The 72,089-nt window shown below is 47.9% G+C and overlaps 1 long non-coding RNA gene across 1 annotated transcript; it reads left to right on the top strand.

Annotated features, from left to right (window-relative positions):
- Positions 1-22,451: 22,451 nt before the first annotated feature.
- Positions 22,452-53,671, top strand: LOC138266598 (uncharacterized). The gene is made up of 3 exons (XR_011199567.1): positions 22,452-22,544; positions 50,744-50,803; positions 52,255-53,671. It is a non-coding gene; the product is annotated as an uncharacterized lncRNA (long non-coding RNA).
- The last annotated feature ends 18,418 nt before the right edge of the window (positions 53,672-72,089 follow it).

Raw genomic sequence — 72,089 nt, 5'->3', positions numbered from 1 at the left:
AGACAACTCCGATAGCGGCACTGCCAAATGGATCTGGGTCCTTGTCGGAATTTAGTCCAATTCCAATTTGTGCCGCGTCAACCGTAGTAAGGTCACATCCACCACTATTAGTACCGTTAACCTCACAGACTGAAACATTACAGAAACCGTCAGTGGCAGTTGATGTAACTGCTACACTGATGGGACTGAACGCGCAACAGTTAACACAATGGTTCAACAGCCTGAACTCCCCACAGAGTACATCAAGCGGGAAGGGAGAAAAATACCTGAATAAAATAAGGTTGGGCATGGAGGCAGATGAACTGGTAGAGGGAACAATGGGTTTGAACAGATTAGAATCATACACAGAGGAAGAACTAAGATACATGTGCCCTAGGATTACAAGAGAAGTGAGCAACATACATAAGAAGTTACAAGAAATCGCAGACAGAAACGAGATCGATATAGGTAAGACTAAACACCTGAGCAGAAGTTACAGGTTAGATTTTGAGACAAAAGATTTTGAACACATGAGATCCGCAGGGATGAAAACACACCTTAAGGAGATACTGCAGAGTGCACAGGTCTGGAGATGTTTAGACAAGTGGGAAAGTAGATGGGTTAAGAAAAAGGACAAAAAGAAAGAAGATACTCTCTAACGGAATGAGAAAAAACAACAGAATGACAATCTGATAACTATGTTACCAATGAGAGAGACAGCAGGGGGAAAACTATTCAATCCTTTACGGATGACTTTCCCAAATTAAGAGAGAAGCTGATTGAGTGGTATCAACAAACGGATAGATTTGTGAAACTCGCAAAGTGTCTCTGGGAAGACCTGAATACTTTATTTGAAATTGTGGTTCCGACCGATTTGTGGGAAGATTGTAAAAGGGCTGTAGGTTGGCCAACGAGTGAACCAGAGAGAGATAGGGACACAGGTGCGCCATCACCTACGGTAATGAGTTTGTACCACAAGGTGATCGAGCACTTGAAAACCAAGGTTGCGTCGAAAAATGTGGATTGGCAAAGGATTGACAGGACCGCCCAAGAGGTTAAAGAATCTATACACGCGTATTATGAGAGGTTGTTGAAAGCGTTTAAAAATTACAGTGGCACGGAAACGATTGAGCCAAAGGACATGCACCATTTTGTGTTCAGGTTTGTGGAAGGGCTGAGACCCGAAATTAGCCAGATGATTAAGTCACATTTGATTTGTTGGCAGTCAAAGTCGATAGATGAAGTGTTGAATTATGCAAAATACTGCAGTGATGAGATTGAGACAAAGCAGAAAAGATTGAAAGAAAAGGTGATGGTGATGCAGCTCAGAGCAGCTCAGACAGGTTTACAAGGTTTGCAAGGTTTTCAACAACAGATGCCGCAGCAGCAGCAACAGGGAAATGCTGTGTTTCAGCCGCAGATGAGAGGCAGTGGCCGAGGAGGTTTTGTGAATAATGGTCCTGATTTGAATACCGTTATGATTCCAAATGGTATACAGGCGATGAAGAAGGTGATGCCATGTCACACGTGCGGAATCGTCGGCCATTGGAAACGGGAGTGCCCAATGATGGTGCAGGAAGGTGTAGGTCAGCAAAACAATGATGTCAATGCATTTCAGACTATGAGAGGACAAAAATTGAGAGGTCCGAACCCAAATTTTCAAAACAATATAAACCAGATGCATGGTTTACAACCCATGCAACCGCAACAGGTGCAAATGCCTTTTGTGCAAATGACACAATTGCAGCCAATGCAACAGCAGTTTCCTATGGTACCTAATCAGCAAATGCAAATACCCTTAGCACCAATGAATCAGCAGCAAGCAATGCTTCCTCAACAGGTCACGGGTCAGGGAATGAGTCAAAATGACACAGTACACCAATTCCCACTACACAGCGAGAATGGAATAAATGATGTATGGGAGAGTGGAAGTTCAGATGAGGAGGGAAATTGTGTGCTTGCAGCATCCTTGGAAGTTGATCAAAAGGGTCCATATGTGGAGGGAAGAGTTATGGGTCATCGTGTTTCATTCTTGGTTGACACAGGAGCTATACATTCCACTGTCAGGAGCGTTGAAGTGCCAAATTTGCCACTTTCAGGGAGAACAGTTCAAGTAGTGGGAGTAGCAAACAGGTACCTGATGAACCCAATCACAGATCCAGTACAAGTCAGAATTGGTAACTATCAAGGGGCATGTGACTCAAGCCCGATATCACTGTTAGGGAGAGACCTATTGTGCAAATTGGGATGTTCGATTATGTGTTCGAACGATGGAATTAAAATTCAGACAAGCAGTGATGGGGAAGAAGAGGACAGTGTAGAAGGGGATGAGATGGAGACTGTCGATGAAGAGTATCCCCTGATTACCCTTTATCCGATGATCACTGAAGCAGATATTCCTGCTGAGTTACAGGAAACAGTGGGAAAAGAAGTGTGGGATATGACAGGAAAAGAGGTGGGATTGGTGAAAGGAGTGGAACCAGTGAAAGTGACTGTAAAACCCAATGTAACCTTTCCCCAGACCCCACAGTACCATATGGCACAAGATACCCTCATGAAAGTCGCCCAACTCATTGATGAGTTTGTAAAACAGGGAGTACTGAAGGAAGTGTTAAGCAGTCCATGTAATTCACCAATTATGGGACTAATAAAGCCAAGTGGAAAGGTCCGAATTGTGCAGGACTTGAGGAAAATAAATGACATAATAATTAAATGTTGCCCTGTAGTACCAAATCCAGTTGTGATAATGTTTCAAGTCCCTTGTGATGCTGAGTGGTTCTCAGTCATCGACTTGTCACAAGCATTCTTTTCGGTGCCTCTTCATGAGGACAGCCAATTTCTCCTTTGTTTCAAATTCTTAGACAGAGTCTACAGTTGGTGTCGAATTCCTCAAGGGTTTTCGGAGTCACCGTCAATTTTCAATCAGATTCCAAAGAAAGATTTGGAAGCGTTAGAATTGCCATTCGAGTCAACCCTAGTACAGTACATTGACGACTTACTGATTGCATCCAAGACAGAAAGTGACTGCACAGCCGATACCATTGCCCTATTGAACCATTTGGGAAGGAATGGACACAAGGTGTCTCCATCAAAATTACAGTTCTGTCAGAAGAAAGTGAAATATTTGGGTCACCAAATAGAGAAAGGGTCACGAAGAATTATGAAGGAAAGAATAACAAGTGTACTTTAAATGAGTCCCCCAAAGACGAGGAGGGAGGTGAGGAAGTTTTTGGGAATGGTGAGCTACTGTCGCCAATGGATTCCCAACTTCTCAACCCTAGCAAAACCTTTACTGAAACTGACCCAGAAGGATGCATGGGATGAAATTTAACTGAAAGGAGAGGAGATGGATGCTTTTATTGAATTGAAAGAATGCATGTGCAGGGCTCCAGCTTTAGGTATGCCTGACTACACAAAGCCTTTCACATTGCTTTGTCATGAACGTGATGCATGTTCCTTGTCTGTCTTGACCCAAGCCCATGGTGGCATAAACAGACCAGTAGCATATTTTTCAGCTACTTTGGATCCGGTCGCAGCAGCACTGCCAGGGTGTTTGCGCGCAGTAGCCGCAGTTGGTATCAGCCTCACTCAGAGTGAAGGAATAGTGATGGGACACCCTTTAACAGTCATGGTCCCTCACTCAGTTGAGATACTTTTGACACGTTCCCGAACACAGCACATGACTGGTGCTAGACTCACAAGGTACGAAACAATAATTCTGGGATCACCTAATGTGCAGCTGAAAAGGTGCACTACGTTGAATCCAGCAATCTTGTTTCCCAGTGAAAATGCTGAAATTGAGAACGCTGAAGACATCGAGCATGACTGTCTTCAGGTGACTGAATTTTGTACCAAACCAAGACCTGATATCAAAGATACCCGATTGGAAGAAAATGATCAAATTATTTTTGTTGATGGTTCATGTTTAAGAGATGCACTGGGTGTATTGAAAGCAGGGTACGCTGTATGCACGGTAACAGGTGTTTTGGAAGCATCTTGGCTTCAAGGAGTTTACTCTGCACAGGTAGCAGAATTGGTAGCCCTTACTAGAGCTTGCCAACTCTCTGCATTAATGAAAGTTACCATTTACACTGACAGCCAGTACGGGTTTGGAATAGTGCATGATTTCGGACAATTGTGGTCACAGAGAGGCTTCATGACCTCTTCAGGATCACCAGTGAAAAATGGTGAAAGAATAAAAGAATTGTTACATGCCATTCAACTACCAGGAGAAGTAGCAGTGGTAAAATGCAGTGCACACTCGAAGGGACAAGACTATGGGGGTCATTCTGACCCTGGCGGTCGGTGATAAAGCGGCAGCCAATCCGCCAACAGGCTGGCGGTTAAAAAAATGGAATTCTGACCCTGGCGGGAACCGCCAACACAGCCCGCCACTTTACCACTCCGACCGCCACAGCGGGACAGACAAACAGCGCGGCGGTCACCGCCAACAGGCAGGCGGCAGACAAAGTACCGCCCACCCTATCACAACTCACCAATCCGCCACCTCATCCGGGGCGGGAGCCCCGCCGATAAAAACACGGCGGAAACAGACTACGAACGGGAAAACGCTCACCTCTATACACTCCACGAGGACGGAGGACAGCATGGAGCCCGAATTACACATCCTACCCGCTCTCGTCTACCTGCTCATCTACCACGAGTACGAACTCCGGCGCAGACGACAACGGTGAGTACCGCACCTACGACACAGGGGAGGGGGGAGGAGGAAGGGTTACGGGCACACACATACGCATCACACCCACCCCCCAACTATCTACACACCAATGCAGAGCACCAAGTCAAAGTTACCCCACCCAAACCCCCCGGAATAACGAAAAGATATGATACAAGTGAGAAACAACATTTATGTACAAAATAGGTTCATTGAAGACATGGCAAAATAGGAAAATGATGGAAATATTATCTAATGTAAACATTGCGTGACCGAGAAATAGAGGCAGAAAGTCCCGCACAGTCACAGAAAATGCAAATGTCCGTGGGCCGAAGTGTATCAACACAGGGGCAAAGCCCACAAACGAGACCTGAGTCCGTTGGAGAGAACACTGCAGGGGCATCACATGACAAAACTACAGGCACCTCAGGGGGAAGGGAAGGGGGGGCACCACAGCCACATGAGTCCACGACGCCAGATCCAAGAAGGGGCCACCATGCCCACCGTCCAATCCTGGGGAGTGCAAAGCCACAGTCTCTCAAGTCTCTACAGTGGGTGGCTTGCCCACTGTACCATCCTGGGGAGTGCAAAGCCACAGTATCTCAAGTCTCTACAGTGGGTGGATTGCCCACTGTACCATCCTGGGGAGTGCAAAGCCACAGTCTCTCAAGTCTCACAAGTGGGTGGCTTGCCCACTGTCATATCCTGGGGAGTGCAAAACCACAGTCTCTCAAGTCTCACAAGTGGGTGGCTTGACCACTGTCATATCCTGGGGAGTGCAAAGTCACAGTCCATCAAGTGGATAACAGTCTCCACAGGCAATGGAGGAGGCAGGGTGGGCCGAGTGCAGCGTGAACATTAGCACGACACAGAACCGGCACAGTCATTGGCCCAGCGGTGCATGAGACGGCGGGGCCCAGCGGAGCGGTGCCTGAGATGAAGGGCCCAGCGGAGCGGTGCTTGACAGGAAGGGCCCAGCGGAGCAGTGCTTGACAGGAAGGGCCTAGCGGAGCGGTGCTTGACAGGAAGGGCCCAGCGGAGCGGTGCTTGAGACGGCGGGGCCCAGCGGAGCGGGGCCTGAGATGAAGGGCCCAGCGGAGTGGTGCTTGAGACGGCGGGGCCCAGCGGAGCGGGGCCTGTCTTGGCGGGGCCCTCTTCAGCGGTGCCTTTCAGGACGGCGGGGCCCTCTTCAGCGGTGCCTTTCAGGACGGCGGGGCCCTCTTCAGCGGTGCCTTTCAGGACGGCGGGGCCCTCTTCAGCGGTGCCTTCCTGCACGGCGGGCCCTCTTCAGCGGTGCCTTTCAGGACGGCGGGCCCTCTTCAGCGGTGCCTTTCAGGACGGCGGGGCCCTCTTCAGCGGTGCCTTTCAGGACGGCAGGGCCCTCTTCAGCGGTGCCTTTCAGGACGGCGGGGCCCTCTTCAGCGGTGCCTTCCTGCACAGCGGGGCCCTCTTCAGCGGTGCCTTTCAGGACGGCGGGGCCCTCTTCAGCGGTGCCTTTCAGGACGGCGGGGCCCTCTTCAGCGGTGCCTTCCTGCATGGCGGGGTCCTCTTCAGCGGTGCCTTTCAGGACGGCGGGCCCTCTTCAGCTGTGCCTTTCAGGACGGCGGGCCCTCTTCAGCGGTGCCTTTCAGGACGGCGGGGCCCTCTTCAGCGGTGCCTTCCTGCACGGCGGGGCCCTCTTCAGCGGTGCCTTTCAGGACGGCGGGCCCTCTTCAGCGGTGCCTTCCTGCACGGCGGGGCCCTCTTCAGCGGTGCCTTTCTGGACGGCGGGGCCCTCTTCAGCGGTGTTTGGCCTGTAATTCCAGGGAGTCTGACCTGGGCAGGACTCCCTGCTCAGTCGCCCTCCAACCGTGCAGTTGCTGGACCCTTCGGTGACGGTGTCCTGAGCCCTTGGGTGTCCTCCCTCACACCCGGGATGGGGCTTGTGGGGCCCTCCTGGTCTGCGCTCCTGTTGCCTGACTTCCCCGCCCTGCTGCCCTTGCCCTCCTTCGCTGTGGCTCTCTGGGCCTTGCCTCCCCTGGATGTTGTGGCAGGTGAAGTGTCCGAACTTTGGTCCTTGGGGGCAGCCGTGGCACTCCTCCCGTGGCGGCCCCTCACTTTCCGGGTCCTCTTTCCAGGGGGGGGGCTGGCTGTCCCCTTGCTGCTGACCGATGTCTCACTGCTGGCAAAGGGGGGACTCCAAAATCCATGGACTACGCTGACACGTGAACCCGGGCTGGTGGTGGCTGAGGTGCTCTTGGGACTCTTAGCAGATGGAGGGGGTGGGTCAGGTGAGGTAAAGAAGTCAAGATTGGAGAGGTAACACTTTTTAGGACCAAGGTAAAAGGTAGGTGCAGTGGTTATGGGAGTGGAGGAAGAGGAGGTGGTTGTAGGAGAGTCAGGTGTGCTGTCCTTGGGTGAAGGTGCATGGACTGGAGGCTGTCGTGAGGTGGTTGGCTGTTGGGTGGGTGGCTGCCTGCGTTTGTGTGTCTTGGAAGAGGGGGTGACAGACACAGTGGGAGAGGACACAGGGGATGTGTAAACGGCAGTGGGGGTGGTGACTGCACGTGTGCGGACTGTACTGGAGGGTGTGCTGGTGATGGGTGTACTGGGTGTTGGTGGTGTGCATGCAGGTGTGAGTGGCGACGTCACAGGGAGGGAGGAGGGAGACGAGGAGGTGGGGGACACAGAGGTGGTAGTGGCTGTTGGCATGTCTGCATCTGGGTGTTGCTTGGGTGAATGTTTGTGTGATCTGTGGTGCTTATGTCTGGAAGAGCTGCCCTTGGGTGTTGAGGTGTGTGCAGGCTGGTCTGATGGTGTGGGTGGGATAGGCAGAGGAACAGGAGACAGAGACAGGGTGGAGGCAGTTAGAAGAGGGAGGCTGGAAACAGGGACAATGGCTGCCGTCAGTGCTGAGGCCAGAGAATTGAACGATCGTTGATGGGCAGACTGACCCGAATGAATGCCCTCCAGGTATGCATTGCTACGATGCACCTCCCTCTCTACCCCCTGGATGGCATTCAAAAGGGTAGTCTGCCCAACAATGATGGTCCTCAGGAGGTCAATGACCTCCTCAGTGAGGGCAGCAGGGGTAACAGTGGCAGGGCCTGAGGTGCCTGGGGCGAAGGAGACGCCCGCCTTCTTGGGCGAGCGGGCACGGAGCGTAGGCTGAGGGGCTGCTGGGAGGGCGGAGCTGGTGCGCTGGGTGGCGGCTGTACCTGTAGAGGCGGGGGGCACGGATGTTGCCACCACCGCTAGGGAGCTCCCTTCCGAGGACGTGTCGGTGTCGCTGGTTTCACCACGGCTCCCCGTTGTGAAGCTCCCCTCGCCCTCCGTATCACTGGTGGCCTCGGTGTCTGTGCCATGGCCCACCGGGGCCTTGTGAGTCGCAGCTCCCTCGTGCTCCGGTGCCAAGTCTCCTCCGCCTGATGATGCTGAAGCACACATGCACAAGAAGACAAAGTAAAAGGGTGGGGGGAGACATAATAAAAGGTTGAGTACATGCATTGTCAACACCGTTGGCGGAGAGGACAGACACAGGAGCCTCATGCACTAAGCCGCGCAATCGGGGTACACTACTGAGTACTTGTGACTGGGCCAACAGGTCTAGGGACAACAAACGCGCACATGGGTGATGCAGGACCATGGCTAGCTGTACCTGGCACCGTACAGGAGGTTGGGGGCGGGGGCACAGGGCCATGCCTAAAGGAGGGGACTACACTACAGAAAGCGCCCTGGCCTAATGTCACCCACAGCCCTCCTCCCCCACCCAGACGCCTCCACTGCGTGTAAAGATAGCTGAATGTGCTGGTACTCACCCCCTTGTGTCTGCTGTGATGTCGTCACGTGCTCATCCAAATCGGGGTAGGCCACCGCCAGGATCCGGGACATCAGGGGGGTCAGGGTACGGCTGGCACCCCTCCTAGGTTGGGAGGCCATCCCCAGCAGTGACTCGGCGGTCTTCCTGGTCCCGCGGCGGATGTCCTCCCACCTCTTGCGGAAGTGGGTGCCCCGTCTGTTGTGGACCCCCAGGGTCCGGACTTCCTTGGCGATGGCACGCCAAATGTCGATCTTCTGATGGGCGATGACCTATTTGACATGTACAGGGTGGAAATTGAAATATCATCAATTTTCCGCATGATAGATGCGATTGGCCCCCCCTCCCCAACCTTGCCATGTGGCACATGCTCTCATCTGTCGTGCCTTGCACTCCTCATTCGCTCCCCACCCCACCATCTTACATCCACCATACACAACCCAGGCATAGCCCATGCAACGTGCACACAGTGTACTTACCTGTTACTGGGGCAGGACCCCATCCACAAGTTTCTCCAATTCTTCTGTCGTGAAGGCAGGGGCCCTTTCCCCAGTCGCAGCAGCCATTGTATCTCCCAGACCGAGGTCACAGCAGCACTTGCAGTATAGGTCCTCTCCTGTGGATGATCAGGTCTCGAGTGATTAATCAGATAGAAAATGGCGGTCACGCCCGCGGCGGCGCGACCGCCGGCGCAGCTAGTCATTGGCCCGTGAAACCCATAGGGTTCGATGTTAACCAATGCGGCTTTGCGCCGCGGTCTTCGACCGCCTACCGCCACGGTGTGTCACGCCAGAGCATTGACCTCACATCCCATTGTCACACTTCTCAGGTCAGGCAGCCGCCATTACAAGGGGCCACAGGGCTTAATTACTACTGCGTCACACAGGCCTAGGCCTTGCATTGCCACTCATACAAGCCATTCAATGCATTGACAATCGTGTACTGTGCAAGCTGTAGTTACGTACCTGTGGGTTGTTTGACTCTGTGCTCCATGTTGTCCTTCCTAGGCACCGTCCGCTGGGACTTGCGAGGAGAAGGATGAATCCTCCCGTGTACCGACCGCTGGTGGACCTGTCGACAATGGAGGAACGTCATATAATACTTCGATACCGACTTGACCGAGCCACTATACATGAACTGTGTGCCCAGCTGGAGCCAGCACTGATGTCCCCCATCCGCCAACCCACAGGAATTCCCCCTCTGGTGCAGGTTCTGTCAGTCCTCCATTTCTTGGCAAGTGGGTCTTTTCAGACAACAGTGGCCATGTCATCAGGGATATCTCAGCCTATGTTTTCTAAGATTTTGTCCAGAGTGTTGTCTGCCCTGACGAAATACATGCGGAGCTACATAATTTTCCCTGAGGAGGGTGAATTGGCCACTGTGAAGGCTGACTTCTATGCCCTTGGACATATCCCCAACATCATTGGTGCCATTGATGGGACCCATGTGGCCTTAGTACCCCCAAAAGACGATGAGCAGGTGTACAGAAACAGGAAAAGTTACCATTCTATGAATGTCCAGGTGGTCTGTTTGGCTGACCAGTACATCTCCCATGTAAATGCCAAGTTCCCTGGGTCAGTGCATGACGCGTATGTTATGCGAAATAGCAGCATCCCCTATGTGATGGAACAGCTACAGAGACACCGTGTGTGGCTAATTGGTGACTCTGGTTACCCCAACCTGCCGTGGCTACTGACCCCAGTGAGGAATCCCCGGACCAGGGCAGAGGAACGGTACAATGAGGCCCATGGGCGATCTAGGAGTATCATAGAAAGGACCTTCGGCCTCCTGAAGGCCAGGTTTAGGTGCCTGCATAGGACAGGGGGATCCCTCATGTACTCACCAAAGAAGGTGTGCCAGATCATCGTGGCCTGCTGTATGCTTCACAATCTTGCATTGCGGCGCCAGGTGCCTTTTCTGCATGAGGATGGTCCAGATGGTGGTGTTGTAGCAGCTGTGGAGCCTGTGGAGAGTGAAGAGGAGGAAGACGACGGGGACGACACGGACAACAGGGACACGGTCATACAACAGTATTTTCAGTAGCACCCAGGTAAGAATCCCCCACGTCATTTTACATTTCCTTCTGGCCTCCTGCATCTCTACTTTCTGTGTTTCCCCCCAGTTCCTTTCAACTGAATTGTGACTTTCCCTTGGCTTTTCAGAGCTGTATGACCCACTGCGTGACATCTGGTTTGTTCGGCAATGGAGTAAAGCAAATTGACCTTGGTATGTTGTCATCACAAAGTAACTGCACGTTTTTGACCCGTTATGCATAATACATTTGTTAAGAATACAAGCAGACTCCTGAGTGTTTTATGTGCAATAAGTGATTTATTTAAAGTGCTACATATAGGTCCATGATAGTAAAACGGTGATGGGTGGGGGTGGAGTGATGTCCATGGCAGAGTCCAGTTCTCGCTCGCACAGGTGCATTGTCCATATGCCTGTGGAAGGATGGAGCAGGGGCAGTTCAAGGTTGGACAGGGTGACGATGTGGGACAGTGGAATGACATCCGGGGGGATCTTAGGCTGGCGGGGGTCTTGGCATCCTACTCTGTCTTCCTTTGTGATCTCAGGCTCCTCTTGCGGGGTGGTTCATCTTCAGCAGGAGGTGGGGTTCTGGTGGCCCGTCGTTGTGTGGGGGCCTCCTGTCCACTAGCGCCGGCGGAGGTGGTAGGCTGTTCCTGGTCCGGGCTGGGGACAGGGGCCCTTTGGGGTGCCACATGGTCCCTCAATGTGGTGACTATTAGGTTCAGGGCCTGAACGATGTTCCTGAGCTCCTCTCTGTACCCCATGTACCGTTCCTCCTGCTGTGCCTGGATCTCCTGGAACCTGGCCATTACCGTCGCCATCGTCTCCTGGGAGCGGTGGTATGCTCCCATGATGGTGGTGAGGGCCTCTTGGAGAGTCGGTTCCCTGGGCCTGTCCTCCCCCCCGTGTCGCACTGCATCCCTCCCAGTTGCCCTGTTTCCCCGGGCCTCTGTCCCCTGGACGGTGTGCCTGCTACCACTGCCCCCAGGTCCCTGTTGTTGTTGGGGTGTTGGGTCAGCCTGGGTGCCCTGTAGTGGCGGACACACCGCTGATTGACCTGTCCTGGAGACAGAGGCATGGGCCCGCTGGGTGGGAGCGGTGCTGATATTCCCAGAGGGGGTTAGGTCTGCTGTGGCCTGTGTCTGTGTGTGGGGAACCGACTGTCCAGAGGTCCCCGATGGTCCGGGCTGGTCATCAGGTTCCAGGTCGACAGAGCTGCTGTCCTCACTGCGGGCCTGTTCTGGGGGTGGGATGGACATATCTGGACCCTCCTGGCCAGTGTGTTGGCGTTCGGGCCCTGCAGGGGTGAAAGAGTATGGTTATTGCTTCTGTGTGTTCCATGGTGTGCGATTTGTGGGTGCCCTTGTCCCCCAGTGCTGGCATCCCCTTGTGGCAGGAGTTGTGAGGGTGGTTTGTGGGGGGGATGGGTATGTGCAGTGGTCATGCATATGTGATGGGTGTCCATGGTTTGTGTTGGCATTCAGGGTTTGGTTTTGGGTTGGGTGGGTTGTGCTGGTGAGACATTGGCAGGGAGGCTGTGTGCTGGGGGGTTGGGGGTGAGGGTGGGGGTGTGGGTTGGCATGCTGGTGGTTGGGGGGGGAGTAGTTGAGACTAGACTTACCAGAGTCCATTCCTCCGCCTACTCCAGCGAGGCCCGCAGGATGCAGGATGTTGAAGACCTCTTGCTCCCATGCTGTGAATTCGGGAGGGGTGGGTGGTGGTCCGCCGCCAGTCCTCTGCACAGCGATGTTGTGTCTGGAGACCATCGACCGTACCTTCCCCCGTAGGTCGTTCCTGCGCTTTCTGATGTCTTCCCGGTTTCTGGGATGCTGTCCCACCGCGTTGACCCTGTCGACAATCCTCTGCCATAGCTCCGCCTTCCTGGCTATTGTGGTGTGGTGCACCTGTGTGCCGAAGAGCTGGGGCTCTACCCTTATGATTTCCTCCACCATGACCCGGAGTTCTTGGTCCGAAAACCTGGGGTGTCTTTGGGGTGCCATGGGGTGGTGTGGATGAGGTGTGGGGTGTTGTTTGCGGTGATGTGAGTGGTGGTGTGTGGTGATGTGTGCGTAGATGTGGTGTGGTTGATGATGTTGGGTTCCTGTGTGTGTTGGGGTTTTAGATTGATGTTCTCTCTCTCTCTCTCTCTCTCTCTCTCTCGCCTTCTCTCCGATTTCCAACTAGTGGGGGGTTTGTGGGTGATGTGGGTGTGTGTTTTATAGTTGCTTGGATGTGTGGGAGTGGTGTTTGTATGTGTATCAGGTGTGTGTATTTCAAATTGTCCAATGTGGCTGGGTTTTGGAGCCTGGGTGTGTATTTTGACCGCAGCGGTGTGTACCGCAAATGGAATACCGCGGCTGAAAGACCGCCGCGTGGATTGGTGGGTCGTAATGGCATGGGCGTGTTTGTGTTGGCGTGGCGGTGGAGGTTTGGTCATCTCCAGTTTATCGCTGCCCGCTGATGAGGCGGCCTTCCGTGGATGTCGGGTTTTTGGCGGCTTGGCAGTTGTTGGTCAGAATGACCGTGGCGGCTTTCCGCGGCCGCGGCGGTAGAATGGCGGTCTTCTGACCGGCGGTAGGAGCCTTTTACCGCCGAGGTCAGAATGACCCCCTATGTTTCTCTGGGAAATGGATATGCAGATCAAGTCGCAAGGTTTTGCGCATTGAACTGTATATTGCTTAGGGATGAATGGAATTTGATAAGTGAACCAGAACTCGAACCAAGCGAAATATTTGCTCTAAAGGTGGTAGATACGATGGACAAATTGAAATCCTTACAGAATGATGTCAGTGAGGATGAGAAACTCTCGTGGACCAAGTCACAATGTGTAAAGAGACTAGATGAATTTTGGGTTTCAAGTGAAGGGAAATTCGTTCTTCCAAACAGCCTTTTGACACAGATAGCCAGATTTTACCATGGACAAGCTCATCTTGGGAGGGATGCCATGATTAGGTTGTTTAAAACTGATTGGTTTAACCCCAAATTCCGTCAAGTTGCTGAAAGTTTGCCACCGTTGCGTCATTTGCCAACAGATGAACGCAGGGAAGGGAACCGTAGTAAATTTGAGCCACATTGGAAGAGGAGGGGGTCCATTCAGCAGGATGCAAATGGACTTCATTGAGATGCCTGTGAATGGAGGCTTGAAGTATGTGTTGGTGGTTGTGTGCATTTTTAGTCACTGGATTGAAGCATACCCTACACGCAGAAATGATAGTCTCACAGTTGCAAAACTACTCTTGAGAGAGTTAATACCACGTTTTGGATTCCCGATCTCTTTAGAATCAGATAGGGGAAGTCACTTCAATAATGAAGTAATAAAATTGCTTTGTGCAGCACTGAACATTGAGCAAAAGCTGCATTGTAGCTACCGCCCCTGAAGCATCAGGTCTAGTGGAGCAAATGAATGGCACATTGAAATCAAGAATGGCGAAAATATGCGCATCAACAAACTTGAAATGGCCTGACGCATTGCCTTTGGTACTAATGTCAATGAGAAACACCCCTGACAGAAAGACTGGACTGTCCCCACACGAGATTCTCATGGGCAGAGCTATGAGACTTCCAGCAGTTCCTGCAAATGCGCTTTTGAATATTACAGATGATATGGTGTTAGACTACTGCAAAGGTCTAGCTGATGTGGTTCGATCTTTCTCTCACCAGGTGGAGGCAACCACCTTGCTCAATGGCAGCAACAACACCACCGTTGGCATACACAACACACACAGGGAACAGCCCTAAGCACTAGGCAAAGCACTACCAGTCACAATGCTAGTCACTAGCCTACTAGCTTGGTAGGAGGTGGTGTTTATCAGTCCTTGTCCAACATGGGACCTACCCTGCAATGTCCAGCCTGGCCTAAGGGCTGCTGTGATGCCCTCAAGCACCCATCTAGCTCCAGATAGGCCACTGCCAGTATGTGGGCCATCAGGAGGGTCAGGGTTTGACGGGCACCCCTTCCTCATTGGGAGGCCATCCCCAGCTGGGCCTCCGCTGTCTTCCTTCCTCAGCGTCTCAGGTCCTCCCACCGTTTCCGACGGTGGGTGCTCCTCCTGCCCTAGAACCCCAGGGCCTGCACATCCTTGGCGATGGCACGCCATATACCCTTTTTCTGATGGGCGCTGACCTGCAGAAAAAGAAACATAGAAAAAGGTATCAGTCATACCATCCGGCCCATCACACTCATGGCCCACCATAGACCTCACATCCCCTTATGCACAGCTATTGCCCACCATACATGCAGCACGCTGCCTAGAACCCTCCCACCAACCACCCCCTACACAAGGCCCTCACACACAGCACTCCATGCATCCATGCCCTTGCATCGTGCTCACAGTGTACTCACCTGTTGGTCTGGAGGCCCATACAGCATTCTGTACTGGGATAGGACCCCATCCACCAGTCTCTCCAACTCTGCAGCGGTGAAGGCAGGGGCCCTTTCCCCAGTGACACGAGCCATGGTCGGTTCCAGACACAGGTCACAGCAGCACTTGCAGTGTAGGTCCTCTCCTGTTGAAGGTCAGCTAACAAGTAAGTGAACAAATAGAAAATGGCGGTCACTTCCGCGGCGGTGCATACCGTCACCACCGGCGTACATCACCAGTGGCCACTGTAACCCATAGGGCCCAATGACAACCAATGAGGAGTTGCACGGCGGTACTCGACTGCTTCCCACAACGGTGCACAACGTCAGCGGCATTACCTCATTTCCACATGTCCATCCACACAGGAAAGGCGGATGCCATTTCAGGGGGGGACAGGCCATGGCACCTAACTGTGTCACAGTACACATAGCCACCATTTGGGCCAATCCAACAACATACTGTTACAGTCACAACATGCAATGCAGTGTAGTGTTTGGAAATGTGGTACACTGACTTGCTGCTCCCCGTTTTGCCCCCTAGATTACAACTGCTGCGGATTATTAGGAGGTGGAGACATCCCCCATGTACAGACCCCTGGTGAACTTGGCAACAATGGAGGACAGGCCCATTATCCTCACCTATAATCTGGACAGGGCCACAATCAGAGAGCTGTGTGCCCAATTGGAGCCTGACCTGATATCTGCTATCTGTCAGCTCACTGGGATCCCCCCTCTTGTGCAAGTCCTATCTGTGCTCCATTTCTTGGCAACTGGCTCCTTCCAAGTGACAGTGGGCTTGGCAGCAGGAATGTCTCAGCCAATTATCTCAATAGTGCTGACCAGAGTGTTGTCTGCCCTGATTAAACACATGCGCAGCTACATTGTTTTTCCCCAGGTGGAGGATTTGGTCACAGTGAAAGCTGACTTCTATGCAATGGGACATATCCCCAACATTATTGGGGCTATTGTTGAAACACATATTGCATTTGTCCCACCACCCCCCCACCGGAGAAATAAAGAGGTCTTCAGAAATCGAAAGAGCTTTCACTCAATGAATGTGCAGATGGAGTGCCTGGCGGACCAGTACATCTTCCATGTCAATGCAAAGTATCCTGGCTCTGTGCATGATGCCTATATCCTGAGGAATAGCAGCATCCCATATGTGAGGGCTCAACTCCAGAGGCACCAGGTGTGGCTAATAGGTGAGCCCTGGTTCCCACCCTGTGGACGTTGGTGTATGGGTATGTGTGGGCCCTAAGGGTTAGTGTGTGGCTAACAGTTGTCCCTCGATATTTGCATGGTGACTCTGGTTACCCCAAACTCTCATGGCTACTGACCCCTGTGAGGAATCCCAGGACAATGGCATAGGAATGTTACAATGAGGCACAAGGGCGAACAAGGAGAATAATAGAGAGGAAATTCGGCCTCCTGAAGGCCAGGTTTCGTTACCTCCATCTAACAGGTGAATCCCTGTTCTACGCACCCAAGAAGGTCTACCAGATAATCGTGGCATGCTGCATGTTGTGTAACCTTGCCTTGAGATGCTAGGTGCCTTTTCTGCAGGAGGATGAGGCTGGAGGTGGGTGTGGCAGTAGTGGACCCTGTGGACAGTGAAGATGAGGAGGCAGAGGATGAGGTTGAGGACAACAGAACAGCTATTACATGACAGTACTTCCAGTGACACACAGGTAAGACACTGCAACTTCACTTTGCATTGACAGTTTTGTATTTGACATTGTACATGGAAGCCAGATTCTCCTAATTCTATGGCCACTTACTGTACCCTTTGGTATCTCTATTTTCAGATATCTGTGCCCCACTGTGGCACCTGGTGTGTTGACTGCAGCCAACTACAGATCATTCCTATGTATACAGTACTGTACAGTTGTATTGTAGTGCGTAAACCTTGTTAAACAAACACATAGTTAAATAATTTGTCATACTCTATACTATTTTTTCAAAGGGTGTTTATTTAAGAGCTAATACGTAGAGGGGTATGTGCAATGGGCTGGAGTGATGGTGGAGGAAAGTCCAGGATAGAGTTCAGTCTATTTGTATCACATGTGCATTGTCCAAGGTGGACAGGGTGACAGAGTGGGACACAAGGGTGACAATGAGGAGAGTCTTATTTCCTGGCATGGGTCTTGGCAATGTTCTCTGGCTTCTGTCTGGATCGCAGGTACCATTTGCGGGGTGGTTCTCCTTCTGCAGGAAGGGGTGCTGGTGACCTGTTGTTCCTGTGGCGGGGCTGAAATCACAAAAAATAGTAAAAATGGGGTATGCCCCAGAAAACTGCCTGTGTTGAAAAATGTGTTTTTCTGATTCAAGTCTGCCTGGTCCTGGAAGCTGGGGAGATGGTGATTTTAGCACCGCAAACCCTTTGTTGATGCCTTTTGCACGGAAAAAAACAGATGCTGTCTTCTGCAGCACTTTTTTCACATTTTTTAAAACATCATATTTTAGCTGTATTTTGGCTAATTTAGTGGTCTCCTTCAGGGGAACCCCCAAATTCTGGGTACATTTACAATTCCAAAGAATGTTGAAAATGAAAGGACTCAAATTTGGCATGGATAGCTTACGTACACAAAAGGTTATGGGGGCCTAAGCGTAAACTACCCCAAATAGCTAAAAAAGGGCTCAGCACCGGGGAAAAAGGCCCAGCAGCTATGGGTTAAGGACTGACCACAAGCCTTTGGTTAGAATCTTATTTGCAGTTGAGGGCAGGACTCTGACAGTGCTTCAGCTCATTTGGCAGTCAAATTGCAAGATTATCAGTGTACTGTGCAGCATATTCCCAGATAAGGTAGTGTACATTTAGATTGCATGTCCCGGTTTCCTCTTGTAAATGATGAATATTTGTTGACGAACAAGAGTATGATGTCGCTTACACCACTGGAGATATGCAAGAGGGCTGTGAATGATTGTGTGATTTCAGAAGATGAATGGAGGAAGTCTTTATTGAGCGACCAAGATTTGAATTGGGTCCAAGAATTCTTGAAGTACAGGTGGCTGGAAGAACACAAATTAAACAAGGATTTACCCTTATATTTTAAAATAAGAAATGATCTGTGATGCTATTGTGGTGTGGGTTAATAAGATAGTTCCTCTCCAAAATTTTTGGAGGAAAATATTTTCCTAGGCTCAGGAAGATCATTCTGGTATGTCTGCTACTAAACAGACAATTGGTGATTTTTATTTTTGGCCAGGTATTGATGAAATGATTGATGGCAGGGTGAGGAATTGTGTTATTATGCTAGTAGTGGCAAGTCGGCTAAACCTCGTGTTATGGAAATGGAACCTGATGAGTGTGCTGCTGGTCTGTGAAAGAAGTTGGGAATCAACGTTCTTGGTCCGTTGTCAGTGTTGCCTAAGAAATCTGCTTCTGCTGTTGTGTTGATAGATTATTTCTCAAAAAGGCCGGAGGTGAGGATCTATGAGAACGTGGATTCTAGTCGTGTCTTTGATGTTTTAGATTAAGGGGGTGATTCTAACTTTGGCGGGCGGCGGGTCAGAAGACCGCCGCGGTTATTCTGTGTTTCCCGCTGGGCTGGCGGGCGACCGTCAGAAGGCCGCCCGCCAGCCCAGCGGGAAACCCCTTCCCACGAGGAAGCCGGCTCCGAATGGCCACTGCAGGGGCCCCCAGGGGCCCCACGACACCCCTCACCGCCATCCTGTTCCTGGCGGTCACAACCACCAGGAACAGGATGGCGGTGAGGGGGTCGGAATCCCTATGGCATGGAGGATTCCTCAGGGCAGCGGAAAACCGGCGGGAGACCGCCGGTTTTCCGTTTCTGACCGCGGCCATACCGCCGCGGTCAGAATGCCCTTGGGAGCACCGCCAGCCTGTTGGCGGTGCTCCCGCGGTCGTTGACCCTGGCGGTCAATGACCGCCAGGGTCAGAATGACCCCCTAAATCTTTTACTGAGGAGGATTGTCTGAACAATTAATATTGTACAATGATTCTCAATTCACTAGAAAGGATTATGAGAGGTTTTTGGCCCTGTGCAGGGTGGTACACAAGAGGGTGTCCAGTTATCATCCCCCGGCTAATGGTCCGATGGAAAGTTTTAACCAAGATGTTAAGGAGTCTATTATGTTAGCAACTAAAATTGAACTGTCTTGGAGAGAGGCATTACCAGCGGCATTGTTATCATACAGGACTTCTCCCAATCCAGTCAACCGTATGTCTCCATTTGGAGTGTTGAGAGATAGAAAACCAACAATCAAGCTTTTCCATAGTGGCTTACATAGCAAATGGCCATGATGTCACAGTTGATTTTCACAAGATTAGGGAGGGAGTGGAGGCCCACAAAAGAATTACGATACTTTCCTCTAAGAGAGATGTCCCAACATGTTCCATGTTTGCTGATTTGGTGGAAACAAAGATTCCGACGTTGATGGGTATGGGTTTGGCAAAGTAGTCAAAGCCTGCAAGAGTGGTTGAGGTTTTCAGTAAGGCTGTGCAGGTGGGAGGTGGGAAAATTTGAAACCTTAGAAGAATTTCTGTATTTAAGGGGAATATGTGATTAAGTATTGGTACCTCACGGTTATGAGAGCAATGTGTGTTTGGATATAAGGCGTGAAGTGTCGGGTGAAGGAGTTGGAAATGCTATAGGACCAGATAACGTGAATGGCAAAGGTCAGGATTCAGAGACAGATGTCTCTTGTGATTTTGGGCAGCAAAAATGTGTAAGAAACACAAAAATGCCTGAACATTTTAAAGAATATGTTATGTAGAGTTATACTTGTTTTCATGTTTAGAAATAGTTATCAGAACCATCCATTTATTTTTATATTCAGATACTTTGTGTGTTCCTACAGACTTCCCTTTGTATTTTACTTATATTTTGTGCTTTCATTTCATACCTTTTACAAAAAAGGGGGATTGTGTTGTATATGCATAACCTGATGGTTCTAGTGTGTGTGGAATTTCTGGTTGTTTGAACCTTGGGAATGGAAGGGAGGGATAGAATCCTTCAGAGTTTAATGGTAAGAGACTGGGGGATTATGAAGAGGAAGGTTGTGTTTGACTTGTTTGACTAAGACTGAAGACTACAACCTACTTTACCCTTCACTGTTGCTGCTCCATTCGTTTCACTGCATGGGCATGCCCTTTATGTTTTAGATTTGTAACTAAAGCAAGGACCAACATATCCTGAGTAATAGCTTAGTGGTGGATTGTTCCTTTGTTCATGACATTTGCGATCCACATTAATGAGGAGCATTTTTTGCAGAATCATAAATATAACTTTGAGCCTTTTCTTGATGTACCAGGAAAGCACTTGTAGATTGTTGGGGAACATGGAGTTTGCACAAAAAACAAATTACTTTCCTTAGAATTCAAAATAAGTCTGCACGACCCAGTGACCTTTGCATAAAGTGGAATAGCATTATATTTTCAGTGAATTCCCATAAGGGTATATACTAAAGATATGGCTAGTTACTGAAGTGTTCTTCAACCCTACAACACAAGACAGCAGGCTGAGTGCCCTTATAAGGCCAGGGAAGTCCAACATGACTAGCAATATCTTTCTTGTTTCTGGGGATTTTAATTCCTTTAAGTGTCTGGATTTGTCCCCAGTGAATGCTGGCATAATAGAATTAAAAAACAACAAAAGGGAGGGGCATACATGGGAGATTCGGAGGAAAGATTTCTGGTCCCGTGTGTAAAGCTCCCAACAATCAATAAATCAAAAAAGGCACACACGGTTCCTAAAAATGCAAGAGGATTTCTTTCAAACTTAGTGGTTCTGCATTAAAATGGAGACCAAAGTATACGAAGCAAGAGCCCTCACTCACCCTCCGGTGACATGCTTCATCATAGGGCCAAGCTCCTTGTCAGGCCGGCGCTGCAGTGCCTGACGGGCCCCACACAGGGGCACTTTGCCGGAGATCTTTTTGAGAATAATGCACAACCGGTCAAAAAATAATGAAGGATTGGTATATTAATGGTTAAAAATGACTAGAGGTAACAAATTATAAATTTATTCTAATGTTGATACCTCTGACATGATTAAAAACAATAAATAGGGATATAGTAAAATAATGTCTACACTCCCTATAAAAAAAATTGATGTTAGGTATAGTTACTAAATCTCGTAATAGAGAGTAGTAAATGAAAAAGTAAACACAGGATCCCCTGTGTCACTCTGAATCGTTGGTCAACATGTTTCTCGCTATTTTTTAGTCAGTAAATGATCTTATGCGATTCCTCAGGACCTTAGTACATAACTAATCCTTTAAACAATTAGGAATCCCATAATAGGGAAATCAAAACCTAGAAAAAGCGGAAAGAAAGAAAGAAACCAAAGTCAGAACATTTCATTGTCATCAACAGTGATGTGTCTACAATTTCTTGAGATATTACCCCATACACTTGTGAGGAATCCCCAAGGTGCCATGTGATAAAGGTGCAACAGTAATAAATGAGAAAAGCCGACTTGGCGAACGTTACTTTACAATAGCCACCATCCCAAGGCACTGCAAGACAATCTACCTTTTGGCCAATTCCTTAGGATACGACGTAATTGCTCAGATAAGAATGACTTCTACACTCAAGCAAATACATTGTGCCGTAAACTTTGCGAACGCAAATATCCAGCAACAAACATTCGACAAGCAAAGAAAAGAGCCAGCAACATTCCTAGGGAAACATTGCTGACCAACAACACTCGCACACAACAATCCAGGCTGACTTGTGCAACCACATTTACCCCTCTAATTAACCAAATTAAAGGTATTGTTCGTAGACTCTGGCCCATCCTCACAAGTGCAGGCGAAACACTAGAATGCCCATTATTTGCCTTTAAGAGAACTCATAATATCAGAGACCTAGTAGCCCACACGAGACCTACAACATATCGACCCTTTAACAACACGGGTCCCAGTCAATGGCTGAAAGTTAAGGGACACTACCCCTGTGGTGGTTGTAATGTCTGCCCTATGACTAGTAGTACTCAAGAGGTGGACCTAGGCGAACCCAAAATATGGCAATTGAGATCACATACCAATTGTCGCACAAAGGACTGTATTTATATGATCAGATGTCCGTGCAATCTGGTATGGCGACCAGAATGGTGAAAATCCGAATTAACGAACACCGCAGCACCATTAGATGCAAGAGGTCCTCCACTAAATTGACCAATCATTACATTGAGAAACAACATACTCCCGATGATATGAGTTTGATTGTTCTAGAAACCATCAGAGTCAACAAAGACTGTATAACTAGACTTTTTGAAAAAGAACAACGTGGATCTTCAGGCTAAAGACCCATATATCTGGACTTAACGACGATATTCAGTGGACTAGCTTTATACACTGAGAACTATATCCACGTGTTTTTGCCACCTTGCCCCCCTTTTTTTACATCGTTCTGGCACTTTTCCAGAGCACGGGTAATTCATCCTGCTCTAAATATACTGACTTTCTAATATGGGTCCATCTCTATTCTAAGGATTAATGTTGGGATCTTCTCATTTCCTTTTCTACTGTATAATAAATTAGACATCTTTTATGTAGACCCCTTTAAAGATGGCCGACACAGTCTGTTGTCCTCCCTTTGTTTCAATATTTGCCCTGTGAGTCCTTTTTCCATTTTCTGACCCCCTCTGCCTTTTAATGGCTTCCCAACTGGTTGCTCCCCCTAGTTCCGGGGACTAACATCAGGCGTAGGTGGTCCAGAACGATCGGCTCCACTAGAAGTAAGTGCTCATTTGTGAGCCTTTGAGATTTATTTGATCATTTTTCCTTCTGACGCGGGCATGTTATCCACACCCGCGTTCATGATTAAACTAGCCGCTTTAATTTTCTGCGGCTCGTTCCGGCCCGCGTTTTCACACGGTTCGGTAGCAGGGACACTATTTCGTCCCTATTATTATGGGTCGAACGAGCTGAGCCGCGCGGGTATCCCTGCGCGCTCACACGCCTGGTTTTGACTTGCTGACGAGTCAAGACGCGCTGGGAGCCCAGCACGCTGACTCATCTTCCTTTGACTTGTGGTATGAGCTGAGACGCGCTAAGAACCCCGCGCTCTTACTCGGCTCACATCGGTCGGGCTCATTTTGGTCTGGCTTTTTGTTATATCTCACGGTAATATTTTGCGCTAATAATTCCATGCGCATACCATGTTTTTTCAGTTTTTTTAGGCTTCCCTCTTTTCACTTTAAATAAATATACTAGTGATATCTTTGCCCAGTGATTTTCTTCCTCTGGAGCAACCAATATACTCCATAGTATATATCCTTGACGACACAGTGTTCATACCTGTACATATAGACTTTAACACTGCTATATGATGACTACTTCTCTCTTACTTTTTTATTATTGCGCCATTAACATTCGCCAATTTCTCTATTCTTCTGCTCTTAGCTTATCTCGTCATGTTACGACAAGTGGTTTTGTAACTGTTATTTTCTGATAGGAGTTTTTGGTTTTGATAACCCACCTTTTCTGTCTTGGTCTTTATACTTGTTCTACACAACTAGACTCCTTATCTAACTAATGTATTATTTAAGGTTTTGTTCTTTGTGTATATATTTAGACCATAGTGGATTTTCAATGCCTGATGTTTCCCCCGATGAGGCACTACCTTTAATATTTGGAGGGTAATCATTGTGGAACTTTCGCCAAGTCGGCTTTTCTCATTTATTACTGTTGCACCTTTATCACATGGCACCTTGGGGATTCCTCACAAGTGTATGGGGTAATATCTCAAGAAATTGTAGACACATCACTGTTGATGACAATGAAATGTTCTGACTTTGGTTTCTTTCTTTCTTTCCGAATTTTCTAGGTTTTGATTTCCCTATTATGGGATTCCTAATTGTTTAAAGGATTAGGTATGTACTAAAGTCCTGACGAATCGCATAAGATCATTTACTGACTAGAAAATAGCGAGAAACATATTGACCAACGATTCAGAGTGACACAGGGGATCCTGTGTTTACTTTTTCCTTTACTACTCTCTATTACGAGATTTAGTAACTATACCTAACATCAATTTTTTTTATAGGGAGTGTAGACATTATTTTACTATATACCTATTTATTGTTTTTAATCATGTCAAAGGTATCAACATTAAAATAAATTTATAATTTGTTACCTCTTGTCATTTTTAAACATTCATATACCAATCCTTCATTATTTTTTGACCGGTTGTGCATTATTCTCAAAAAGATCTCCGGCAAAGTGCCCCTGTGTGGGGCCCGTCAGGCATTGCAGCGCCGGCCTGACGAGGAGCTTGGCCCTATGATGAAGCATGTCACCGGAGGGTGAGTGAAGGCTCTTGCTTCGTATACTTTGGTCTCCATTTTAATGCAGAACCACTAAGTTTGAAAGAAACCCTGTTGCATTTTTTGGAACCATGTGTGCCTTTTTTGATTTATTGATAATAGAATTAAAGACAGCTGTTGCAGAGCTCTCAAATTTAATTAGGCCCATCTGCACGTAATTAATCTTGTCCAGCATTTAAACTTGCATTCTGATACATGTAGTTCTGTTTGTTTAATGGGATAAAAAAGACTACTAGCCCTACAATATAGATATAAAATCTTGAACAGGCTGAGCTACTTGCTCTTGGACCTCGGAAGTCTGATAGGTCTGCTGCTGCTATGCCTCTAGACCACCCTACTTTGCTGAGGGTTATGAGGTGTAACTGTCACGTGCAGATGAACCTAGGGTGGGGAAGTGCAATTTTATACCATGTGGGACTTTCTATACCCAAAGGGAAACATCCTGAGAGGCCTGCCTCCTGGTCTCTTCATTCGTAGCCTCAAAGCAACACCCATTGGATAAGATGTTGAGGTAGGAGCGGTACATGGATAAGGGCATTTCCCACTGTCACTCTGAGTCTTAGTCTGTGCAGCACAAATTCAGAACCTCCAAGTGATGGCAATAAAAACATACACAAACTGTAAATGTCTTAGCAGTGAGGAACACTCACCCATGCTGAAAGGTGGTTTGTGTACTTAAAGTGATGTGCGGCAGAGCTCTTCGGGTAAGGCAGCATTAAGACTGCGTCCAAATACATTAAGAGTGAAAATGTGGCTTTATTAGGACAGGTCCATAGACCAAACATCATAGTATATTCGAACAATGGAATGCTTAGAGCTCCATTGAAGACAATGGAGCAGCAGCGGCCTATATGAGCTGGTATAAGCCCTCTGTTCTCAACATTTCAAAGTCCTAATACACAGCATCTGCCATTCTCTTTCCTCTGCATCTCGAAAATATATAATGTTTAGGCAGTAGAAAGTGAAAGGCAGAGGCCATGGATGAGTACACATGCACCCTTCACCCTTCCCTCGTCCTGTAGCTCAGTCCTACTAAGGCTTCAGATGGAAGGAGTGGTGAATGCTGCTCAGCTACTGGGTCTCCGAGGCTCGGCTGAACTACAAAAAGCAGTTTAGCCAAGCCGGGGTGAGCAATGGCTGATTTCAGGCCCTTTTCACAGCTCTTGTTGTGAATGTTCAACAGCTAACAGCTGTGTCCCTGCACGCACTGTTATCTGTAAAACATTCACAGCAAGAGCTGTGAAACAAAGGATTTGCAGCCCGAGGGGGATTTAAGCCCCCTCGGGCTCTGAGAGGTGTTTGTTTTACTAATTAGAACATTCTTTCATGAGGCAGAATGTTCTAATAGCTTTATTGCCCCGGCCTTCGGCTCGGGCTTTTAGTGCTGCAGCAGGCTTTTAATGACCGGTACAGCCACTACAGCAGGGTATAAAGCTATAATACATACCTGTACATAATACATAAATGTACAACCCCTCACCTCACTAACACAAGAGAAACCTTACTCCATACCACCCTTACCACCGTTAATCCACCCATAACCCACACAAACCTCACTCAAGAACCAACCTCACCTGTTTAGCCTAGCATTCAGCCTGTGCATGCTCAAACGATTCATAGGGCCTGATTCTAACCGCGGCGGGCGGCGGTCGCCGCCCTCCATGCGGTTACCGCCAAATGACCGCACCGCGGTCACAAGACCGCGGCGGCCATTCTGGCTTTCCCGCTGTGCTGGCGGGCGACCGCCAAAAGGCCGCCCGCCAGCACAGCGGGAAAGACCCAGCAACGATGAAGCCGGCTCCGAATGGAGCCGGCGGAGTTGCTGGAGTGCGAACGGTGCAGTAGCACCCATCGCGAATTTCAGTGTCTGCTAGGCAGACACTGAAATTCTTTTTGGGGCCCTCTTACGGGGGCCCCTGCAGTGCCCATGCCATTGGCAGTGTCCAGGCTAGTGTCCTTTTTAAAGACGCTAGCCCAAGTATAGGGCAATCTTGTGCCATTCTAATAATACAGTGCCCAGCTGGCATTGTAAAATTACACAAGCCAGCACTATACTTTTTGGTGCAAAACTGCATTTCTGCAGTTTTGCACCAAAAAAGATAAATTCAGCCTTTTTGCAAAATGTTCTACCAGCCCTGACCATCCTGCATACAAATCTCGGATTCCGCAGTGAGGTTTGCACTTTTTCTCTGCTCCATCTTTCTCACTATAACTGCCTCTTTAAGCAAACCAATCAATTGATCTGCCTTCTTTTTTGACAATTTTGCATGCACGGTTTGTGTCTAAAACCATAACTAAAAAGACAACACTCTGGTCTTCTGTCTCACACGGAATTGTTTGTGGGTGTGATCCTTAGTGCATGCATGATTATGTGTGAAAGACCCAGCAACGATGAAGCCGGCTCCGAATGGAGCCGGCGGAGTTGCTGGAGTGCGAACGGTGCAGTAGCACCCATCGCGAATTTCAGTGTCTGCTAGGCAGACACTGAAATTCTTTTTGGGGCCCTCTTACGGGGGCCCCTGCAGTGCCCATGCCATTGGCATGGGCACTGCAGGGGCCCCCAGGGGCCCCGCAGCACCCCCTACCGCCATCCTGTTCCTGGCGGGAGACCCGCCAGGAACAGGATGGCGGTAGGGGGTGTCAGAATCCCCATGGCGGCGGAGCGCGCTCCGCCGCCATGGAGGATTCTCAAGGGCAGCGGAAAGTCGGCGGTACACCGCTGACTTTCCGTTTCTGGCCGCAGCTGAACCGCCGCGGTCAGAATGCCCAGCGGTGCACCACCAGCCTGTTGGCGGTGCTACCGCGGTCATTCGCCCTGGCGGTTTTTACCGCCAGGGTTAGAATGACCCCCATAGTGTTTCTTCTCTTGCTTCCCATTACCGTGCCCTTGTCTTTGTCAATCTTACTTCAAGCTAATGCCAGCCAATATTTACTTTTCTCCATTGCCCCCCCTCCTCGAGCTGGATACCCCAGCCTGGAGATAGACCAGCCCACTTGGGCTAATGTATCATCATCTATTACTCCTGCTAACCAGGAAAGCCCAACCTATGCATTTTCCCACCCCCTGCATCCCCACCCATAGTGAATGCAACTGCTGTCAAGTTGACAGATAGCTGCTGCTCAAGCAATCTACACACCAAGATACTAACACTATACCTTAACTGCAAAAGTCTTCACCAAGTATTCTCTAATTTCTGAAAGATTTCCTAAAATCGTCATGATGGTCATCTCTGAAAGCACCACCTACCATCCAAAAAAAACACAACGCCACCTACCCCTGTGCATCCGAAAATATCTGCACTTGCCATAGCATCTCATCATCAAGTGACAAATTTGTCAGACCATTGAAATGTCTCAGAAAATGAAGCCAAATTATCAGGTCTGACTTCAGGGTCACTGGAAATCTCACTGTATGATGAAGGAACTGTGTCCCCAAATCACAAAACTTAGGCCCATATTTATACTCTTTTTGCACTGAATTTGCATAATTTGTTTTACGCAGATTTGGCGCAAACCTAACTCCATCTTAATATTTTGACGTTAGGTATGTCTAATGTTAAACTATAGAAGTTTGCACCATTTTTTGGATGAGTGAACATACCTTGTGTCAGTGAGATGCAAGGTAGGCATTCCCATCCAAAAAATGGTGCTATCTCCATAGCCCCATATTTATTCCCCCGTGCTAGAATGACGCATGGGTGGGAGGAGGGGCTAAATAATGGTGCTAAGCTTGCTTAGCACCATTATTTAACACTTGGGTCAGATCAGGCATTAGGGGACATGTGGACCCATTTCCATGGTTAAACACCATGAAATGGGTCCACAGGTGCCCTCCACAAGCCACAGGAACAACCCAACCACCACCAGATGGACACTGGAGGATCGGGGACCCCATCCCAGGTAAGTCCATGTGAGTATTAAAAAAGAAATCGCCATCAGGGGCCCTAACTTGGGGACCCTAGCATTGCACAGGGTGCAATGGCCATGCCCAGGGGACACTTGTCCCCTGTGCTGGCCATTGGGGTGGTAGGCATAACTCCTGTCTTTCCTAAACAGGAGTCATGTTTTGGTGGTTGTGTGCCAGGAAAATGGAGCTAATCTGTTAGAGGCATTTTTTTGTCTCCAACCAGGCTAGCGTCATTTTTTGATGCACAACTCCCCCCTTCCCTACCGAAACCCCAACCAGGCTAGTGTCCTTTTTAAAGACGCTAGCCCAAGTATAGGGCAATCTTGTGCCATTCTAATAATACAGTGCCCAGCTGGCATTGTAAAATTACACAAGCCAGCACTATACTTTTTGGTGCAAAACTGCATTCCTGCAGTTTTGCACCAAAAAAGATAAATTCAGCCTTTTTGCAAAATGTTCTACCAGCCCTGACCATCCTGCATACAAATCTCGGATTCCGCAGTGAGGTTTGCACTTTTTCTCTGCTCCATCTTTCTCACTATAACTGCCTCTTTAAGCAAACCAATCAATTGATCTGCCTTCTTTTTTGACAATTTTGCATGCACGGTTTGTGTCTAAAACCATAACTAAAAAGACAACACTCTGGTCTTCTGTCTCACACGGAATTGTTTGTGGGTGTGATCCTTAGTGCATGCATGATTATGTGTGAGACCTGTTGGTGAGCGTGTGAGTGTGTATGTGTGTCTACATCTGTGATGTGGTGATTTGCTTCTGCTTGTGGTAAGCATTTCAAGTCTACCTACCGCATATTTGGTAGTAATTCCTACGACTTTCAAACCCACAATGGTAGGATGGTGTCCTCCTGTACAAAATGCTGAAGATGCATTACTTGTGGTCATTTTTAGCCTTTTGGGCCCAAAAAGAGCCTGTTGGTAGGAGGAGGTGTGGCCTAGTGGCTAGAGCTTCTGAATTTAGAACTTCCTGAACCAGGTTTGATCCATTGCCTTGGCTTAAATTAAGCACTGAAAGGGTTCTTGCCACGGTGAAAGATAAGTCATGTAACTCTCATCTCGTTGCTGAAGAAATCATATCACTTATAGCATTTTAGATATGAAATGGTGCTAAAAAGTACCCTAGTTTGTCACTATTTTCCTTGAAACTATTGTGAGACATGCAAACTGGCAATTCTTCTGCAGAGGGAAAGATTGAGTTGAGACGTATAGGTCTATGTAAGTGGGTAGCACAATCAGTGTGGTAGACCCACTAGCAGCATTTAATGGACAGGCCCTGGGCACATGTAGTGCACTTTACAATGTAAGCAAATTAAATATGCCAATTGGATATAGGCCAATATTACCAAGTTTTAAAGAGAGAGCATAAGCCCTTTAGCACTGGTGAGCTTTTGTAAAGTGCAGAGAGTCCTAAAGTGAACAAAAACAAACTCAGCAAAAAGTAGGAGGAGGAAGGAAAAAAAGGCTTTGAGGTGACCCTGCAGAAGGGAGCAGGTCCACAGGGCTTTAAGTAAGCCAGAACCCTCCGGGTCATCATGTCTCTGACCTGGTATTAATTAAACTACACATTGAAACGGGTCCTTATAGGGCCCGATATCATTGTTGTTGACTCTAATGAAAAATTCACTGATTGAGTTCTAAACAATGAATTTAAAAAACATTAAGGTAATCCATGTCAGCAATTAATTCCTGTATTTCCCATGTTTAATTTAATCTTGCACTGCATAAGAGTTTTAGCTATTTCCATGATGTTATGTATCTGTATTTTTTGGGTGGCATCTTTCTCTTCTATAGTGCATACTTTGAACTTAGTTGTCTCCGGGTGTTTATAATGGGCCTCAATTGAGAGGTCTAAAGTGAATGTAATTTGAGTGCTTGAGACACTCTGAAGACCAACAACCGATGATAGTAATGTCCATCTACACAAACCACTGCAACCATCCACAAAGCAGGAACACACATAATACCAGAAGCAAGTTGGAGTCACCACTTCACCTACAACTAACATCTGCCATAGAACATACAAAACCACAAATATGCATTACCAACACATGTTCTCTAATTCATTTGCAGCCGGCCAAGGTTACGGCATAGAGCCATGGGTGATGACTCCTTTTGGTAACCGGACAACAGTGGAAGAGCGGGCATATAATGAAGGGCACAGAAGGACACAAAATGCTGCTGGAGTTTGAAGGAGACAACAAATTGTACAGAACTTCTACACCTAGACACTGTACAAATAATATCACTTTGTAGTTATCACCAATAAGTCATTTTTCCCCAGAATGTCCATGGTCTACTCATTTTACACTACATATATCATTGGAATGTTACTCATACCACAGAGAGCAGGAAAGAAACACAACAGTAACAACGATGGTTGGAACATAGGTTGTGATGTAAGAGGGTATAGTGCCTCCATGCCACACATCAGTGTCACATAACTCACGGCCTTGTGGCTCTCAAAGACCTAGATCTATGCACCACAAAAAATATGTGGCGTTAAGTGCCCATTGTCCAACTTCCTACCCCTTCCCCCACATCATCCCCACACCTGGAAGATGTATGCAAGGGTGGCGTACATACAGTAGGGGCTGTTTCCAAATGGTGCATTAGAAAAATAGGAACTGAATTGTGTCACATCTCAGGCGGATAGCTACTACGTCAGCACTGAGTACGTGTGACAAGGAGGGAGATCATTGGTATCAATGGACCTTCATTGATTGTTCAGGGTTAGGAACCAGAGTTTGAGGCTAAGCCTGCACCGTATATCAATGGTGTTACATTTTGGCACCGCTATTGGGCCCAACCCTGACACATGGTATGCTGTACCTCATATATATAGCACACACACGTTGGCTGTGGAGTGTGCTAAGGGTTTCTAGACACTCTCAAAGCAATGCATGCTGATCCACTCTCCATACATATGGCCTGGATTTAACTATAAAATCGGAGAATACACCACCAAATTAATGTCTGGGTAGAATGTAGACAGAGTCAGTCCCACTCCCTATGTACATTCTACCACACTTGTCACACAAATCAGTGAAGACTGATGTACGGGTATGTGGGCTAGGTAAGCAAGGGTTGGCAATTACCTACAATGGTTGACATGTGTTAGAAAGGTTACCCACTACAGTCTGTATGATACCATCACACACCACATATGAAAACACACCTCTCACTGACACTCTCATGCCTGACCAAGAGAAAGTTATCAATAGTGACAAAGGCCCATATTTATACTTTTTGACGCTAAACTGCGCTAACGCAGTTTAGCGTCAAAAAGTTTTGCGCCGTCTAACGCCATTCTGAAGCGCCATGCGGGCGCCGTATTTATGGAATGGCGTTAGACGGCGCAATCAGACCGGCGCTGCCTGGTTTGCGTGGGAAAAAACCACGTAGACCAGACAGCGCCGGCGTAGGGGGAAAATGGCGCATGGGCGTCTTAAAATGGGGCAAGTCAGGTTACGTCGAAAAAATCGTCTTAACCCGACTTGCGCCATTTTTTAACGACGCCCATCCCCCATCAACATGACTCCTATCATTGTAAAGATAGGAGTCATGCCCCCTTGCCCAATGGCCATGCCCAGGGGACTTCTGTCCCCTGGGCATGGTCATTGGGCATAGTGGCATGTAGGGGGGCACAAATCAGGCCCCCCTATGCCACAAAATATTATTTAAAAAAAAAAAAAAAAAACTTACCTGAACTTACCTGAATGTCCCTGGGGTGGGTCCCTCCAGCCTTGGGTGTCCTCCTGGGGTGGGCAAGGGTGGCAGGGGGGGTCCCTGGGGGCAGGGGAGGGCACTCTGGGCTCATTTTGAGCCCACTTGTCCCTTAACGCCATGCCTGACCCAGGCGTTAAAAAGCGGCGCAAATGCGCCGTTTTTAGCCACGCCCACTCCCGGGCGTCACTTTTGCCCGGGAGTATAAATACCACGTAAAGGCCTGGGAGTCATTTTTTAGACGGGAACGCCTCCCTTGCATATCATTAACGCAAGGAAGGGGTTCACGCTAAAAAATGACGCACATTCCGGGAACTTTGGCGCTATTCGCCTCTAACGCCATAGTATAAATATGGCGTTAGTTGGCGTTAGTTTTGCGTCGAAATTGCGTCAAAAAAAACGACGCAATTTCGGCGCAAACGGAGTATAAATATGGCCCAAAATTCCCTAAAATGTCTCGGTCTTCAACAAGCCACTCAGGTGTGGGATAAGCAAGTACGTCTAGCAATGTCCAAACATGTCACAGACCCATCCTAAAATGCATGTCTGACGAAGGAGACAGATATGTTGCATGTGGCCAAAAAATAATACAGTGCTGAGATGATTTCACTCACTAACAGATGTCGTGGTGACAGTGACATTGGTTGTGGAATGCTGAATTTAGTGCAAACCCATGTACACCAAAGGATGTGGAAGGACAGCTGAGAGAACCCCAAAGATAGTTGGAGATACAAAATGAGGAGGTCATTTGGAGACTACACAAGTGCTGTGGCAGGTGTTCACTGTCATGTGTGTATGGAAGTCATGTAATCTTGCAAAGCCTGGTAATGGGAGGGAAACTATCATGTAGTCAGTAGTAGAAGATTTGTACATCTCCAAAATACACAAGTCACACGTTGCATCCTGTCCATGTATGACTAGACAATGTTGAAGTAGAAGATGTGTAGAAGGTATAAGCAGCCTAAAGAATGCCAGCAATGTAGGACCTAATCTATTCCAAACAAGATATGCCATAAATAATGGAGAAGGTACACACTGAGCCCAATACTGACTGTGCAACACAACAATGTCACCATGTGATCACCCCACATATGTTCTGAGAGGATGGCTAGGTAATACATAACCCACTAATGTTTGCTACAACAAGCTTGCTATTCTGAAAGAAGGCAGTTGCAGATGACATTATCTATCCCCTGGGTTACACAAAAATTAGAAGTTACACTAGAGACACAAACCCTAACCAAACTGCTAATGGAAATTACTAAGAATGCACTACCATGTCTGTCAGACCATGCCAAATGATGAGACATGTCCTACACATACAAGTAGCCAGTTCTCTGTACAAGATAGGGCAAGCTTGACATTAAGTACCCCAATGGAAAATGAAAATCCCAGGCCATTTGATCACAAATGTACATGTGTCAGTCCGCAGGGGACTGCTCATTGCTCTGCTGAAGAGCTATCATGAGGAGGCTAGATCCACGGCCAACACCCCCTAACCTCAATGCTGAGACTACATTGACTGTTGACACAGTCAGGGGCCTGATGCATGTGTACAGTGGACTGAGCAGGGTGGAACACTGTAAAGCTTCGCCAAAACATGCGACCATGTGTCTCTGTGGGCATCAATAGTCACACAGTACAAATGATCACTAGGCTGTCATCATTGCCTGACTGCAACACTGCTACACAGTTGTATACCATTGTATGTGACAGTCATAACAAACATGTTGTGGTCGATTGTAAGTACCTCGTTTGTGACATGCGCACGTATGTCTGAGATCTCAGCACACATGTACCACTTAAATATCACGGGCCTCTTATTGTGTGTTGGATTCTGCACAAAAGTGAACTTTCCACTAATGAAAATACATTTGTAACACATGATCATTGACAGAATTAAATGACCATCAGATGTGTTCCAACATACGGAAACATAGGTCGGACTGATATGGCAAAGTTCAACATGTGTCAATGCAGGAAGGTAGATATGTGAGGTTTCACATCCCATGAACACACCGCTATGGTAAATTTTGCACATACGACGCTACACGTTTTCCAACCCACACACCACATACCAGCCTTCATTGACACGTGAGTACACCATCTCTTGCATCATAGATGCACGGGGAACTATAAGTCACATGTGTAGCATATCATTATGAAGCCTGAACCTAATAACACACCTCAGTGTGGACACACATGCACTCACATTGCCAGGTGTAACGTGAAATCAACCCAGCCATTGTCCACTGCATCCTCAGAGTACGATTTGTCATGGGTATCACATTAAGTACCATGTACTCAATATAGTCCATCTTATCTACCATGTTGTAGTTATTTGTACATTTGGAAATCAGACATTACAATGTGGTAGGCCCACATATATGTGGTAGATCACATATGTATACTCCTAGTACACTCGTGGTAACATGTATGTGTACAAAGTCTAGCAACACATACACATATGCAAACGGTATCAGTCACTGCATGCATCACACACACATACAAACACAATGGTAACACATACTGATGTTACCATTGAGGTCTGTATGAACATGCACACACAGGTAGCCATACCGTACTTACTACATACATGCATAGCCCCTGTGACATGGTATGTGAATCTGGGTGCACTGTCAGCCTTTCCAACAAAATCCATGCATTCCTGTTATGCGTCAAAAAGTTTGACGCAAATGGCAATATTCAATACTCTGCAATGCCAAAAATATGACGCCTGGCCCCAGCACTTCAATCTCAAGTCCACAGGTGTTGTCAGGCTTCATGGGAAGGAAAAGCACACATAACCATCACGCATCAAGCATTTCAACGAAAACACCAATACTCCTAATTTTGCTAAGGAAAAAATGACGCCTGGCCCCTGCGTGTCAATCGGAAGTCTTGAGGCTTTCTCAGCTTCAATGGGGAAAAATTGATGCATGACCATCATGCGTCAAAAGAAACGACGCATGTCAGAAAATGAGACACACAGGCCCAGGAAGTGATGAAACAGGACTTCCTGGCTGCATACATGACACAGTGCATTCACTTTCACTTTCACCTTACAGTCCTTTTATCTGTGACTGTGTGAGAGTGAGTGGAGCTAGTGCTGGTGGAGGATTAGTGCTGTTGGAGAGCTTTGTGCTGTGTCCTGTTGCTGTTGTGTGCTTTTTGTCTTTTTCCTCAGTCTTTTGTAGTGTTTTAGTCCTGAGTTTGGGATTGTATTGTGGGGTGTTTGTCCAGGGGTAGCATAGTTTGTTGGGATTATTGGGGTTAGATGGGGTAGCTTGTTAATTTTTTTTTTTTGGGGTTGTTACATTTGCGGTTTGCACATACTTCATAATGCCTGGAAAAGAGGGGGCAACCACGATGGTAGCTGATGAACTGGGAGGGTTCATTTGGTTGGTGCAGCATTACCTTCCTATGATGCTAGTTTTGGGTGGCCGTGCAATCAAGGGCTGCCCCAAAGAAGCACAGAAGCTGCGGTGGGGTTCCACCACCTGCACTGAAAATGTGGAGTAGTGCGTATTGACCACCAGATGAAGCACTGTTGAGCTGACATGATAGCATGGATCACCTGGGGACACAGATTGGTGGACCAGTTGGTAAGTACCTCATTTGCATTGCTACATCCTTATTTGCATGTGCATGACAGGCGAACAGAAGGATGAGTGCAGCATGTTTTGTCAAGGATCAGGAGACATTGTAGTGGGCCAGATTTAAAAGCCATCTTATGACGCTAAGTCAGGGCTGAAGTGCTATTTTCGTCAGCACCATATTAACAAAGTGTTGCGATGCATGCATAGCACCACTTCGTTAAGCCTTTTACAACATGATGGTTGTGCCAGGCATCATGTATGGGAGGGGGGCCTTCGCATGTAAGGAGGGCAAAATAAGTGGGGCAGGGAATAACTTTATATATCCTAGAGCCATTTTTCCCCCACTTTGAAAGTCTGCTGACAGAAGGCATAAAAGGGGACCTACCTTTTTATAAGATGGTTCCCTATGTACTCTGCAGCTAGATTTTTGGTGCAACTACTGTGTAGTACATAATTTGCGTCTATATGTAATGACGCAATGGCCCCCTACCCTGCTGCATGGTGCACCATATATTTCATACGGCGCACACATGGTGGGGGAAAGGAGGGCACTAAGGTGCACAAGGAAAGTTGCAAAGCACTAAGGCCCTCATTACAACCCTGGTGGTCGGTGATAAAGCAGCGGTAATACCGCCAACAGCCCGGCGGAAAAAAAAATTGAATCACGACTATGGCGGAAACCGCCAACATAGACAGCCACTTTAACACTCCGACCGTCACAGAGGTAGAAACAAACACTGCAGCAGTAACCGCCAACAGACAGGCGGATGACAAAGTACCGCCCACACTATTACAAGAGGCATATCTGCTACCTTTTCCGGGGTGGTACCAAAGCTAACAAAAGCACAGTGGAAACAGTACACAGAAGGGAAACCACTCACCTCTTAACACCCTATGAGGAACCAGGACGCCATGGAGCCTGAACTACAGGTCCTGCCCATACTGGTCTTCCTCCTTCTGTATCAGGAGCAGGAAAGACGCCGTCAACGACCAAGGTGAGTACTGCACCTACAACACAGGGGAGTGTGGGAGGGAAAAGAGAGTGACACACACACACGCAACATGGAATACCCCCACCCCCCCCTGACCCACAACACCATACACACAAATACATGCAGCAACATTACATATACACCCTCTCACCCCCTGGAAGAACGCAAGGACAAAAGTAAATGATTATAATGATTGTAATCAATAAAAATGCAATTTAAAAAATCAGTGTATACAAATATGTACACCAACTACACAAGTCCGGATATAACTCAAACATCATCCATGGATCAATGTCTCAAAATGCATGGGCAAAGCCCACACAAGATACCTGACTCGAAACAGAGAGAACACTGCAGGCGCATCAGATCGAAAGGAAACAGGCACCTCAGGGGGAGGGTAGTGGGGCACCTCAGCCGGATGAACGCACAACGCCACTGCTCCACGAGGGGGCTCCATGCCTACTTCTGTATCCTGGGGAGTGAAAAGCCACAGTCTCACAAGTCTTTCCAGTGGGTGGTTTGTCCACTGCTGTATCCTGGGGAGTGCAAAGCCACAGTCTCTCAAGTCTTTCCAGTGGGTGGTTTGCCCTCTGCTGTATCCTGGGGAGTGCAAAGCCACAGTCACTCAAGTCTTTCCAGTGGGTGGTTTGTCCACTGCTGTATCCTGGGGAGTGCAAAGCCACAGTCTCTCAAGTCTTTCCAGTGGGTGGGTTGCCCACTGCTGTATCCTGGGGAGTGCAAAGCCACAGTCTCACAAGTCTTTCCAGTGGGTGGTTTGCCCACTGCTATATCCTGGGGAGTACAAAGCCACAGTCTCACACGTCTTTCCAGTGGGTGGTTTGCCCACTGCTCTATCCTGGAGAATGCAAACCCCCAGTCTCACGAGTGGATGTGATTCTCCACTGGTTCTAGAGGGGGCTTTGTGCCCAGAGTGCTTCATCCTGCCAAGGACTGAGGAAGTGGATGTGATTCTCCACTGGTTCTGGAGGGGGCTTTGTGCCCAGAGTGCTTCATCCTGCCAAGGACTGAGGAAGTGTATGTGATTCTCCACTTGTTCTGTAGGGGGCTTTGTGCCCAGAGTGCTTCATCCTGCCAAGGACTGAGGTAGTGGATGTGATTCTCCACTGGTTCTGGAGGGGGCTTGGTGCCCAGAGTGCTTCATCCTGCCAAGGACTGGGGTTGTGGATGCTTTTCTCTACTGGTTCTGGAGGGGGCTTGGTGCCCAAAGAGCTTCACATGCAGTGTGGCAGGTCCCATTCCCTCACATGGGTGAGTGTGCCACGAGATAACCTAGGAACAGGTAGCATTATAGGTCATGGAGGCAGAGACATACCCCACCCTGCTGCGGCTTCGCCTGCCACCTGCATGTGCAAACAGTGCTGAGACTCATGCCTCATGGAAGCTGGGCAGGGTCCAGGACATCTCCTGCAGCCTCGGACGGCTGTCCACTGGGGGATGATTGCGGTGCAGGTGGCGGTGTCCACCGCTGTACAGGTCGGTGTAGTGGTTGACAGAAAGGGTGACTCTGGTCCCTCAGTCAGAGCCACTGTGCCCTGTCCTGACCTGCTCTTCGGCTTGTGCCCCATCCCCACCTTTGATGTTGCTGCTGGTGTCTTGCCACTGTCCCCTTTTGGTGTGTAGGAGCCTTTGCTTGCTGGTAGGTGCGGCTTCTCCCTCCGGCATGTGGGCACCTCCTTCACCTTGGCAGGTGGCGAAATGGCCTGCTCCTTGGCTTTGCTAGGTGGCACACTGGCAGCCCTGATGGGTGGTGCCCACGATGAGACCGGAGTTGCTGTGACGGCTGGGCTTGGGGATTTGGTGGATGAGGTGCTGGGCTGGGACCTGGAAACCCTGGCCCAAGGGGAAGGACGGGGGGAGGTGTAGGGAAAAAGTAAATGTTAGCCAGGAAAAGTTTCTTAGACACACTGGGACGGGAAGATGGAGGGGGTTTGGGAGTGGAGGAAGAGGTAGTGGTTGTAGGAGGTGTACATTTGCTGAATTTGAGTGAAGGTGCATGGGCCGGAGGCTGTTGTGAGGTGGATGGCTGTTGGGTGGGTGTGTGCCTGCGTTTGTGTACTTTGGGAGGAGGGCTCACAGAACACTGGGAGAGGACACAAGGGATGTGTGAATGGTAGTGGGGGTGGTGAGTGCACGAGAGCGGTGTGTGGTGATGGGCGTGCTGGTGATGGAGGTAGTGGCTGAGGATGTAGTGCATGCAGGTGTGAGTGGAGACGAGAAAGGGAGGGAGGAGGAGGACGTGGAGGAGGGGGACACAGTGGAGGCAGTGGATGTTGGTGTGTCTGCATGGGGATGGTGCTTGTGTGAGTGCCGGATGGGGTTTGTGTGGTGCTTATGATTGCTATGTCCACTCTTGTGTGTTGATGAGTGTGCATGCTGGTCTGATGGTGTGCTTGGGATAGGCTGAAGTACAGGGGATTGGCTCTGGGTGGATGAAGTTGGAGGGGGAGGCTAGACACAGGATTTTAGCAGGGCAGACAACACTCTGGACAACACGTTAGAGAACATTGGCTGGGGCATCCCTGATGCCATGGCCACTGTTATTTGAAAAGACCCACTGGCCAGGTAATGGACTACAGACAGAAACTGCACTAGAGGGGGGATCTGCTAGACCACGATTTCTCTGAGGAGTCAATTGTGTCATGCGCTCGGCTGCCCAATCATCCCTGCTCTTGGAGCATAATAACATAATAATGGGCTTGATGGTGCCCTACCAACACAATTTTGCATGTTAGGTTAGCTCTTCTAAGTAATGATAGTCCTACCTGGCCCATATTGGCCACTTATATACCTCACCCTTCAGCATCGAACCTAATGGTCGCTTATATACTGAGCTGACGGCAATATACAGACGATTAGTACAGTTTGTAACGCAAACATTAAACACAAACCCAGTATGCACTGCACCAGCACAACCACATGTAGTAACGCCAGGCATTAACCCTGCAACTGTACATTCGATCATGGGTAAAGTACCCGCCAAACGAGAAGAAATTACTTTTTGGTTAGCTCAAAAAATAAATGCTCTGGAAGCAGTATTTCCCCATAAGGGACCTCAGGATAAAGACAGAATAGTGTCAATGTGCTTGCCATTTGGGAAGGTTCCCACAGTAGATAACTGTAATACATGGAGCACGGTATTTGCCGGGCTCTATACTACTGCGCACGGTACACAACACTTGCCAATTTACCGGAAGTGTTGAAACAAATTCAAGATGAATACGGGGCTGCCTCGGCCCTGGACTTGGGGATGCAACTAATGGGCAATTTTGCCACAGTATCCTCAATTATATTAAGTGACCGGAAAGGAGAATCGGTCGCACTGGTAGTGTGCATGCAGCACCGGGACGTTCCTCCACAGAATCAAGAATGCAAGCTGCTAAAGATTATAGCGGAGACCTACTCTATTATTGGTCGAGATAGTCTGGGGGCCAGACCAACAAAAGCACAATTTCAAGGTAAATCTAATAAAGATTCTACCTTCAAGCTCCTGACGGTACTAAGAAATGCTGGAATAAAAAACAACAAAAACCTAAAAAAGAAAGGGGTGAATATCCGCATACGAAGATCGAACAGAATAGATACAATCTCAAAAATAGATATAATATAAAAACGCCTGACAGATATCAATATACTGATATACGCCAATCTCGTTCCTTTCAGGACTCATTGGAAAAACGCAGTGAGAGATGTGGGCAGTCAGAGCAAAGAACTGAGTACGTGAAACCGAGACAGGAATCACAACGCTTAACAGAAGTTACTGTTAAAAAAAAGAGAAACTTCCCCAACAAAAAACACAATTCAAAAAGAAAAAGTTGGCAGCAGTTGCAGCTCGACATGCTACTCAAGAAGAGGACTCTCTTGAAGAACAAGAAGTGTGCAACAGCGCTGTTAGACAGCGCAGCAGAGGTCACAATAGTTTGCCAGAATCTTCTAGAGCATCTGGAGGTGAAAGCAACTGATGACTTCCTACAAGTAGAAACTGCGGACATGCGTGTCTCCACGCCTGATAGGGTGTATAAAGTAACATTACAGTTAGAAGGAGACATTGAGCACACAATAGATGCAATCGTTTGGGATCATGTCGTAAACATATGTGATATTTTGCTGGCCGAACAGGAATGGCCACCTGAATTTGTCCGTACTTGCCGATATGGGGGAAGATGTAATCAAACCTTCTTTCTCGCCCCTTGTTCCCAGGGAGCTTGCAGAATCCTACGCCATCAATTGGACATAGGTGCAGGCACCCGCGTTATATAACAACCACATAGGATGGGACAAAGGTTCCCCATACCATGTAATCCCTATTAAAAATCAACCCCAATATCCAACAAAACATGATGCTAAAGCACCCGTGAGGGAAATCCTCACACAATTGGAGTACCAGGGCGTAATCGAACCCTGTGTCTCACCCATGAATAATCAATTATTCCCAGTAGCTAAACCAGACCCCTCATTCAGAATAGTCCTAGACTACAGACATTTCAATAGTCATAAATATGCATACACTATACAGAATTCACACAGCACAGAACTCATGAACAACATAGTGCGTAAAAAATACAAAACAACACTGGACATTTCCAGTGGTTTCTTCTGCCAAAATATAGCGCTCGAGAGTAGAGACTTAACAAGTTTCAGCGCACTACGGTGCCAGAACAAATTCTGTTGTTTACCCCAGGGGTACAAGAACAGTCCAGGACTGTTCGCGGCTTGTGTGACTTCAATATTGCATGACATTGACCCTGAAGCATTGTCCTATGTGGTTGATATTTATCTCACGGATGATGAGTTGCTGCAGCATTTAAGATGGGTAGCCCTCATTGTTGTGGGATTTGCCGAGTTCGGCTACAAATTCAATTAAAAAAAAAACAGAAATAGCCTTCCTTAGCGTCCTGTTTCTGGGATGTGAGCTATCAAGTGAAGGAAAGAGCCTAGCGCCACAATTGTTGGAAAAATGCACACAGTTACAACCTCCAAATACCATGAAAAAACTCCAGTTCCTATTGGGTTTTCTACATTTTGGCAGAACTTACATTCCTGATTATGCATCATGCATAAAACCTTTATATGACTTAATATGTCCTGATGTTTCAAGTAAATTTTGGGCAGTCGAATACAAATGCATTCTCAGCGCTTTGCAAACAGACATTCTTGCAGCACAACACTTACACAGAAGGGACATAAAAAAAACACATCTGGTCCTCAGAGTAATTGCTGGTGCCATTGGTTTCACCTATATAACTTGCAATGAGGGAGAGACAGTCCCGATTGCATACAAATCACATTTATATTCAGCAGCAGAACAACGTTTTGCGAAGACTGAGAAAATTCTCACTACTGTTGAGATGGCCTTCATTAAAGAAAGACCTCTAGCCCAAGGCAAACGCATTATTGTTGTCTCTCCAATCCCAGTCCTTGAGGCTATTACCAAAGTCAGTATCCCAAATGCTAAAGCATTACATCCATGTTGATTCATTGGGCAACGTCTTTGACAACCACTGGTGTAGACTAAGGGCCTCATTCCGAACCGGACGGGCGGCGGACGCCGCCCGCCGGGCGGAAACCGTCCAAACACCGCCCCGCGGTCAGAAGACCGCGGGGGCATTTCAACTTTCCCGCTGGGCCGGCGGGCGATCTGCAAAAGATCGCCCGCCGGCCCAGCGGGAAAGCGCCTTCCACGAGGATGCCGGCTCCGAATGGAGCCGGCGGAGTGGAAGGTGTGCGACGGGTGCTGTGGCACCCGTCGCGCTTTTCAGTGTCTGCTAAGCAGACACTGAAAAGCAATGTGGGGCCCTGTTAGGGGGCCCCTGCAGTGCCCATGCCATTGGCATGGGCACTGCAGGGGCCCCCAGGGGCCCCACGACACCCGTTCCCGCCAGCCCGGTTCTGGCGGTGTAAACCGCCAGAACCAGGCTGGCGGGAAGGGGGTCGGAATCCCCATGGCGGCGCAGCTTGCTGCGCCGCCATGGAGGATTCCCATGGGCAGCGGGAAACCGGCGGAAGACCGCTGGTTTCCCGTTTCTGACCGCGGCGTTACCGCCGCGGTCAGAATGCCCATGAATGCACCGCCAGCCTGTTGGCGGTGCATTCGCTGCCCTCGGCCCTGGCGGATTCAATCCGCCAGGGTCAGAATGAGGGCCTAAATGTTTGACCCAAAATTACAAACTCAGGAATTTTTGCAATATGAACTAGAATACCCAGTTCCAGCAAATGCACTGACTATTGATCAATATCAAAGAGTCATGTACACCGATGACAAGGCACAACCTGCAGTAGGCACTAATCATCAGTACTCCGCTGCTTGCAGTTGTAAGTGGCTACATGGAGGATAATACATTTTCTCCCCAGCATATGTTTATGCAAACCCTAGGGAATTGCACAGCACAATTACCAGAGCTAAAGGCTCTGGTGATAGCACTGGAACATATGGATCCTGCATAGTTAACACTGATTGTTTGTGATTCGTACTACTGTGTCCAGTTCTTCAATGAATGGAGCCAAAATGGGTTCAGAGATTCTAAAGGCAACACCATCAAACAGACTTCTGTGGGGAAACGTACCAGATATGAAGGAAACACTACCAAATGTCCATGTTGTACATACACTTGGACACCAGTGCCTTGGAATAAACATCGCTGGAAATACACTGGCTGATGAAGCCACAAAATCAGCTTTAGCCATGGCTACAATTGTTGCAGTAACCTGCTCAGGAAAGAAACCGGATGATCACATGCGGGCTGCCGTGAAAGCTACAGTTGAAGGCACGCCCTATCCCAAAGCATTTCCTACTAAATATTCCTACCGTATGGGAGGCTGCCTAGATGCCTAAGTAAAAATACCAGGTGTGGGGTTTCGAGTAATTCCCAACAAAGACATAAGATCAGAGTTGATTAAAGCGGCGCATGAGGGGGTAGCATCTGCCCATGGTGGTGTGGCAGCTACAATATCATTGTTGCAAGCACGTTATTGGTGGCCAGGTCTATACAAACAGGACAAGCAGTATGTCCTTTGCTGTGACATGTGCCCACAAATTAAGGGTTTCACTGTCAAACGCCCACTGCAAACACCCCTCCTAATTTCAAACAAACCATAACAATGTGTGTACTTGTACCATTGTGGTCCCGTAACACCAGACTATGCATACAAATACATTTTAGTCGCTGTTGACTCATGCTCCAGATTTCAGTGGGGGTGGCCACAATGCTCGGCTGACGCTTGGACTGTTATTAAAGATTTGTGAGTCTTTATCGGTACATATGCAGTTGCGGCTTTCCACTCAGACTAGGGCCCTGCTTTCGCCTCAAGGGCATTAAGGGACGCCATGGCTTCATTAGGGGTCCAACTCCATTCCTCGTCTCCATTTCATCCCAAGGGAAATAGTGTTGTGGAGCTACAAAACTGTGATTTAAAGCAGTCCTTAACAGCCAGAGTCTTAAGTACGGGTCGTAGTTGGCTTTAACACCTGTATGGAGTCCAGAGAGCACTGAACAATCTGCCAAGAAGGTCCCTTGGGGGTCGTACTTCAACAGTACCTGTTCAGAACTCGAATGTATGTTCCAGATCTTGATGGTCCTGGCGTGGAGGTGGCAGAAACACCCTTTGACATAAATGAACGTGTCACTGTCTTACAGGAATTACAACAGTTCTGTGACGACAAGGCTTCTGCAAGTGCTGCCTGCACAGGAATTAAGGCTGTGTCAGTAACACCTTCCGGCTGGATTTCCAAGGTTTGGGATCTAGTATGTGAAAAGGTTGCTGTGAAAAATGAGTTTGATCCTTCTTATCGTGCACCGGTCCCAGTCTTGGGAATACACGGTACCAGAACTGTCATTCTACCTCCGTTGGCTGGTGCTAAAGAAAATCGCTTTGTATCTATCGGCAATGTCAAGTTACACCATGTGGCCGATCCCGCACAGCAGACCAAGAGGAACAGCCAGCAGTTCCCGAATCCCTCTCACTACTGGTTAGGAAGTACCTCTACAAGTTGTGAGCAGCAACACTGACACATCTCCGAGCTTGGGGAGGGTTTAATATGATCTTGCATTGGTTCTTCTGACTTCTGTTTCAACAAATAACACAGAAATAACTGATCCATTTGACAACACTTCAACATAGAAGGTTGGGGTCATTTATTCTGAACCACTATGGGAAACCCCCACAAGTTCTCCACCTACAGACACAGCTCCAGCTTTTGCACAAACTGCTTCTGGATACTTCGCCGACGTCAACGACACCTTCTCGGACTCATTCGCCTCTTCTACATCTGAATTGTCACAAACACGTAAGCTGATAAACTGGCTTAAAACAAATTATTTTATTTTCCCATGGAACTATCTGTGGCTTTCTTTGACTACATTAGCCTTCCTCCTTTGGATTGGGTTTGTCATAACATTCTTTTTATTAATACATGGTCATTTTCTTCCTGTAAGATCAAAAGTTTAACTGGTGGATGAGGTCCTAAAACCCAATTTTTCTTCTCACAAGGTCCGCAGAGACTTGTCTTTTGTGAACATTTGTGCTATACAAATTTCTGATGGGATTGATTGGGATAAAGTAACATTTGATATATACGCCCTGACAAAGGTCATTCAAGTACCATATGTGTTTAAACTTTCGATGAAAGATGTAATAATACCTGGAGTTGTTTCTGATGACTGGGATGTGAAAACAGTTCATTCTATGATGACTGAATTGCAGTATTATACTGTATTTGATAGTGAAGATGTTTATCAATCTAAAGAGAATTATGGTGATATGTTTTGCTATAATTATTACGGGCGCCATTTCATTCACAGAGCAAGTACCCCTATAAGACTATTTTTAATTACACACAATGGGAACATTGTCCAACTCTGCCACAGGAGACTTCAAAGCGTATTCTGAAAGGTTTGCATATTTTTCTGGGCACAATGTTAGAGTCATATTATTTTAAATTGCCATCAATGGAAAATGTATATATATTATTGACAGATACGAGATGTATTTATTCGGATTTCTTTGTTTCCCGGTTGGCTATAGAAGGCTATGAATATTGGTTGAAGTCGATTGATTTAAAATGCATTTGGGGGACTAGACATTTACAAATAAGGGGGGAGGAAGCTTTATTTAGAGCATGCCTGATACCTGTTCAAATGATATTTTTAATTGAAACTGTACAACAAACAAGTTGTTTAGGCTTAGCAAAGATTAAGGAATTGAATGCACCAAGTATTCCTGCCCCTGCAAAATTTCACAAATGGCAAAAATATATAAATGCAACTGAAGATCAGCTCGATGAGTGGGTCCAGAATGGCATATTTAATGCTTCACTGTCAAGTCCTGGTGGGTGGGTATTGTGGCCAATAGATACCAATGGGTGTCATAAACATTTTATAAACTCCAAGGGGTTTTCAGAACTAATAAGCTGGACCCTCGCTATATAATCATCCGAACATGCGGGTATAGTAACAACATACAGTGTAGGGAAACTATGCCAGCAATGGTTAATGAGTTCCTCACTAGATGCGGTTAAAGACCCCCTCAGTCTCCTGTCCAATAATACTGACTTACAGGACTTCCTGTTAGGCCCCAGAAAACAACGCAGAAGGCGCTTCTTATATGAAGTACATAATGATATTTGGAAGCTTTCTCAACAAGAAGCTGCTGCCTGGTTAAGGTAAATAGACCAAGAAAACTTAGAGATCATTAGCTGTTGTAGATAAGGGGATTACCCTGGCCGACTGGATATACATATTAAACAACATTGTTTCCTTTGCAATAGACATAATGCAAAGTGATACGTCTTCTTTACACCGTGGCCAGAGTCAGCTAAGGTCCATTATGTAGTTGGGTTGGACACTTCAAACACTGAAGGCAGGTCACGTTTCCTGGCAACATGTTATCGCAAGGGACATATTTTCCACATTTAACTTAACTTAACGCGACAACAACAACTAATGGCTAAGAAAGAAGCGACTTCTGTCATGTTAAACATTGAAAACAGAAAAGTTGCCTTTTACTGTGGCTGAAATACCATCTGCTGATTGGTTAATACACGAGTTCATTAATCTGCCTATTTCAACACTTCAGTTCACGTCCTGTTTAAAACGCATTCCAGTAGTCAGATATGAAAGGCTGGGAGATAGTTACATCCATGAGGTGTTGGAGCTGCCCTTCTCGTACAAATGTCTCAGTGGCATGAAAGAAGTCTTTCTTAGTGATAGTGAATGCAAGACTCCTGTCAGCCATTAAATGGTTTGTAAACAGCTGTCCTTGCAAGGGGCGTGTAATGCTTCGGCAGCAAACTTGGCTCGTTATCTGAAGGGAGTTCCAGTTCCCTTCATTAGACCTGCGTTCCAGGTGCTTTCAAACGACATCTATGTTCTCCTTCATAGTGAAGACTGTTGTGGGATGCGGGTCGAAATAGTTTATGTTGTTTCGGTTTCTAAGATTGTTACATGCTGCGGGAACGTACTCTTTCCTCCCACTAGACAAAGAGAGGTAGCTGGCATTTGGCCCCATATTGCTACTTCTAATGTGAATTTTGACAAGTTGAGCAGCCTCAAGGCTTTATTGTTCCAAAAACATGTGGCGCTCACATCTGCACGCAAAACCTATGCCCTTCAGGTGGCAAGGTCATCAGCAAACATGCAGTCCCTTTTAAGTACCAACTTTCCGAGACACTTTGGTGAGCTCGTGGGACGAAGTTTTAATGAGTCCAGTACTACTGGAATTGCAAATTTCTTTAAGGCAGTTGGGGCTAGATGTAGGAAACTAGCAAATTGCGACTTGCAATTTGCGAGTCAGTGCGACTCGCAAATTGCAAGTCGCAATTTGCTATGCAGAAAGGTGTCTCAGACACCTTCTGCGAGTCGCTATGGGGTCGCAAAGACCCACCTCATTAATATTAATGAGGTGGGTCGCAATTTGCGCCCCCATAGCGACTCTGGGCACTCACGGGGATGGAGGCCTGCTGGGAACAGCAGACCTCCATGTCTGTGACTGCTTTTAAATAAATCAGTTTTTTTTTCCAAGTGTAGCCCGTTTTCCTTAAAGGAAAACGAGCTGCACTTAGTCAGGGCAGGCAGTGGTCCCTTGGACCACTGCCTGCTCTGAAAAAATATTTTTGGGTCCAGTCACAAAGGGGAAGGGGTCCCATTGGGACCCCTTCCCGTTTGTGAGTGGGTTACCATCCACTTCAAGTGGATGGTAACTGCGACTCCATTTGCGACAGGGTATGCGGTCGCAAATGGAGTTGCATACCACTGCGACTCGCAAATAGGAAGGGAACACCCCTTCCTATTTGCGACTCGGAAATGCATTTTGCGAGTCGGTTCCGACTCGCAAAATGCATTTCAGCATAGCAAACACGCATTTGCGAGTCGCAAACGGCAATTTTCGCCGTTTGCGAGTCGCAAACAGTTTGCTACATCTGGACCTTGGTTCTGGTTTCGTTCACACCTTCTCCTCTATATTCTGTTTAATACCATCAGCCATCCACTCAATATTCTTTATCATTTTCAGGGGATTTCCAATAACTTTGGCTATAATAGGTGGCATTTTGCTATTACTACTTTTTCTGCGCAATGGCGGTTGCGTCCCAACAAGAAGGACAGAAAGGGCTCCCACCAGCGCAGCTGTGTCGTGAACGCATGATGCAGTACTTCTGAGCAACACTGCTGGAACAATTGGAGTGTGACTGGTCTCTGTCATTCAGACCGGTTTTGCATTGTGTGGAGCCCGTGTTTCAGTGCCTCTGGTGCTCATTCGATAATGCACTGAAGGTTTGCCTTTCTACGCAGCGCTTGCTTTCACTGGATGCTGATCTGTTGATGTTCTCGCTGAGGGCTCATTACCAGACATGCACGTTGAGGGTGCGTTTGCTACAGGTAGCTGCTTATGAGTTGCCCTTCATGGAGGATGTGGCTCTGAACTCATTACTGGGAACACCATGGAATGCTACTGCCTTGCTGAAGCTCAGGCTATGGAACACGAATGCTCCTTGATTCTTCTTGGTGATGCATTTCCTACTTTAACACCTGTCAAAGTGGAAGATATCCTGTCTTCAATTGTCCCAGATTCTATTGGAAACTTCCAAAATGACTCTGACTCTTGAAATTCAGCCTTTTTTACACCACAAGTTAACATTTTTAAATTGTCCTTTTATATATGCTCAAGTGTCCTTTTAACTTGCCATTATTGACATTTATATATATATATCTATATATATATATATATTATATATATTGGGTTGAGTTTTAGTAGCTTTTATACATAATTAGGCTTTGAACCACCTTCAACCGGCAAGGGGAGGGTGTTGTGTAGCCATTTTAGTTATAGCTCCATACACATTATTTTTGCATACTAAGCCTGCCACTGTGCACCTTAACCTAGATATATTTTATTCAGCTTTGTTTATTATTTTAACAATAGCCACCTTTGTGGTCTTGTTTTATTTGTTTCCATCTAGCTGTTCTTAGCTTAGGCTAGCACTGTGTTCTTAAACAAGCACTCTGTGATTCTCTCTAGGCTGCAGTGAAATAGGTTGCCGGTAAAACGTGGTAACACTTTGTCTCTGGTATTCATAGAAATAAAAAACATCCTTACGTAGGGATGTTTTCTCAGAGCAACAGTTGTTTTCATATAAAAACACTTCCCTGTCCCATACACGTTCGAGAGAGATTCCAGCCAGATGACCACAACTGTTTGCTGATTGCTGAACGCTACGCTGCAGCTGCTTATGCAGACTTCAGGCTCTTGCTCAGGCATGGGGGATGATGTCTTCCCAGGGGAACCTGAAGGGCAGAAATAGAGCTTAACATGGTGTGCTCTAATATACCCTTGGTAGGAATTAGTCCATTGACTCTAGTGACAATATGGTAGCGTTATTTCTATGCTTCACTCTCTTTCAATTGATACAATTTTAATCCTGCCAAGCTTTATCATCCTGGCCATTGCAGTACATGCTTTATTTTCTAAGATGCAGTTGCTTCATTAAAGCCTTATTGAAACATATACTGCCTCTGCTTGTCCTTGTATATGTGAGACTAATGTAACTGAGAGAAAAAGATGAGATCTGAGTGACCATGATTTTCCTGAGGAGTCAATTGTGTCATGCGCTCTGCTGCCCAATCATCCCTGCTCTTGGGTAGAGATGAGGCAATGCTAGTTAGCCGGAGCAAAACCCTGGATTGGGGCGACAGGTGTCACCTGTAGGGGATTAGACTCAGGGCCTGATTCTAACTTTGGAGGACGGTGTTAAACCGTCCCAAAAGTGGCGGATATACCACCTACCGTATTACGAGTCCATTATATCCTATGGAACTCGTAATACGGTAGGTGGTATATCCGCCACTTTTGGGACGGTTTAACACCGTCCTCCAAAGTTAGAATCAGGCCCTCAGTCTCCTACACCGGAGGCGATTCTCCCGCTCAGATACAGTCGTCTCATTAGAATAATGAGACCCTACGCAACACTTGCACATTCCTCTTTGTGTACATCATATATCACATACACCCCATGTTTCTCTTATCTGACACATATGTGCTGAATTTGTACCACAGATCTGCACCATTTTACAGACAGTATGAGACAGGTCTGCTTCTGTGGCAGCACTAGCACCTTACTCAGTAGCCAGTACCAATGCAGGCATACTTGGACACAGTTCAAGTGTGTCTGTGTATATGCCCAGGTTGGTATCCCTTCCTGGACATAAATGGTCTACTATGGTGACAAATGCTGCCCGCAGTATTGGCAAGAAATCTTTAATGTTATTCAGTTAATGTGCAGGAATGGACAACTACGTGAACATGAGGAAACTGCCATGGCATTGTTGCTCTAGTGTTTGTGCCTTGACATGGCACACACTTATTAGTGACAAGAAACAAGAATGTATCAATGAACTCCTCAACACTTTACCATGCTTACACCACCCCTGGGCAGTTGTTAGTCTTTTAGTGCTGATAATGAGTAAGATGTACTCAACATCTGGCGCAGGGTTAAAGACAATGGGCGTTACAATGAGATAACCACTGCAACAACCATTGCAGCCCATCTGATGTAGAATACTGTGTCATGCTGCCCCATATGGACAAGGAGGTGTAACGCTAATAAACAGCTGCATGACAAATCCATGTACATATGGTGCAATGAAATGCATCACAGGATCATCAGGGAAAGTGATGCTTTTGTGGTGCCAGGGTCTTTATAATCTGGCCCTTCATCGACAGACAGATTATAAATGTTTGCCAGTTGTTCTGACCTACCACTAAACTGGCTTGCTTACTCAGCTTAACAAGTTGAATGTGAAACTGTTGTCCATGCAAAGAAATGTCCAAAAATCACTAAGCTGTGTTTTTCTGTCATGTATTACAGGTAAGCCTCCACCATACACCACTGGAGAAGTGTCCCCATTGGAAGACCCCAATGCAGCCAGTAAGTGTCACCTTGTGCTTCACGTGCGTCATTCCTGGGTTTTGTGTGAGAGGGTCTGATGTGAGCAATACAATGATGAACTGTAATGTGTGACCAGTGAGATGACATCATCTGAGATAAGATATAGACATCATGTCTGATGCTATGTTGAGGATGGGAGTATGAGTTGATTTGTGCACTAGTGCCAACGTGTGTTGCTATGGAACAGTGGGTGTTAGGAATAGGAAAGCATGCCCACATATACATTGATGTCAATCATGATATGTGTCTGAGCTGCTGTTTATCTGATTAGCATGCCTGTTGCCAACATATATGTCACAGCACTTTTGACAGTACTGTGGTCCAGACATAGCTTTCAGTTACTCAGGATACTGTACAGATGATGTGCATAGAGGTCTCTAGGGGGCTTCTGTAGGAGACACTTGCACCACCTGTGCCTCACTACTCTTCAGATTTTGAGTGAGGCAGGGGTCATGCAAGGAGCCTTATTGTGCTGGCCAACCATCAGTTGAGTACACAATGAGGATACTACTTTGCTCAAGTTGTTTGTGGGAAATGTCTACAGTATGTAGCAAGCTAGATGTGTGCAGATTCCCCAGGATGGTCTACCCATCATGATATTTGTGAGTGATGTTGGTCAAATCACATGTGCATAGAGTGTGTACCTGGTGCTTAGGAGATGTCTGACATGAATGTAGACATGTTCAATAAATAGGAATATTGTAACTGCACCCAATACAGTGCCAATTTTACTGTGCCACTTAGGGCACCCATACAGCCACCATGTGTGTGCTACATTACTCAATTTGTACAACATAGCACAGGGTAATGGACCAGAGGTATCAATTATGCAGACAACATAGATGTACTCTTCATGCTTTAGCCAAACTATATGGGCACTAAGCCTGAACTGTACATGTGGGCCCACTGTGAGCAATGGTGTGCCCCTTGTAATGCGTGCGATGAGTTTTAAACCAAGCACACATGAATGATGCTTAGCCAAACCTTAGAATTGCCACTGGGAAGTTTCCTGTCCCCCTATCAGATAACCCCCACCTTGCATCCATGATGCCTGGCCAAGGCTTGATGTAGCACCAGGGGCGTCAAAGCGGTGGATTGCATACGTTGCCCCATGTATTGACAATGCACAGGGATTCTGGAATTGTAGGGCCACTTGATCCTCACTAGCCTGATGACACAAATGTTGAGAAAGAACGCAGTAGTCCACTTGCCTCCGGGCTGTGATGGTCAACAATGGATAGCTGTTACCCCAGTGATATGTACATGATACCGTAGATGGGTGGTAGGAAGCTTGTATCGGTTTGGAGTTTGTCAGTGTTGTGGAATGTGTGGTAGACAGCATGTGTTATTTCAGGATGCTGTGTACATTGCATTTCTGTTCTACCTCCACCCAATGCTGTATTTAATGCCATGTTCACCTCATGTTTCAGCTGTCAAAATGACCCCAGCCAAAAAACTCACCTTTGAGAAGAGTACAGGCACATAATGGAGGTACAGGCCGGGTACCAAAGGATGGAGAAGAGATATAGAAGGGAGAAATCCACTGGGGCTTGCCGTGCATTTTCAAATGGGGGACCTCTGCTACAGCCCACACCTGGTCAGGCCACATCAAGGAAGGAATGTGGGGCTAGGGGGCCTCTGCTGGTCCTAACCCTTCCATTTCTACTGCACTAATCCACAGCCAGGAGCCCCAATAGCCACAAGCTCTAGCTTCGAATCCAACATGAAACAGGACATGGCAGCCACGATGGCAAGGTTGGATAAGTTGAAAGAGACAATGCCGATGATTACAAACTACTAAAGTACTGCAACAAAAAACTTAAGAAGTTGTAAAAGATTTGTGCCACAGCATCCCAGGTCCTCCTCTCTCCCTTTTACTAATGTTACATTTTTACAGGGTTTTAGGTGGGTAGTGTTAGGATAGTAAAATAGTGTAGTTTAGGTGAAGGTTAATATAAGTATAGTTGGGGGTTTGGGTTTTTATGTTAATGAAAAAAAAAATGAAATATGAAAAAAAAACTAGAAATATATATATAAAATATATGTGTAGCCTTAGTTTATGTTGTATTACTCGTGTCTTGTCTCTTAACCTCTTCGCTGCCAGGCCTTTTCCCCCTCCTGTGCCAGGCCTTTTTTTGCCTATTTGGGGCAGTTCGCACTTAGGCCCTCATAACTTTTTGTCCACATAAGCTAACCAAGCCAAATTTGCGTCCTTTTTTTCCAACATCCTAGGGATTCTAGAGGTACCCAGACTTCGTGGGTTCCCTTGAAGGAGGCCAAGAAATTGGCCAAAATACAGTGAAAATTTCGTTTTTTTCAAAAAAATTGGAAAAAGTGGCTGCAGAAGAAGGCTTGTGGTTTTTCCCCTGAAAATGGCATCAACAAAGGGTTTGCAGTGCTAAACTCAGCAGCTTCCCAGCTTTCAGGAACAGGCAGACTTGAATCAGAAAACCCAATTTTTCAACACAATTTTGGCATTTTACTGGGACATACCCCATTTTTGCAATTTTTTGTGCTTTCAGCCTCCTTCCAGTCAGTGACAGAAATGGGCATGAAACCAATGCTGGATCCCAGAAACCTAAACATTTCTGAAAAGTAGACAAAATTCTGAATTCAGCAAGGGGTCATTTGTGTAGATCCTGCAAAGGTTTCCTACAGAAAATAACAACTGAAAAAGAAAAATATTGAAATTGAGGTGAAAAAAACATAAATGTTTCTCTACGTTTTACTCTGTAACTTTTCCCTGCAATGTCAGATTATCGAAAGCAATATACCGTTACGTCTGCTGGACTCCTCTGGTTGCGGGGATATATAGGGCTTGTAGGTTCATCAAGAACCCAAGGAACCCAGAGCCAATAAATGAGCTGCACCCTGACGTGCGTTTTCATTCTATACCGGGTATACAGCAATTCATTTGCTGAAATATAAAGAGTAAAAAATTGCTATCAAGAAAACCTTTGCATTTCCAAAAAGGGCACAAGATAAGGTGCTGAGGAGCAGTGGTTATTTGCACATCTCTGAATTCCGGGGTGACCATACAAGCATGTGAATTATAGGGAATTTCTCAAATAGATGTCTTTTTTACACACTCTCCTATATTTGGAAGGAAAAAATGTAGAGAAAGACAAGGGGCAATAGCACTTGTTTTGCTAATCTTTGTTCCCCCAAGTCTCCCGATAAAAATGATACCTCACTTGCGTGGGTAGGCCTAGCGCCCGCGACAGGAAACGCCCCAAAGCGCAACGTGGACACATCCAAAATTTTGGGAGAAAACAGAGGTGTTTTTTGCGAAGTGCCTACCTGTAGATTTTGGCCTCTAGCTCAGCCGGCACCTAGGGAAACCTACCAAACCTGTGCATTTCTGAAAACTAGAGACCTAGGGGAATCCAAGGAGGGGTGACTTGCGGGGCTCGGACCAGGTTCTGTTACCCAGAATCCTTTGCAAACCTCAAAATTTGGCTAAAAAAACACATGTCCCTCACATTTTTGTGGCAGAAAGTTCTGGAATCTGAGAGGAGCTACAAATGTCCTTCCACCCAGCGTTCCCCCAAGTCTCCCGATAAAAATGATATCTCACTTGCGTGGGTAGGCCTAGCGCTGGCGACAGGAAACACCCCAAAGCGCAACATGGACACATCCTAAATTTTGGAAAAAAACAGAGGTGTTTTTTGCGAAGTGCCTACCTGTAGATTTTGGCCTCTAGCTCAGCCGGCACCTAGGGAAACCTACCAAACCTGTGCTTTTCTGAAAACTAGAGACCTAGGGGAATCCAAGAAGGGGTGAGTTGCGGGGCTCGGACCAGGTTCTGTTACCCAGAATCCTTTGCAAACCTCATAATTTGGCTAAAAAAACACATGTTCCTCACATTTCTGTGGCAGAAAGTTCTGGAATCTGAGAGGAGCTACAAATTTCCTTCCACCCAGCGTTCCCCCAAGTCTCCCGATAAAAATTATACCTCACTTGCGTGGGTAGGCCTAGCGCCGGCGACAGGAAACACCCCAAAGCGCAACGTGGACACATCCTAAATTTTGGGAAAAAACAGAGGTGTTTTTTGCGAAGTGCCTACCTGTAGATTTTGGCCTCTAGCTCAGCCGGCACCTAGGGAAACCTACCAAACCTGTGCATTTCTGAAAACTAGAGACCTAGGGGAATCCAAGGAGGGGTGACTTGCGGGGCTCGGACCAGGTTCTGTTACCCAGAATCCTTTGCAAACCTCAAAATTTGGCTAAAAAAACACATGTTCCTCACATTTTTGTGGCAGAAAGTTCTGGAATCTGAGAGGAGCTACAAATTTCCTTCCACCCAGCGTTCCCCCAAGTCTCCCGATAAAAATGATACCTCACTTGCGTGGGTAGGCCTAGCGCTGGCGACAGGAAACACCCCAAAGCGCAACGTGGACACATCCTAAATTTTGGAAAAAAACAGAGGTGTTTTTTGCGAAGTGCCTACCTGTAGATTTTGGCCTCTAGCTCAGCCGGCACCTAGGGAAACCTACCAAACCTGTGCATTTCTGAAAACTAGAGACCTAGGGGAATCCAAGGAGGGGTGACTTGCGGGGCTCGGACCAGGTTCTGTTACCCAGAATCCTTTGCAAACCTCAAAATTTGGCTAAAAAAACACATGTTCCTCACATTTCTGTGGCAGAAAGTTCTGGAATCTGAGAGGAGCTACAAATTTCCTTCCACCCAGCGTTCCCCCAAGACTCCCGATAAAAATGATACCTCACTTGCGTGGGTAGGCCTAGCGCCGGCGACAGGAAACACCCCAAAGCGCAACGAGGACACATCCTAAATTTTGGAAAAAAACAGAGGTGTTTTTTGCGAAGTGCCTACCTGTAGATTTTGGCCTTTAGCTCAGCCGGCACCTAGGTAAACCTACCAAACCTGTGCATTTCTGAAAACTAGAGACCTAGGGGAATCCAAGGAGGGGTGACTTGCGGGGCTCGGACCAGGTTCTGTTACCCAGAATCCTTTGCAAACCTCAAAATTTGGCTAAAAAAACACATGTTCCTCACATTTCTGTGGCAGAAAGTTCTGGAATCTGAGAGGAGCTACAAATTCCCTTCCACCCAGCGTTCCCCCAAGTCTCCCGATAAAAATGATACCTAACTTGCATGGGTAGGCCTAGCGCCGGCGACAGGAAACACCCCAAAGCGCAACGTGGACACATCCTAAATTTTGGAAAAAAACAGAGGTGTTTTTGCGAAGTGCCTACCTGTAGATTTTGGCCTCTAGCTCAGCTGGCACCTAGGGAAACCTACCAAACCTGTGCATTTCTGAAAACTAGAGACCTAGGGGAATCCAAGGAGGGGTGACTTGCGGGGCTCGGACCAGGTTCTGTTACCCAGAATCCTTTGCGAACCTCAAAATTTGGCTAAAAAAACACATGTTCCTCACATTTCTGTGGCAGAAAGTTCTGGAATCTGAGAGGAGCTACGAATTTCCTTCCACCCAGCGTTCCCTAAAGTCTCCCGATAAAAATGATACCTCACTTGTGTGGGTAGGCCTAGCGCCGGCGACAGGAAACACCCCAAAGCGCAACGTGGACACATCCTAAATTTTGGAAAAAAACAGAGGTGTTTTTTGCGAAGTGCCTACCTGTAGATTTTGGCCTCTAGCTCAGCCGGCACCTAGGGAAACCTACCAAACCTGTGCATTTCTGAAAACTAGAGACCTAGGGGAATCCAAGGAGGGGTGACTTGCGGGGCTCGGACCAGGTTCTGTTACCCAGAATCCTTTGTAAACCTCAAAATTTGGCTAAAAAAACACATGTTCCTCACATTTCTGTGGCAGAAAGTTCTGGAATCTGAGAGGAGCTACAAATTTCCTTCCAACCAGCGTTCCCCCAAGTCTCCCGATAAAAATGATACCTCACTTGCGTGGGTAGGCCTAGCGCCGGCGACAGGAAACACCCCGAAGCGCAACGTGGACACATCCTAAATTTTGCAAAAAAACAGAGGTGTTTTTTGCGAAGTGCCTACCTGTAGATTTTGGCCTCTAGCTCAGCCGGCACCTAGGGAAACCTACCAAACCTGTGCATTTCTGAAAACTAGAGACCTAGGGGAATCCAAGAAGGGGTGACTTGCGGGGCTCGGACCAGGTTCTGTTACCCAGAATCCTTTGCAAACCTCAAAATTTGGCTAAAAAAACACATGTTCCTCACATTTCTGTGGCAGAAAGTTCTGGAATCTGAGAGGAGCTACAAATTTCCTTCCACCCAGCGTTCCCCCAAGTCTCCCGATAAAAATGATACCTCACTTGCGTGGGTAGGCCTAGCGCCGGCGACAGGAAACACCCCAAAGCGCAACGTGGACACATCCTAAATTTTGGAAAAAAACAGAGGTGTTTTTTGCGAAGTGCCTACCTGTAGATTTTGGCCTCTATCTCAGCCGGCACCTAGGGAAACCTACCAAACCTGTGCATTTCTGAAAACTAGAGACCTAGGGGAATCCAAGAAGGGGTGACTTGCGGGGCTCGGACCAGGTTCTGTTACCCAGAATCCTTTGCAAAACTCAAAATTTGGCTAAAAAAACACATGTTCCTCACATTTCTGTGGCAGAAAGTTCTGGAATCTGAGAGGAGCTACAAATTTCCTTCCACCCAGCGTTCCCCCAAGTCTCCCGATAAAAATGATACCTCACTTGCGTGGGTAGGCCTAGCGCCGTCGACAGGAAACACCCCAAAGCGCAACGTGGACACATCCTAAATTTTGGAAAAAAACAGAGGTGTTTTTTGCGAAGTGCCTACCTGTAGATTTTGGCCTCTAGCTCAGCCGGCACCTAGGGAAACCTACCAAACCTGTGCATTTCTGAAAACTAGAGACCTAGGGGAATCCAAGGAGGGGTGACTTGCGGGGCTCGGACCAGGTTCTGTTACCCAGAATCCTTTGCAAACCTCAAAATTTGGCTAAAAAAACACATGTTCCTCACATTTCTGTGGCAGAAAGTTCTGGAATCTGAGAGGAGCTACAAATTTCCTTCCACCCAGCGTTCCCCCAAGTCTCCCGATAAAAATGATACCTCACTTGCGTGGGTAGGCCTAGCGCCGGCGACAGGAAACACCCCAAAGCGCAACATGGACACATCCTAAATTTTGGAAAAAAACAGAGGTGTTTTTTGCGAAGTGCCTACCTGTAGATTTTGGCCTCTAGCTCAGCCGGCACCTAGGTAAACCTACCAAACCTGTACATTTCTGAAAACTAGAGACCTAGGGGAATCCAAGGAGGGGTGACTTGCGGGGCTCGGACCAGGTTCTGTTACCCAGAATCCTTTGCAAACCTCAAAATTTGGCTAAAAAAACACATGTTCCTCACATTTCTGTGGCAGAAAGTTCTGGAATCTGAGAGGAGCTACAAATTTCCTTCCACCCAGCGTTCCCCCAAGTCTCCCGATAAAAATGATACCTCACTTGCGTGGGTAGGCCTAGCACTGGCGACAGGAAACACCCCAAAGCGCAACGTGGACACATCCTAAATTTTGGAAAAAAACAGAGGTGTTTTTTGCGAAGTGCCTACCTGTAGATTTTGGCCTCTAGCTCAGCCGGCACCTAGGGAAACCTACCAAACCTGTGCATTTCTGAAAACTAGAGACCTAGGGGAATCCAAGGAGGGGTGACTTGCGGGGCTCGGACCAGGTTCTGTTACCCAGAATCCTTTGCAAACCTCAAAATTTGGCTAAAAAAACACATGTCCCTCACATTTTTGTGGCAGAAAGTTCTGGAATCTGAGAGGAGCTACAAATTTCCTTCCACCCAGCGTTCCCCCAAGTCTCCCGATAAAAATGATACCTCACTTGCGTGGGTAGGCCTAGCGCTGGCGACAGGAAACACCCCAAAGCGCAACGTGGACACATCCTAAATTTTGGAAAAAAACAGAGGTGTTTTTTGCGAAGTGCCTACCTGTAGATTTTGGCCTCTAGCTCAGCCGGCACCTAGGGAAACCTACCAAACCTGTGCATTTCTGAAAACTAGAGACCTAGGGGAATCCAAGGAGGGGTGACTTGCGGGGCTCGGACCAGGTTCTGTTACCCAGAATCCTTTGCAAACCTCAAAATTTGGCTAAAAAAACACATGTTCCTCACATTTCTGTGGCAGAAAGTTCTGGAATCTGAGAGGAGCTACAAATTTCCTTCCACCCAGCGTTCCCCCAAGTCTCCCGATAAAAATGATACCTCACTTGCGTGGGTAGGCCTAGCGCCGGCGACAGGAAACACCCCAAAGCGCAACGAGGACACATCCTAAATTTTGGAAAAAAACAGAGGTGTTTTTTGCGAAGTGCCTACCTGTAGATTTTGGCCTTTAGCTCAGCCGGCACCTAGGGAAACCTACCAAACCTGTTCATTTCTGAAAACTAGAGACCTAGGGGAATCCAAGGAGGGGTGACTTGCGGGGCTCGGACCAGGTTCTGTTACCCAGAATCCTTTGCAAACCTCAAAATTTGGCTAAAAAAACACATGTTCCTCACATTTCTGTGGCAGAAAGTTCTGGAATCTGAGAGGAGCTACAAATTTCCTTCCACCCAGCGTTCCCCCAAGTCTCCCGATAAAAATGATACCTCACTTGCATGGGTAGGCCTAGCGCCGGCGACAGGAAACACCCCAAAGCGCAACGTGGACACATCCTAAATTTTGTAAAAAAACAGAGGTGTTTTTTGCGAAGTGCCTACCTGTAGATTTTGGCCTCTAGCTCAGCTGGCACCTAGGGAAACCTACCAAACCTGTGCATTTCTGAAAACTAGAGACCTAGGGGAATCCAAGGAGGGGGGACTTGCGGGGCTCGGACCAGGTTCTGTTACCCAGAATCCTTTGCGAACCTCAAAATTTGGCTAAAAAAACACATGTTCCTCACATTTCTGTGGCAGAAAGTTCTGGAATCTGAGAGGAGCTACAAATTTCCTTCCACCCAGCGTTCCCCCAAGTCTCCCGATAAAAATGATACCTCACTTGCATGGGTAGGCCTAGCGCCGGCGACAGGAAACACCCCAAAGCGCAACGTGGACACATCCTAAATTTTGGAAAAAAACAGAGGTGTTTTTTGCGAAGTGCCTACCTGTAGATTTTGGCCTCTAGCTCAGCTGGCACCTAGGGAAACCTACCAAACCTGTGCATTTCTGAAAACTAGAGACCTAGGGGAATCCAAGGAGGGGTGACTTGCGGGGCTCGGACCAGGTTCTGTTACCCAGAATCCTTTGCAAACCTCAAAATTTGGCTAAAAAAACACATGTTCCTCACATTTCTGTGGCAGAAAGTTCTGGAATCTGAGAGGAGCTACAAATTTCCTTCCACCCAGCGTTCCCCCAAGTCTCCCGATAAAAATGATACCTCACTTGCATGGGTAGGCCTAGCGCCGGCGACAGGAAACACCCCAAAGCGCAACGTGGACACATCCTAAATTTTGGAAAAAAACAGAGGTGTTTTTTGCGAAGTGCCTACCTGTAGATTTTGGCCTCTAGCTCAGCTGGCACCTAGGGAAACCTACCAAACCTGTGCATTTCTGAAAACTAGAGACCTAGGGGAATCCAAGGAGGGGTGACTTGCGGGGCTCGGACCAGGTTCTGTTACCCAGAATCCTTTGCGAACCTCAAAATTTGGCTAAAAAAACACATGTTCCTCACATTTCTGTGGCAGAAAGTTCTGGAATCTGAGAGGAGCTACAAATTTCCTTCCACCCAGCGTTCCCCCAAGTCTCCCGATAAAAATGATACCTCACTTGCATGGGTAGGCCTAGCGCCGGCGACAGGAAACACCCCAAAGCGCAACGTGGACACATCCTAAATTTTAGAAAAAAACAGAGGTGTTTTTTGCGAAGTGCCTACCTGTAGATTTTGGCCTCTAGCTCAGCTGGCACCTAGGGAAACCTACCAAACCTGTGCATTTCTGAAAACTAGAGACCTAGGGGAATCCAAGGAGGGGTGACTTGCGGGGCTCGGACCAGGTTCTGTTACCCAGAATCCTTTGCAAACCTCAAAATTTGGCTAAAAAAACACATGTTCCTCACATTTCTTTGGCAGAAAGTTCTGGAATCTGAGAGGAGCTACAAATTTCCTTCCACCCAGCGTTCCCCCAAGTCTCCCGATAAAAATGATACCTCACTTGCATGGGTAGGCCTAGCGCCGGCGACAGGAAACACCCCAAAGCGCAACGTGGACACATCCTAAATTTTGGAAAAAAAATAGAGGTGTTTTTTGCGAAGTGCCTACCTGTAGATTTTGGCCTCTAGCTCAGCTGGCACCTAGGGAAACCTACCAAAAATGTGCATTTCTGAAAACTAGAGACCTAGGGGAATCCAAGGAGGGGTGACTTGCGGGGCTCGGACCAGGTTCTGTTACCCAGAATCCTTTGCGAACCTCAAAATTTGGCTAAAAAAACACATGTTCCTCACATTTCTGTGGCAGAAAGTTCTGGAATCTGAGAGGAGCTACAAATTTCCTTCCACCCAGCGTTCCCTCAAGTCTCCCGATAAAAATGATACCTCACTTGTGTGGGTAGGCCTAGCGCCGGCGACAGGAAACACCCCAAAGCGCAACGTGGACACATCCTAAATTTTGGAAAAAAACAGAGGTGTTTTTTGCGAAGTGCCTACCTGTAGATTTTGGCCTCTAGCTCAGCCGGCACCTAGGGAAACCTACCAAACCTGTGCATTTCTGAAAACTAGAGACCTAGGGGAATCCAAGGAGGGGTGACTTGCGGGGCTCGGACCAGGTTCTGTTACCCAGAATCCTTTGCAAACCTCAAAATTTGGCTAAAAAAACACATGTTCCTCACATTTCTGTGGCAGAAAGTTCTGGAATCTGAGAGGAGCTACAAATTTCCTTCCACCCAGCGTTCCCCCAAGTCTCCCGATAAAAATGATACCTCACTTGCGTGGGTAGGCCTAGCGCCGGCGACAGGAAACACCCCAAAGCGCAACGTGGACACATCCTAAATTTTGCAAAAAAACAGAGGTGTTTTTTGCGAAGTGCCTACCTGTAGATTTTGGCCTCTAGCTCAGCCGGCACCTAGTGAAACCTACCAAACCTGTGCATTTCTGAAAACTAGAGACCTAGGGGAATCCAAGAAGGGGTGACTTGCGGGGCTCGGACCAGGTTCTGTTACCCAGAATCCTTTGCAAACCTCAAAATTTGGCTAAAAAAACACATGTCCCTCACATTTCTGTGGCAGAAAGTTCTGGAATCTGAGAGGAGCTACAAATTTCCTTCCACCCAGCGATCCCCCAAGTCTCCCGATAAAAATGATACCTCACTTGCGTGGGTAGGCCTAGCGCCGGCGACAGGAAACACCCCAAAGCGCAACGTGGACACATCCTAAATTTTGGAAAAAAACAGAGGTGTTTTTTGCGAAGTGCCTACCTGTAGATTTTGGCCTCTATCTCAGCCGGCACCTAGGGAAACCTACCAAACCTGTGCATTTCTGAAAACTAGAGACCTAGGGGAATCCAAGAAGGGGTGACTTGCAGGGCTCGGACCAGGTTCTGTTACCCAGAATCCTTTGCAAACCTCAAAATTTGGCTAAAAAAACACATGTTCCTCACATTTCTGTGGCAGAAAGTTCTGGAATCTGAGAGGAGCTACAAATTTCCTTCCACCCAGCGTTCCCCCAAGTCTCCCGATAAAAATGATACCTCACTTGCGTGGGTAGGCCTAGCGCCGTCGACAGGAAACACCCCAAAGCGCAACGTGGACACATCCTAAATTTTGGAAAAAAACAGAGGTGTTTTTTGCGAAGTGCCTACCTGTAGATTTTGGCCTCTAGCTCAGCCGGCATCTAGGGAAACCTACCAAACCTGTGCATTTCTGAAAACTAGAGACCTAGGGGAATCCAAGGAGGGGTGACTTGCAGGGCTCGGACCAGGTTCTGTTACCCAGAATCCTTTGCAAACCTCAAAATTTGGCTAAAAAAACACATGTTCCTCACATTTCTGTGGCAGAAAGTTCTGGAATCTGAGAAGAGCTACAAATTTCCTTCCACCCAGCGTTCCCCCAAGTCTCCCGATAAAAATGATACCTCACTTGCGTGGGTAGGCCTAGCGCCGGCGACAGGAAACACCCCAAAGCGCAACGTGGACACATCCTAAATTTTGCAAAAAAACAGAGGTGTTTTTTGCGAAGTGCCTACCTGTAGATTTTGGCCTCTAGCTCAGCCGGCACCTAGTGAAACCTACCAAACCTGTGCATTTCTGAAAACTAGAGACCTAGGGGAATCCAAGAAGGGGTGACTTGCGGGGCTCGGACCAGGTTCTGTTACCCAGAATCCTTTGCAAACCTCAAAATTTGGCTAAAAAAACACATGTCCCTCACATTTCTGTGGCAGAAAGTTCTGGAATCTGAGAGGAGCTACAAATTTCCTTCCACCCAGCGTTCCCCCAAGTCTCCCGATAAAAATGATACCTCACTTGCGTGGGTAGGCCTAGCGCCGGCGACAGGAAACACCCCAAAGCGCAACGTGGACACATCCTAAATTTTGGAAAAAAACAGAGGTGTTTTTTGCGAAGTGCCTACCTGTAGATTTTGGCCTCTATCTCAGCCGGCACCTAGGGAAACCTACCAAACCTGTGCATTTCTGAAAACTAGAGACCTAGGGGAATCCAAGAAGGGGTGACTTGCGGGGCTCGGACCAGGTTCTGTTACCCAGAATCCTTTGCAAACCTCAAAATTTGGCTAAAAAAACACATGTTCCTCACATTTCTGTGGCAGAAAGTTCTGGAATCTGAGAGGAGCTACAAATTTCCTTCCACCCAGCGTTCCCCCAAGTCTCCCGATAAAAATGATACCTCACTTGCGTGGGTAGGCCTAGCGCCGTCGACAGGAAACACCCCAAAGCGCAACGTGGACACATCCTAAATTTTGGAAAAAAACAGAGGTGTTTTTTGCGAAGTGCCTACCTGTAGATTTTGGCCTCTAGCTCAGCCGGCACCTAGGGAAACCTACCAAACCTGTGCATTTCTGAAAACTAGAGACCTAGGGGAATCCAAGGAGGGGTGACTTGCGGGGCTCGGACCAGGTTCTGTTACCCAGAATCCTTTGCAAACCTAAAAATTTGGCTAAAAAAACACACGTTCCTCACATTTCTGTGGCAGAAAGTTCTGGAATCTGAGAGGAGCTACAAATTTCCTTCCACCCAGCGTTCCCCCCAAGTCTCCCGATAAAAATGATACCTCACTTGCGTGGGTAGGCCTAGCGCCGGCGACAGGAAACACCCCAAAGCGCAACATGGACACATCCTAAATTTTGGAAAAAAACAGAGGTGTTTTTTGCGAAGTGCCTACCTGTAGATTTTGGCCTCTAGCTCAGCCGGCACCTAGGTAAACCTACCAAACCTGTGCATTTCTGAAAACTAGAGACCTAAGGGAATCAAAGGAGGGGTGACTTGCGGGGCTCGGACCAGGTTCTGTTACCCAGAATCCTTTGCAAACCTCAAAATTTGGCTAAAAAAACACATTTTTCTCACATTTCTGTGGCAGAAAGTTCTGGAATCTGAGAGGAGCTACAAATTTCCTTCCACCCAGCGTTCCCCCAAGTCTCCCGATAAAAATGATACCTCACTTGCGTGGGTAGGCCTAGCACCGGCGACAGGAAACACCCCAAAGCGCAACGTGGACACATCCTAAATTTTGGGAGAAAACAGAGGTGTTTTTTGCAAAGTGCCTACCTGTAGATTTTGGCCTCTAGCTCAGCCGGCACCTAGGGAAACCTACCAAACCTGTGCATTTCTGAAAACTAGAGACCTAGGGGAATCCAAGAAGGGGTGAGTTGCGGGGCTCGGACCAGGTTCTGTTACCCAGAATCCTTTGCAAACCTCAAAATTTGGCTAAAAAAACACATGTTCCTCACATTTCTGTGGCAGAAAGTTCTGGAATCTGAGAGGAGCTACAAATTTCCTTCCACCCAGCGTTCCCCCAAGTCTCCCGATAAAAATGATACCTCACTTGCGTGGGTAGGCCTAGCGCCGGCGACAGGAAACACCCCAAAGCGCAACGTGGACACATCCTAAATTTTGGAAAAAAACAGAGGTGTTTTTTGCGAAGTGCCTACCTGTAGATTTTGGCCTCTATCTCAGCCGGCACCTAGGGAAACCTACCAAACCTGTGCATTTCTGAAAACTAGAGACCTAGGGGAATCCAAGAAGGGGTGACTTGCGGGGCTCGGACCAGGTTCTGTTACCCAGAATCCTTTGCAAACCTCAAAATTTGGCTAAAAAAAACACATGTCCCTCACATTTCTGTTGCAGAAAGTTCTGGAATCTGAGAGGAGCTACAAATTTCCTTCCACCCAGCGTTCCCCCAAGTCTCCCTATAAAAATGATACCTCACTTGCGTGGGTAGGCCTAGCGCCGGCGACAGGAAACACCCCAAAGCGCAACGTGGACACATCCTAAATTTTGCAAAAAAACAGAGGTGTTTTTTGCGAAGTGCCTACCTGTAGATTTTGGCCTCTAGCTCAGCCGGCACCTAGGGAAACCTACCAAACCTGTGCATTTCTGAAAACTAGAGACCTAGGGGAATCCAAGGAGGGGTGACTTGCGGGGCTCGGACCAGGTTCTGTTACCCAGAATCCTTTGCAAACCTCAACATTTGGCTAAAAAAACACATGTTCCTCACATTTCTGTGGCAGAAAGTTCTGGAATCTGAGAGGAGCTACAAATTTCCTTCCACCCAGCGTTCCCCCAAGTCTCCCGATAAAAATGATACCTCACTTGCGTGGGTAGGCCTAGCGCCGGCGACAGGAAACACCCCAAAGCGCAACGTGGACACATCCTAAATTTTGGAAAAAAACAGAGGTGTTTTTGCGAAGTGCCTACCTGTAGATTTTGGCCTCTAGCTCAGCCGGCACCTAGGGAAACCTACCAAACCTGTGCATTTCTGAAAACTAGAGACCTAGGGGAATCCAAGAAGGGGTGACTTGCGGGGCTCGGACCAGGTTCTGTTACCCAGAATCCTTTGCAAACCTCAAAATTTGGCTAAAAAAACACATGTTCCTCACATTTCTGTGGCAGAAAGTTCTGGAATCTGAGAGGAGCTACAAATTTCCTTCCACCCAGCGTTCCCCCAAGTCTCCCGATAAAAATGATACCTCACTTGCGTGGGTAGGCCTAGCGCCGGCGACAGGAAACACCCCAAAGCGCAACGTGGACACATCCTAAATTTTGGAAAAAAACAGAGGTGTTTTTTGCGAAGTGCCTACCTGTAGATTTTGGCCTCTAGCTCAGCCGGCACCTAGGGAAACCTACCAAACCTGTGCATTTCTGAAAACTAGAGACCTAGGGGAATCCAAGGAGGGGTGACTTGCGGGGCTCGGACCAGGTTCTGTTACCCAGAATCCTTTGCAAACCTCAAAATTTGGCTAAAAAAACACATGTTCCTCACATTTCTGTGGCAGAAAGTTCTGGAATCTGAGAGGAGCTACAAATTTCCTTCCACCCAGCGTTCCCCCAAGTCTCCCGATAAAAATGATACCTCACTTGCGTGGGTAGGCCTAGCGCCGGCGACAGGAAACACCCCAAAGCGCAACGTGGACACATCCTAAATTTTGGAAAAAAACAGAGGTGTTTTTTGCGAAGTGCCTACCTGTAGATTTTGGCCTCTAGCTCAGCCGGCACCTAGGGAAACCTACCAAACCTGTGCATTTCTGAAAACTAGAGACCTACGGGAATCCAAGAAGGGGTGACTTGCGGGGCTCGGACCAGGTTCTGTTACCCAGAATCCTTTGCAAACCTCAAAATTTGGCTAAAAAAACACTTGTTCCTCACATTTCTGTGGCAGAAAGTTCTGGAATCTGAGAGGAGCTACAAATTTCCTTTCACCCAGCGTTCCCCCAAGTCTCCCGATAAAAATGATACATCACTTGCGTGGGTAGGCCTAGCGCCGTCGACAGGAAACACCCCAAAGCGCAACGTGGACACATCCTAAATTTTGGAAAAAAACAGAGGTGTTTTTTGCGAAGTGCCTACCTGTAGATTTTGGCCTCTAGCTCAGCCGGCACCTAGGGAAACCTACCAAACCTGTGCATTTCTGAAAACTAGAGACCTAGGGGAATCCAAGGAGGGGTGACTTGCGGGGCTCGGACCAGGTTCTGTTACCCAGAATCCTTTGCAAACCTCAAAATTTGGCTAAAAAAACACATGTTCCTCACATTTCTGTGGCAGAAAGTTCTGGAATCTGAGAGGAGCTACAAATTTCCTTCCACCCAGCGTTCCCCCAAGTCTCCCGATAAAAATGATACCTCACTTGCGTGGGTAGGCCTAGCGCCGGCGACAGGAAACACCCCAAAGCGCAACGTGGACACATCCTAAATTTTGGAAAAAAACAGAGGTGTTTTTTGCGAAGTGCCTACCTGTAGATTTTGGCCTCTAGCTCAGCCGGCACCTAGGGAAACCTACCAAACCTGTGCATTTCTGAAAACTAGAGACCTAGGGGAATCCAAGAAGGGGTTACTTGCGGGGCTCGGACCAGGTTCTGTTACCCAGAATCCTTTGCAAACCTCAAAATTTGGCTAAAAAAACACATGTTCCTCACATTTCTGTGGCAGAAAGTTCTGGAATCTGAGAGGAGCTACAAATTTCCTTCCACCCAGCGTTCCCCCAAGTCTCCCGATAAAAATGATACATCACTTGCGTGGGTAGGCCTAGCGCCGTCGACAGGAAACACCCCAAAGCGCAACGTGGACACATCCTAAATTTTGGAAAAAAACAGAGGTGTTTTTTGCGAAGTGCCTACCTGTAGATTTTGGCCTCTAGCTCAGCCGGCACCTAGGGAAACCTACCAAACCTGTGCATTTCTGAAAACTAGAGACCTAGGGGAATCCAAGGAGGGGTGACTTGCGGGGCTCGGACCAGGTTCTGTTACCCAGAATCCTTTGCAAACCTCAAAATTTGGCTAAAAAAACACATGTTCCTCACATTTCTGTGGCAGAAAGTTCTGGAATCTGAGAGGAGCTACAAATTTCCTTCCACCCAGCGTTCCCCCAAGTCTCCCGATAAAAATGATACCTCACTTGCGTGGGTAGGCCTAGCGCCGGCAACAGGAAACACCCCAAAGCGCAACGTGGACACATCCTAAATTTTGGAAAAAAACAGAGGTGTTTTTTGCGAAGTGCCTACCTGTAAATTTTGCCCTCTAGCTCAGCCGGCACCTAGGGAAACCTACCAAACCTGTGCATTTCTGAAAACTAGAGACCTAGGGGAATCCAAGGAGGGGTGACTTGCGGGGCTCGGACCAGGTTCTGTTACCCAGAATCCTTTGCAAACCTCAAAATTTGGCTAAAAAAACACATGTCCCTCTCAATAAAAATGGTACCTCACTTCTGTGGGTAGGCCTAGTGCCCACGAAAGGAAATGGCCCAAAACACAACGTGGACAGAACATATTTTTTCACAGAAAACAGAGGTGTTTTTTGCAAAGTGCCTACCTGTGGAGTTTGGCCTCTAGCTCAGCTGGCCCCGGGAGGGGGGGGGCAGAAATGCCCTAAAATAAATTTGCCCCCCCCAGCCCCCAACCCCCCCGGGAGCGACCCTTGCCTAAGGGGTCGCTCCCCCTGCGTGACATTGGCGACAAAAAATAAATCCCCGGTGTCTAGTGGTTTCTGCCCCCTTGGGGGCAGATTGACCTAAAATCGGCCAATCTGCCCCCAAGGGGGGCAGAAATGGCCTAAATACAATTTGCCCCCCAGGGGAGCGACCCTTGCCTGATGGGTCGCTCCCCATCTCGAAAAAAACAAACAAACAAAAAAAAAAAACACTACAAAAAAAATGTCCCTGGTGCCTAGAGGGTTCTGCCCCCCCTGGGGGCAGTTCGGCCTAATAATAGGCCGATCTGCCCCCCGGGGGGGCCGAAATGGCCTAAAATAAATTCCCCCCCCCAGCCCCCCCCCCCCGGAGCGACCCTTGCCTACGGGGTCGCTCCCCCTGCGTGACATTGGCGCCAAAAAACAAATCCCAGGTGCCTAGTGGTTTCTGCCCCCTTGGGGGCAGATTGACCTAAAATCTGCCAATCTGCCCCCAAGGGGGGCAGAAATGGCCTAAATACAATTTGCCCCCCAGGGGAGCGACCCTTGCCTGATGGGTCGCTCCCCATCTCGAAAAAAACAAACAAACAAAAAAAAAACCACAACAAAAAAATTTGCCCTGAGGGTTCTGCCCCCCCCCTGGGGGCAGTTCGGCCTAATAATAGGCCGATCTGCCCCCAGGGGGGGCAGAAATGGCCTAAAATAAATTCCCCCCCCCAGCCCTCATCCCCCCCCGGGAGCGACCCTTGCCTACGGGGTCGCTCCCCCTGCGTGACATTGGCGCCAAAAAACAAATCCCCGGTGCCTAGTGGTTTCTGCCCCCTTGGGGGCAGATTGACCTAAAATCGGCCAATCTGCCCCCAGGGGGGCAGAAATGGTCTAAATACAATTTGCCCCCCAAGGGGAGCGACCCTTGCCTGATGGGTCGCTCCCCATCTCTAAAAAAACACACACAAAAAAAAAAAAAAATTGCCCTGGCGCCTAGAGGTTTCTGCCCCCCCCCCCCCCCGGGGGCAGATCGGCCTAATATTAGGCCGATCTGCCCCCCGGGGGGGCAGAAAAGGCCTAAAATAAATTTGCCCCCCCAGTCCCCCCCCCCCCCCAGGAGCGACCCTTGCCTACGGGGTCGCTCCCCCTGCGTGACATTGGCCCCAAAAAACAAATCCCAGGTGCCTAGTGGTTTCTGTCCCCTTGGGGGCAGATTGACCTAAAATCGGCCAATCTGCCCCCAAGGGGGGCAGAAATGGCCTCAATACAATTTTCCCCCCAGGGGAGCGACCCTTGCCTGATGGGTCGCTCCCCATCTCGAAAAAAAACAAAAAAAACAAAAAAAACAAAAAAAAAACACAACAAAAAAATTTGCCCTGGTGCCCTGAGGGTTCTGCCCCCCCCTGGGGGCAGTTCGGCCTAATAATAGGCCGATCTGCCCCCAGGGGGGGCAGAAATGGCCTAAAATAAATTATTCCCCCCCACCCCCCCCGGGAGCGACCCTTGCATACGGGGTCGCTCCCCCTGCGTGACATTGGCGCCAAACAACAAATCCCCGGTGCCTAGTGGTTTCTGCCCCCTTGGGAGCAGATTGACCTAAAATTGGCCAATCTGCCCCCAGGGGGGCAGAAATGGTCTAAATACAATTTGCCCCCCAGGGGAGCGACCCTTGCCTGATGGGTCGCTCCCCATCTCTAAAAAAAAGAAAAAAAAAAAAGAAAAAAAACACAAAAAAAAAAATTGCCCTGGCGCCTAGAGGGTTCTGCCCCCCCCCTGGGGGCAGTTCGGCCTAATAATAGGCCGATCTGCCCCCCGGGGGGGCCGAAATGGCCTAAATACAATTTGCCCCCCAGGGGAGCGACCCTTGCCTGATGGGTCGCTCCCCATCTCGAAAAAAACAAACAAACAAAAAAAAAACCACAACAAAAAAATTTGCCCTGGTGCCCTGAGGGTTCTGCCCCCCCCTGGGGGCAGTTCGGCCTAATAATAGGCCGATCTGCCCCCAGGGGGGGCAGAAATGGCCTAAAATAAATTCCCCCCCCCCCACAGCCCTCATCCCCCCCCGGGAGCGACCCTTGCCTACGGGGTCGCTCCCCCTGCGTGACATTGGCGCCAAAAAACAAATCCCCGGTGCCTAGTGGTTTCTGCCCCCTTGGGGGCAGATTGACCTAAAATCGGCCAATCTGCCCCCAGGGGGGCAGAAATGGCCTAAATACAATTTGCCCCCCAAGGGGAGCGACCCTTGCCTGATGGGTCGCTCCCCATCTCTAAAAAAACAAACAAACAAACAAAAAAAAAATTGCCCTGGCGCCTAGAGGTTTCTGCCCCCCTCCCGGGGGCAGATCAGCCTAATATTAGGCCGATCTGCCCCCGGGGGGGCAGAAATAGCCTAAAATAAATTTGCCCCCCCCAACCCCCACCCCACCCGGGAGCGACCCTTGCCTACGGGGTCGCTCCCCCTGCGTGACATTGGTGCCACAAAACAAATCCCCGGTGCCTAGTGGTTTCTGCCCCCTTGGGGGCAGATCGACCTAAAATCGGCCAATCTGCCCCCAGGGGGGCAGAAATGGTCTAAATACAATTTGCCCCCCAGGGGAGCGACCCTTGCCTGATGGGTCGCTCCCCATCTCTAAAAAAAGAAACAACAAAAAAAAAAACACAAAAAAACAATTTGCCCTGGCGCCTAGAGGTTTCTGCCCCCGGGCAGAAATGGCCTAAAATAAATTGCCCTCCCCCCCAGGGAGCGACCCTTGCCTAAGGGGTCGCTCCCTTTGCGTGAAATTCACGCAAAGAAAAAATTCCCTGGTGTCTAGTGGTTTCTACCCCCCTTGGGGGCAGATTGGCCTCATCAAAATAGGCCAATCTGCCCCCAAGGGGGGCAGAAATGGCCAAAATATAATTATCCCCCAAGGGGAGCGACCCTTGCCTAAGGGGTCGCTCCCCACCAAAAAAAAAAAAAAGAAACATACAAAAAAAAAAAATGGTCCCTGGTGCCTAGAGGTTTCTGCCCCCCCTGGGGGCAGATCGGCCTAATAATAGGCCGATCTGCCCCCAGGGGGGGCAGAAAAGGCCTTCTCAAAAAATGCCCCCCCTGGGAGCGACCCTTGCCCAAGGGGTCGCTCCCTTTTGTCAGTTTCAATAAAAAAAAAAGAAATCCCTGGTGTCTAGTGGGGTTTCAAAAGCCGGATTGCAAGCAATCCGGCTTTTGAAACCCTCGGAGGGACTTCAAAGGGAAGGAAATACTTTTCCTTCCCTTTGAAGCCCCTCCGGGCCTCCCAAGTGATTGAAAAAGAAATGCTTTTGCATTTCTTTTTCAATCGCGCTGGAAGCAGAGCTTCCAGCGCGACTAGGGAGGCCCCTGTGACAAATCAGCGCGCGCTCGCACGCTGACGTCACAGGGGGGGTGGGGGGGGTCGGGGGTGGAAGGGGAAGGTCTTCCATCCCGACTTGGGGGGGGGAAGGGGGGTGCACGGGGGGCGCGCTAGCGCGCCCCCAAGTTCCCCTGTGCCATGGACGAGATGATCTCGTCCAAGGCACAGGGGAACTGTAGCCTTGGACGAGATCATCTCGTCCAAGGCACAGAAGTGGTTAAGGGTGTGTGGGGGGTCAATGTTTAGAGTGTGGCATTACATTTGTAAGATTAGTTTAGAATAGGATAGATAGGTGTAGGTGTCAGTTAAGCTTAGTTTAGTGCAGGGTAGTGTATAGGATAGGTTTTGATATGATGTGATTAATATGTTTTAATAATAAATCCTGTTAGTATTAGACAGTTATCTCTCCATGTT

Source organism: Pleurodeles waltl, chromosome 11, assembly GCF_031143425.1.
Source record: "Pleurodeles waltl isolate 20211129_DDA chromosome 11, aPleWal1.hap1.20221129, whole genome shotgun sequence".
Taxonomy (NCBI): Eukaryota; Metazoa; Chordata; class Amphibia; order Caudata; family Salamandridae; genus Pleurodeles; species Pleurodeles waltl.
The sequence above is the reverse complement of the archived record's forward strand: the minus strand, read 5'-3'. Positions and strand labels throughout refer to the sequence as shown.